Genomic DNA, 72,089 nt, shown 5'->3' on the forward strand with positions numbered 1-72,089 from the left:
TGGGGTTTTTGTTTAGGTACGAAGACTTGGTGCGTGATGTTCATCATTGGTTGGATAATTGTAGACTTGAGGGTTTTAATTCTTGTAAAGGTTGGCTTGAAATGCCACTTGTAGCCTTAATTGTCAAAATGTGTATATTTGATTCCATTCATGTAATGTGTATATGAGTACACTCTTTACAATATATTTGACATGTATGAGATGAGGCCGGAGGCCAATGACATGTATCTTGTATTCTATGCATTTTCACTTTTAAGGATTATTATGGAAATATTGAAAAATGTCAAGCCTTTGCTTCGCCATGTTTGCATCGGGTGTAAGAATTCCATTCTTACTCTTTCATAGGGTCTCATTAATCATGTTTGTAGTGTGGCTAAGGGCCAAATGGTAATTTCCAATCATTTGCTAATTTTGGTTTTCAAAATTTTCATTTTATGTGAATATTTGCCTTTTTGGCCGTCGGGGGGTCGGATTTTGCATCGGCTATTTTCGGGAGTCGCAGACCATTCCCGCGCACTTAAAATCACTTATTACGTTTGCATGCATATTTGTTTTAACCTAGAAATGCATTTAGGGTTAAATGCATACTTGGTGCAAAGTTGTATTTTCGTCATTTTGAGCCTAATCTGATCTTGGTGCAAAGTCATGTTTTTGTTTGTGTCTGCACAGTTGGGTAGAAAACATGATTTTTTTTAAGAGGGGGTGGGGGAGGGGTTTCTTCTTTGTGTTTTTTTCAAAAAGGCTCAGAAAGTCCTCAAAATCACATTTCAAACTCAAAAAAGCTGCTAAGCTTGTCTGCAGGACGAGCACTCGTGCATGGGGCACGAGCGCTCGTAAATAGGGCAGTGGGTTTTGGCCCTGGGTGTGCTCATCTATGAGTGCTCGTAGCCTTAGACGAGAGCTCGTCCGTACTATTCATGGGTGTGTGTATGTCTTGTGGTTCAGCACTGCACCTACGACTTCAAGTTGTTGTATCTTCTTCGTTTTAACTCCGAATTGGTCCGTTCTTTAGTCTAAATTGACCGTGTCAAAATTAGATTTCCAATGGTACCAATTACAGCTTCATATTATTCGTGTAGCTCAAGATATTTAAGTTTTAGTGAAGTAGTGTCAGAATTTAGTTCGAACCGCGATGGGGTTTCTTTTTCTTCGACTTCAGGACTTGATATTTTTATCGTCCGGACTTCGAATCAAGTGATTCTTGAGTCTATCTTTATTTTTTTTTCATTGTCTTTCCAATGGTATGCACGGTGGCACCCATTTTAGTTTGGAATGACCATTTTGCCGTTGGTTCATTCCTTGGAGGGTTTTGAAACCCTAACACCGGTTTTTCTTCTGTTGAGTCATGGGACACCTCAGAAGGTCATTCTTGTGTCTTAGGGATGATGTACATCTCTATAGACTTGTTCATGTTTTGCTTTCGCATTTTGGATCCATTTTGGGTCATCACAGGACACACTGGGTTGTAAAATCCAGGGTCGTCACAGGTGGTATCAGAGATCCTAGGTTTGAATACCTTGGATGACGGGTTTTGGGTGCATATCATGCTTATGTTGCCATGCTCTATGTGTTTATATGCTTCATGATAACATGTTTTGGTTTGATCACATGTTTATATGCCTATGTGATATATGTGGCATGTTGTTGTTTAACATGCTTTTATTCTAATGTAAAGAGCATGGCATATAATGTATGCTAGATTAGATTTGTATATGCGTAACTGTGTTGCATATTTGGCATGACACGGGATTGGTTATTGAGGCACGAGTTGAGGTTGATAGTGATTGTAGTCATAGTTTCGTAGTAGTGTAGGTTGTTGTTGACCTAGCATTGGTTTTGAAGTAGGTGGTGAGTCACCTTTTTGTTTGGGCTCTCGTGAGATGAGTCATTTGGCGTTGCCGTAGAGATGGATTTTTTGGTTTTCGGCCATGATGAGGTTATGGACCTTTTATGTAACGGCCCTGGTTTTTTAAGCCAGTACGTCTTGTGATGAATCGAAGATTGACCCGATAATGGATCCGAATTGTGGAAGCGAAAACAGAAAAAAGACTCTAAGAAGTCAAAGTGACCTTCCATGAGGTCGTGGAACTTAATGAGAACTGATGCGGAAACAAAAGATCAAAAATATGACAAATAAGCCCTCTGGGGCAAAATAGTCATTTCTGAAAACTGTGGACTCGGGTGCCACCGAGTACACCGCTGGAAGGACAACGAAAAACTAATCAAGATGGACTCAAGAATCGCATGATTCGGAGATGCGATTCTTGAGTCCGGGCAAAGGAGAAATGGCATGACGAAGAAAAACGAGCACTTAAGGCTAAAAGGGTAAACTGGTAATTATCCAGGAAGATCCGGGTGCAACCGAGCACATCATTGGAAAGACAGCGAAAAATTAATCAAGTTCAAAAAAAAGTTCACTCGATTTGGAGTCCGGACGAGGGAGAAACGAGTGTTTGAAATTTTGACGTCGTGGCGGCCCGACGAAGGCCATGACATGCCCCATGCGCGCCCGACGCCCAATGGCATGCCCATACTGACAGCAAGGGTCCAAAGCAGGTTTTCCAGAATTGAGGCTTGAAACGGAGGTCAAGACGAGTTTTTCTGGAAAAACACGAAGAAGAAACCCCCCCTAAGATCGAGTTTTCTACGTGACACTCAAGAGAATTAAAAAAAAAACTCAATGTAAAATGTCCAAAATGCCCCTCCATGAAATCTGGTCATGAAGGCCAAAAAGCTGCTAAAATGCAAACTGGAAACTGAAACTTCACGACAGATTTCCGGTACCAAAATGACATTTTATAGCAAAACACGAAGAAGAAACCCCCCCTAAAATCACATTTTATATTTAACCATGTCCAAAGAAGAAATTAAAATTGATGTGAAAGGTCTACAATGCCCCTAGATCAGATTATGCAACAAAATTTCAAAATGAGTCTATAGGAGGCTCATTTCACCAAAGAAGAAGGTTTGCCTAGAAACGACTATGTACGCAAACATAACTTACCTATTTGGATGCGCTACAATGGTCCATGGCTTAAAAATACCACCGATACAAAATCCGACCCCCCAACGGGCAAAAAGGCAAAAATGAACAAGAAAAGGGAAATTTGAAAACCAAAATTATCAAATGATTTCAAATTACCATTTGGCCCTTGGCCACTCTTCAAATATGATTTATAAGACCCTATGAAAGAATAAAAATGGAATTCCCACACCCGATGCAAAAGTTATGAAGCAGTGACGTAGCATTTTTCAATATTTTCATAATATTTCATAAAGTTAAAGTTGAATAGAATACAAGATACATGTCATTGGCCTCCGGCTTCATCTCATACATGTCAAATACATTGCATAAAGTGCACTTATGTACACATTACATAATTGGAATCAAATATACACATTTTGACATATAAGGCTACAAGTGGCATTTCAAGCCAACTTTTACAAGAATTGAAACCTTCAAGGCTACAAATCATCTAAGCAATATGAGAATCTCGAATCTTGATTCCTGTACCTGAAAAATGTCCCCACTATGTGGGTGGGTAACATAAAGCTACTCGTAGGAGATGAGCATGCATCAACCTAGCATTTTACAATAAGATCACCTTATGGTGAAACATGTTAAAAGGGCTCATGTCACCTAACGTCTATATCAAAATGAGACTCAGGGAGCATCCTAAGCTACTCATGCAATTGAAATGAACTACGGCATACAAGTATACATGCCAAAGTACACTAAACCGTATTAAAACATGATACACGACATTCAAGTATATATACTCACAAGTATACTAAATCATGTTAAACGGGATAAGCAATATCTAGCATACATACACAAGTATAAGATATATGTATAGAGTACTCATAAATCAAGTATACAAACACAAATATACTAAGCTAAACACATATGCACAAGACAAGTATACATGGCACAAGTATATAAAAATGAAATCCGCACACACAAGACAAGCATACTAAGTGTAAATACACTAAATAGAGTTTAGATACACCAACAAGGATACAAGTTCAAGTATAAAGTTTCAAGTATAATAAATGAGATCAAAATACATAGGCAAGCACCAATTCTCAAGTTACAAGTAATCCATGATTAGCAACTTGAAATTGAATGCAAAATCAAAGTAGAAAGACTAGGACATGTGGTCACTAGGCCAAGCAAGTGTTTCCGGGTAATTACGACCCACAAGGCACTATCTAGTGCGTACACGCATAAGTTATTCCGGGCAATTACGACCCACAAAGTACTACCTAGTGCGCACTTATGACTTATAAGACTCTTGTCTCCATACTAGAGCCAAACCCTAGCCATCACATGAAATATGTCCTTACAAGCTTTCCAAAATCAATAAGTCCAAAACTTATACAAAAATTAATAAGTTAGACCAAACTTATACCAAATCCACTAATGCATAAAACCATCTTCCATACACAAGTAAGGTTGAATCTACACAAACCATATCCTATAATTCAAGTCTAGATAGCATATGACATGTCAAGTCTCCAATATGCAATTTATATACCAAAACAAGAATATTTTACAACAATTGAACCACATTACCACACTAAGGCACAAGTACTAAATAAGTCCCAATTTAGTAACTAGTTTCTAAGGTAAACAATTGTAATATTCTAACAAGCTATACACCTACACAAGATATATCTAAACAAGTTATGCAAGTCAATGATATTCTATATCATGCTAAGTCCAATTACCATTTCAAGAGGTCTCAAGTACTAATTCTACATCAAATTAGTAACATGCTCACAAGGTGATTAAACAGACTACATTTCAAGGGATTATTAACCTATTACCTCCAATATCAATTTAAGTGACCAACACACTTAAAATAAAATTAATTAAGCTCATTAATTAATTTTTTTTTAGATTTTCAAACATATCCAAATGTCCTCAATTTAATATATGTTAAAGAACTCACCAAGGCCTACTTTAATATCACATTAAAAGTTGGTTTTATGCTTGATACAACTACGTGAATTAATCTTTCACAAAAGATAAATATTAAATAAGTTTTGCAATTCTTAGTCAAATGCTCCAAATTTAATATATGTTACACAACTCACCAAGGCCTAATTTACTAGCATGCCATAATTTAATTTTAGACTATATATTATCATTAGAATTAAATCCTAAACAAGAAAAATAAATAAATTAAATTCTAAAAACTTGAACAAGGAATTCTCACAAGTTGTATATTCTTATAAAACAATCAATACAACAATAATATAAACCTAAGACATCTCCTACCTCAATTTGAGATGAAAATCTCAAAAGCCCACCGAAAAAAAAGTGCTCCGAATCCGACAAAACTTCTAGGTTTTGTCGGGGACAACACGATCTACATGAATCCACAAGAAGCCCCATCAAAATCACAACTTGACTTCAAACCCGAACTCAAAAATTGGCCAAAAGCGGGTTCTAATAAGGGGAAAAGATGCACGTGGTCAAGACAAACACAAAACGCGAAGGCACTTCGACTTTTTAACAAAGGGAAGAAGGTTCAAATGAAAGAAGAAGGGTGGTAGCCCCCTTGGGCTGCCATAGCAGGTTCTGGTCGTGCATGGAGAGGGGAGAAGATGACTTTTTAATTTTAAGTCCCCCTATTTATAGAAAATCTTAAAAAGTGCCCCGAACGGGTCCTGCTAGGTCCGGAAAAGTGAAATTTGAGCAGACGCGCTCAAACGGCAAAACTCCGTTAACGAAAAAGATTTAAAATGAGAAAATATGAATAACGAAAGAAACAGCATCGAAAACTGAGTTCGGAGCAGAGAGATATGTCTCAAACAAGTTCAGCGGCAACCGGGGCCAAAAACCCTGAAACTGAAGAAAAATGACCAGAAGGAAATTCCAAGAATTTACGAGTCGATAAAAAGTAAAAATGAATCCCGTACGAGGATCTAGGCTCCAGACAAACTATTTTACAATAACTTTCATTAATTACAAAATGGCCCCTCCAAAAAGGGTTAATTGCACTAATGCCCCAGAATGAATATATCTTCTAAAAATATTTTCTTAAAAACCCCTAAAATAAAATATCTTAAAAAGATATTTACGAAAAACGCACCAAGAAAAGAAAAAGATTCTGAAAAACTTTGCATCCATACCCCTATAGACACCGGGAGTAACCAGAGTACTTTCTTGCAAAAGTAAAGATACGTATTTCGTGGAAACGACTTAGAATGAAGATAGGTGAAGTCAAAAACCAACTCCGAACACAAAGAGTGAGGCTACGCCAACAAAGTGACAAATGGGGAAAAGACAAAATAGGGAAAATGACGAAATAGGGAAAATGACGAAAAGTGAATAGTGTCGAGAAACAAAAAATGTGGAAATGACTCGGTCCTCAAAGGAAGTTGTCAATCCAAAGGAAAGAGTCTCAGAAACCATTTCCGAGCACTCGAGACGACACTAAGCGATGAGAAACTGAACTCAGAAAAGAAATTTCAACGAAAAAAATTCATCCATAAAATTCTGAGGAAAAAGGAAAGGAAGGAAATGACCGGGTCATTACAATTTAGGGCCCTTAGTTATTTGAGATAATTCCTGTGGGATTGTAATTTTCGTGGGCGGGTACGTTTATGGGCGGGTGCATGGCACTGTCATGCTACCGAACTAGCTAACTACAAGTGCAGTTCGGATGGAATCAATGTTGGTTTTGTATTGATAGGCGTTGTTCTTTTGATCAATGATGATGATGGTTGTCTTGGAGATTGGTCATAGTGATTGATTTGGTTGTTGTTGGTATGGCTATAGTTGCCATTTTCTTTGAGTTCTCCTTGCGTGATGACGCTTTTGGGATTCAGTCGATTGATTGATGTTTTGGGTAGAGAGAGTATTGCATTGTTAGTGTCACTTATAGTGTTACCTCTATATTCGGAGATAGATTATTAGAGTCTTACATTGGTTTTGAGATAGGTTGTTGTCGCCTTGGTTTTTGGAGTCAGTTTATGGCTAGGGCTGGTCTTTCCTTTTACCTAGACACTTTAGGACACGATGTCCATAGGGTTCATTGTTGCATCATTTTGTTTACTACCATGTTAGTAGTATGATTTGTGATATTACAATGCATGAGTAGGTGGAAGTGTGTCCACATTACTTTCTTGTAGTGTGGCGTTAACATGCCTTCTTTATATGCTTAGAGATGCCATGTTGTTACTGCACTTTAGTGATATGATTTTGTGCTTACGTAGAGACGTGCTGCATGTACCCTTGATTTTATCTATGTGGGTAGATTTACTTTCTTGGTAGTTAAACTTCCTTGTTTTGTGCACGAGTTTCATGTTTAGTTCTCCCTTTTTGTTCCCTTTTCATATTTGTTATGTTGACATTTGTGGGAGAATAGGGTTTCTCCTCTTTTCTTGGTTCGAGTAAGGGACTTCATAAGGAGTGAGTCTCTTCTCTTTGTTGCGTTGCGCACAGCTTTGGGGTTGGCTGGTCCGTGAGGATCACTATTGTTGTTTGAAGTCCTTGGTGAGGATTTGGTTGATTTTGGTCGACTTACTTCCATGTAGGGGGTGAAGTCTTTGACCTTGTTGTCTTTTATTTTAGAGACAGAGTCGTGGTGTTGTTCTTCTTAGGACTCGTAGTTCCCTTTCTTTCGTGTCTTCCCTTGGGGAGTCTTTTCTGTGGTTATTGACAGGTTATGGTGCTTGGTGTGAGTGGATTGGTGTGATATCATTTTACGGAGACTTGTGTCCATTTGATTAAGGATTTAGTTGACTCGTTGTGTGAGTTTGACGCTGTTTAGGGATGTCTTTTGGAGACTTGTTTCAGTTTTGGAGACCTGGATATGGTTGACTCCTAGGAAGAGTTTTGGAGGATCATTGTTGGATATGGCTTGTTTGTGGAGTTTTCTCGTCTTAGTTATGACTAGGCATAGTTTTGAGGAATTTTGATTTAGCTTGGTGATGCAAAGCATGGTTTCGAGAGATTCATTTTGTGACCTTGGTTGTCAGGATTTTAATGTGTGTGCCAGTTGGTGGACTTGTATTGCAAGGATTTAGTTATCCATTATAGGAATGTGGATCTGATGTTTGATTATAGTGTGATCTTGTAATTGATCTATTTCAGGGAGATATGAAGGACTTTCGATGAAATGTCTTGTAGGGACGTTCGTTTAGATTTCTGGAAGGTTTGATTTGCTTTTTAGGGTTTGGATTCTTTATTGATGTTGTTAATAGGATTATTTTAAGACATTGGAGTTATTAGTTTTGTTGTATTGAGGATTGAGACCTTAAGCTGGAAGGTACCTATAACATTTCCACAGGATTTTGAGAATGGCCAGGATGTCGACGACTTTGGACCATGTCTCAACTCTTATGGAATGCTGGGTTACCGGATTGCTTTTGGTAATGATGTTTTACGACATTGATGGCATTTGTATCGAGAGGTTTCATGGGTAGACCTAGTGGGGGGCAGGTTATGAACTAATGTCTTATACTGTCATGCTACCATACAAAGTTGTGTGTTGTGGGCAAGTACTAGTTGCCGTCGATGCTACCATACTAACGAGTAAATGTGGGCGAGAACTAGGCACTGTCATTGCTACCACACATTTGAGTACGTCATGGGCGGGTTTTGGTCACTATTCGTACTGCCACGTCGTCTTTGTTCGATACCCTGATTTGATATGTGGATATTTTAGAGTCTTTTGGTGGTTGTTTTGGGTTCCTTATGGTGGTTCGTCAGGAGGGATGCTTTCGATTATTGTCTTCCATTCCCTTATCTGACCTTGGATTCTGTGTGTGAGTTCTGACTTGTTGTATGGCTGTGTGGTCACTTTTCTTTTGAGAGGTTGTCTTGTCGTGAGCACGTGGGTGCGAATGACATTGGTTTGTACCTTGTCTTTCAGTTCTGGGATTGCTTTTGTACTATGTTATGAGGGATACTCGGAGATGTACTCCGTAGTTATCCTGGTTTCGCCTTTTGTTTTGTTGAAGCTAGATTTCGAGGACGAAATCTTTTTAAGGTGGGAAGGTTTTAATGACCCGGTCATTTTTCTTCCTTTCCTTTTCTCAGATCTTCACGGATATTTTTTTTTTTTTTTTTTCTGTTGATCTTTTCTTTTCTGAGTTCGGTTTCTCGTCACTTAATGTCATCTTGAGTGCTCGGGAATGGTTTTCGATACTCTTTCCTTTAGATTGACGACTTCCTTTGAGGACTGAGTCATTTTCACTTTTGTGACACTATTCACTTTCGTCTTTTTCCCGTTTGTCACTTTGTTGGCATAACCTCACTTTCTGTGTTCGGATTTGATTCCGGTTTTGCATGCATCCATGATATTTAAATTCCATGCCATGTGTATTTTTACTTTTGTAGAAAAGCATGCTAGTTGTGTACTTTCTTTCCTAGGGTTATGGATGCACACTTCTTTGGAATTTTCCTTTCTTTTGGGGTTTTTGTGTAATTATGTAAAGTAATTATTTTTCGTTTTAGGGACCATTTTGTAATTTTATTTGGAAAATATTTTTGAAAAGAACCTTTTTACAATTTCTGAAAAGTGTGACAAGTGTCACACTCTCATTGGTCCACTTGTTGACATTTGTGTGGGGACACTCAGATGCCTTGGATGATGACATGTGGAGGGTGGAGATTCAACCACTTGTTGACCTAGGATAGGTGCACTTGTTGGCTTGGATGGTTGACAAGTGTATGCTTAGGATTAGGCCTATAATGGATGCTTGGATGAGTGACAAGTGTATACTCCAAACTAAGTCTTGCAATTATTTTTGGGTTACTTTGGAATTATGTTGTTAAAGAAGGGTTTTTGTGCAATTGACCAAACTAGTTTGTGTTGACCTTGGTGTAAGACCACATAGTGAGTGGAGGATTTCTATTTCCTCCACTCACATTCTTTCACACTTGATTTCATCATCTCCCTCTTTTGCAAAGAAAACCCTAGCCTCCATGGATGGAGCTTGAAGCCTTAGGCCTTGACCTTGATTTTTGAGAGCCTTCCATTGATTTCTAAGCTTGACCTTGGGAATGCTTTTTGTTCCCCTCATCTTCCTCTTCATAACCCTAGAAGGGTTTACCATTTTGAGTTTGCTTGCCTTGGATTCAAGAGGAACAATCCTCTTGTGAGGTAGTGGGTGTTATAGTATATTTTCTAAGTGGTTTTACTTGTTTTTGTATGAAAAATAAGTTATATGCATGTCTTTTGTTAAATTGGGAAATTAATGTTTTATCATAGCTTGCATATAACTCATTTTAGACTTGGTATATGGTATGGCCATGATTTGATCTTTGCTATATATTTAATTGAGATCATTTAAAAGAGTTTTCAAATCTAGAGATTTGATGAATATAATTTGATTTAAATTCTAGTTAATTGTGTTTTGCTTGTATTCCATTTTAGACTTGATTTATGGTATGACCATGACTTAATGCTTGTTATATATTAATTTGGGATCATTTGAATAACTTTTGAAATGTAGAGATTTAATTAATTTAAATTAATTAAATTCTACATGATGATGTCTCACTCATTTTGCTCTTTTGACTTGATATATGTAATGAGCATGCTATATTGTTTAACATATAATAATTTGACGTTATTTGAAATTGATTTAAAATCTGGAGAATTTAATTATTTTTGTTTAATTAAATTCTATCTAATGGCTCCATGGATCTAATTATGTTTTAGAAGTTGTTTTTATATTCAATCATTGGCTTGGACTTGTTGTGTATTCACTTGGTTATGTTTTGAGCATTGGATAACATTGTTGTTATATTTATATTCAAGAGAACATGTTTTCTTTATGGAATATATTGTTGCCTTGTGTAATGAATTGCACAGTTTGTATTTGACATTATGTATGCCATTTTAAAATTGAAATTCTAAGGCATGGATTGTGTGGTTTCAACCTACTTGTGCATGGAAGGTGATTTCGTGCATTATATAAATTATGTATAAGTTTTGAACTTATTTGATTATTTTGGATTCTCTTGGGACATTGTTACAAGTGATATGGCTAAAGTTTGGATCTAGTGCGGGAGGTATGAGTTCTGGCCAATTGAGATAGTGCACACTAGGGGTGGTATTACCAGTGGGTTAGTGCCCGGAATAACTATTAAGGTCTCGGCAGAATTCCGAGCTTAGATGTCTAAGGTTTCCACTATTTGATTTCGCATTCAATTCCAAGTTGACAATCATGTTTAATTGTGACTTGTGGTTTTGGCTATTGGCGATTTAATATTGTTATGTACATTGGTGCATTATGATTTTTAAAGAATCATCGAATATTTTGATGTTGTTAGGTACATCTATGCTAAATTGTTATATTTAGTTGTTTTTTGCACTTTAGATTTCAAGTTGATAACTTTGAGAATCTATGTTTTGATGCGTTGTATTAGAAATTCTAACTATGCTAAATTGTCATATTTAGTTGTTTTTGTACTTTAGATTTCAAGTTGACGGCTTTGAGAATCTATATCATGTTGCTTTGAATACCATGTTCTTATATTGTTTGGAATTGCATGAATGAACTGATTTATGCTAGAAATATTCTAAGGTAGCTTAGGATGCTCCCTGAGTCTCACTTTGACATAGACGTTAGGTGGCATGACCCTTTTGTATTGTTCAAGTTAATGTAAAAATCTATAAAGAAATCGAGTCTATGCATGTTCATTCCCTACGAGTAAACTTGTTTACTCACCCCGAAGTTACTGGGGGTTTTGTTCAGGTACGAAGACTTGGTGCGTGATGTTCATCATTGGTTGGTTGATTATAGACATGAAGGTTTTAATTCTTGTAAAGGTTGGCTTGAAATGCCAGTTGTAGCCTTAATTGTCAAAATGTGTGTATTTGATTCCATTCATGTAATGTGTACATGATTACATTCTTTACAATGTATTTAACATGTATGAGATGAGGCCGGAGGCCAATGACATGTATATTGTATTCTATGCATTTTCACTTTCAAGGATTATTATGGAAATATTGAAAAATGTCAAATCTTTGCTTTGCCATGTTTGCATCGGGTGTGGGAATTCCATTCTTACTCTTTCATAAGGTCTCATTAATCATGTATGAAGTGTGGCATGGGCGAAATGGTAATTTCTAATCATTTGCTAATTTTGGTTTTCAAAATTTTTATTTCATATGCATATTTGCCTTTTTGGCCGTCGGGGGGTCGGATTTTGCATTGGCCATTTTCAGGAGCTGCGGACCATTCCTGCGCACTCAAAATCACTTATTACGTTTGCGTGCCTATTTATTTCAACCTAGAAATGCATTTAGGGTTAAATGCATACTTGGTGCAAAGTTGCATTTTCACCATTTTGAGCATTTTCGCCCTTTTTTTTTTTATTTGTTTTGATTCATTTCAACATTCTTTGTGTTTTTTTCAAAAAGGCCCAGAAAGTCCTCAAAATCACATTTCAAACTCAAAAAAGCTGCTAAGCTTGTTTGCAGGACGAGCGCTCATGCATGAGGCACGAGCGCTCGTAAATAGGGCTGTAGGTTTTGGCCCTGGGTGTGCTCATCTACTAGCACTCATAGCCATGGACGAGCACTCGTCCATACCATTCATGGGTGTGTGTATGTCTTGTGGTTCAGCACTGCACCTCCAACTTTAAGTTGTTGTATCTTCTTCATTTTAACTCTAAATTGGTCTATTCTTGAGTCTAAATTGACCGCGTTGAAATAAGCTTTCCAATGGTACCAATTTTAGCTTTATATTGTTCTTGTAACTCAAGATATTCAAGTTTTAGTGAAATAGTGTTAGAATTTGGTTCGAACCGGGATGGGGTTTCCCTTCCTTCGACTTCAGGACTTGATATCTTTGTCGTCCGGACTCTGAATCAAGTGATTCTTGAGTCTATCATTATTTTTTTTTCATTGTATTTCCAATAGTGTGCACGGTGGCACCCATTTCAGTTTGGAATGACCATTTTGCCCTTGGTTCATTCCTTAGAGGGTTTTGAAACCCTAACACCGATTTTTCTTCCGTTGAGTCACAGGACACCTCGGAAGGTCCTTTTTGTGTCTTAGGGATGATGTACATCTCTATAGACTTTTTTATGTTTAGCTTTCACATTTTGGATCCGTTTTGGTTCATCACAGGACACACTAGGTTGTAAAATCCAGGGTCGTCGCATGTTGTGTAATCAAATGATCCCATAATCTTCGTTTTCTTACTACTGTATTGGAGGCATATTCTACTACCTCTCATACATTCTTTGCAGATGATTTCCTCATAACTTGTAAGGCTTCTATTACAAATGCTAGATCTCTTTAAGAAGCTTTTAGGATATTTAGAGCTATTTCTGGGCTGTAAGTTAATTATCAGAAAAATTACTTAATTTTTTCTAAATCAATGAGAAGAAGAAGAGCCATTTTGAATCTATTTTAATGTATGGAAGAATGTTTGCCTTTGAAATATTTGGGGATTCCTTTGTGCTCCATAGGTCTAAAGAAGCCTTATTGTTCAGCTTTACGAGATAAAATTTCAAGAAAGATTAATGTTTGGTGTAATAGTATGCTGTCAGTTACAGGGAAAATTGAATTGATCAAGACTGTTATCATTCCAACTTGTCTGCATTGGTGTAGTGCTGTTACATTGCCTATAGCAGTTCTTAATCAGATTCAAAAGTTGTGTCAGGATTTTATTTGGGGAAGTAGAGATAACTTGAAGAAAATACATCTTTTAAGTTGGGATGTTATGTGCAGACCAAAAAATGAGGGAGGACTGGGAATTTGAAAATTGTTTGATGTGCAACAAGCAACCTAATGTACATTGGTGTGGGATTACCAATGTACATTGGTGTGGGATTATCTTCTTAGCAAAGATAGGATCTGGGTTCCATGGTTCAAACATAGGTATTCATCTCAATCTACCTAATGGAATGCAATTCCCAAGATCTCACATTCTATTTTATGGAAAAATATGATTAATATTAGGGATCTTTTGCATCTCAATATTGTATGTTCAATTGGTATTGGGCAATTTTTCAAACTTCTGTTTGATCCATGGTGTGAAGGTCAGTCTTTGCTTCAGAAATTTGGCCATAGAACTGTTAGAAGACTGGGATTTGCTTGGGATTCCCCTTTGTCCAGTCTTATCGATAATGGAGGCTGGAATTTAAATATTATGCAAGATATCCTATGAGAGATTATTTACAAACACTGCCTATTCATGACATAGCTGATACATATGCTTGGGATGAAGGTTTTTTTTTTTTTTTTTCTTTTAAAAATACTTGGAAGTGCTGTAGGGTTACGCATCCAGAGATGATATGGTATAAGTTGTGTTGGGGAAAAGCTCGGCCAAGATGGTTAGTTCATTATGTTTTTCTGTTTCAAAACAAACTGCCAATAATGGTCAATCTCCAGAAGAGGAAGGTGCAGTTAGCTCCAAGGTGCTTTATTTGTTTACAGGAGTGTGATACTAGGAATCATTTATTTGTCGAATACTCCTATGCTAGGAATTTTTGGGGGTGGATAAAAGATACCATGGGTTGGAGTGTGGATTTTTCTGTAATCTCTACATTTGAGGAACTGTGGAATTGGTTTTCTCAGCAAACAAGTAAACTGATACATACTATATTGGTGGCTGCCTTGTGGAGCATTTGGCAAGAGAGAAATAGAACGCTGCATGGCCATCTATCTAGGACTCATCAAGATATAGCTAGGAAAATATTATTTAAAGTCTTAGATCTCTACAATATTTCATTATCTGATCTTACTTAATTTGTAGATTATTGTTTGATCATTTTGTTATTTTCTGAGGGTATACCCTCTGTGTGCCTGTAAATACTTTTTTTTTCCTTTTTTTTATACAACAACAATTATGAAAAAAAAATATTGATCTATTAAGCTTTCTAGCAATCTATGAGGTCAAGCGTTAGGTTAATGACTCCCAAACCAGAGGGCTTTAGGGCATTCGACGTTTAAACACCCCTAAGGACTTACAAGCTCAAATCGATTAGGTTACAAATCAAAATTACCTCAATCTAATTATTTCTCACTTCTCACCTTTTGGGTGAAGTCCTTACTTTTTTATTTGATTTTTCATTTTTTTTTTTTTTTTTTTTAGCAAGTTCAATTATTAACCTAGAGTTTGGGCCTTCCACCTTTCGGCACGAGAAATTCAGTGCTTGATTAGGCTAGAATCCAGACTAGTTAATGAAAAGGGATTGTTATCCACTTTTATTAGGATGAAAGCTTTCAATGCGCTACTAGCTCAATTGGGATATAACCAAATCAATAATCAACAAAACATGCACCCCACAAATGAATGCTAGTGTGCACCTGTGCTAGTGTAGAATCCTAGAGTGAATCTCAAAACAATCATAAGATCAAGATGATGTGGACCACAAATACAAGAAAGATGTCAATCATTCAAAAAATTTACTCCTAAATGGCATCCACAAAGCATACAAGGAGTATTGGACTCTCAAGTCAAGCAATTTTTAAATTCTAAGTATCATGGCCCTCAAAAGATCAAAATCATAGCTCAAGACTCTCAAATCATGTCACATGCATAGAAAATAAGTGCGACATGTAAAATATGCTAACACACCCCCAAAACTTAATCTATGTATTGTCCTCAATGTGCAAAGAAGCAACAGATAATGGAAAGAGTATACCAAATGGTGAAGCAAAAGGGACTCGACAACGGAAGCTTAGCTTTGGAAGGCGCACCCCCAAACTTAGATTCCGAAAACCTGTCTGAAAATGGTCACACTAACAACTGTCAAAGCATATGCATCAATGATATAAATGAGAGGTGAAACTGAGAACTGGGCAAAAAGCATGACATCTAGCAATGTAAAGCTCAGAATATCCAAAACTAGTAACAAAATCCCAAAAATCCATAGAGAACAGATGAATCCAAAACCAAATATCCACAAGCAATGTATAGCAAGTGCAGTACAAGAAATAATATCCAAAATATCCAAAAATATCTGAAAGAATATCCAAAACCAATGCAAGTGTCAAGATTGTGTAAAAATATCTCAGTCATAACAGTGCATATATCAATGATAGATAATACGTAAAAGAGAGAGAGTAGTGGAATCAGGTGGTAGGATTAGGGGTCATCATGTCAGCAATGTGTTGCAGTATGGAAGATATCTCGGTGCTGGGGCGAGTGAGAGAAGTGGTAAGGTCTGTCCCCAAAGCACCAAGCTCACGTTTGACCTCAGCTACCTTAGCTCTCAGCTCATTAGATCGCTGAACTAAATCATCGTGTCTCCCTACCAAGTCGTCATGTTTCCTCACCAGATCATCATGCCTTCTCGTGACATCCTCATGCTGCCCAATCATTAGTGGTTATCGCGGGCACCAACGCTTAAAAATGCACTAAGAATATAAGTGTGCAATGTGGCCAAGTTTATAAAAGCCACTACTACCTCTAACTAAAAATATAGCTAGGGTGAGTAGGGATCGTCTCAAGGGATTATGGGCATGTTTGCAATGGAAACAATGTATAGGGTTAGTAGGTCAAGTGATCAAAAGATGGTTTGTTTGGTTGATTAAACTACAATGCAATTGAAATTAAAACAAGTAAAAGGTAACAATTTAGAATGTAAGGAAAAAGATATAGAGGAGAGGACTTGGGGTACTAGAGCTCACCACTAAGCTTGACTTCACTAGACACTAGCAATTGTATATCAATGGGGGAAATTGAATTGTAACTTTTGTGTATGTGTGACATTAATTGAAACTAGGCATGGATGGAAAATAAGTATAGATTGTCTAACCAATTCAAATGGAAAGCACAACCTATCAAATGAGACCAAAATCCATTCAATGAAACCACAATTTATGCACACACAACTATATAGAAGCATACACCCTTTGCATTCATAAGTATGAAACACCAAGGAACAAGAATACATTGTCCACCTATCTATGAATCTAAAGCAACTACACTAAAGACATGGGAATTAAACTAAAAAAGCTAAAGGTGTGGCACAATTCATCAAGAAACAAGTGTGAACCATCAAATAAATTACAAGAGTGTTCAATTAAGCACTATGTTTTGATCATCACTAGATTAACTTCATCTATACACATAGACATGCATAAACTCTACTAAATCTAGAGAAAAACACATGAATCATCCATTCTAGTATACATAGAGATATGGTTAGAGATAGAGAATCAATTGAAAGCATTAAAATCTATACACATCATGTAGAAACCACAAGATATATATATAAATCCAAGATCAAAACATTTATTACAAGTAAATCTCAAAAAATATACAAAGCACTAAGTCTAGGAAGCAAACTTAGGGGTTACTCTAGCCCCAAGTAAATGCCTAGCCACTCATTGAAGTAGTCATCTAACCCTCAAGGGCTATCTCCATGGTAGGAATGACCTCTTTCTTGATGGAAACCTTAGAAGAATGGAAGAACTCCCAAAGATGTGTAAAAGCTCTCTAGTCTCTAGCCTCCTCTCCAAGATATGAGATATGATATGTGTAATAAAGATATGTTCAATCCTTCACTTAAAATGGCTCCAAATCCTTATATAGGAGGCTCAAGTGTCACACCCAATGGTGTGGATTCGTGCACTAGGGTCCTTGCAATGATTGCACCATGAGCCAACTTTTAATGAGCTGGAATTTGTTTTATTTCGGACTTGAGGAGGTTCGATCGATCAAACTCTGTTGAGATTGATTGAACATTGGTGAGATCCATTGAATGCTGTAGAGATTAATTATCTTTGGCAGCGCCTTTTTGAATAAAGACAAATCTCTGAGATATTTTGAGATATTTTGGGAAAGAGACAAGAGTGGTAGGTAGGGTGGTAGGTGTGGATAAGATCGAATATTTTTGATTAATCTGAGGAAGGTTGGATCGATCAAAGATGGTGATATCTTTTGGATAAGGACAATTCCTTGGATCCATCTTGATGAGGCCAGATCGATGCTGCTCTGATCGATCGAAGGAATGTTGAGATTGATCGAACTTACTGTTTTTCCACACTTGGCTTCCACTTTGCTCTTTCTTCCATTCCGTTTGAGAATGTTTCTTTTAAGCTCTTATTTGGCTGAATTAACTTATTTTTGGGATACGTACCTAAAAAGGGCAATAACATGAAATTAGTCTAAGATGGGAAAATAAGATAGATAAAGGTTCTAGAATACCTAAGCTTAAGGGGTTTAATTGCGCACTTTTCAGCGCTCATCACACCCCCAAACTTAAATATTGCTAGTCCCTAACAATGAACTATGAAGTAAATGAATGGAATGAATGACTATACAACTATGAACTATAAAGCAATAAATGGATAACGCCACTTTTGTAGGGAACACGATTGCATTTAGCGCATATAACAAACCTTTTAAACCCCTAGGTTACCCCTAGTGGATGCGTAAAGTCTCATGAGGGTTTCCAGGAATGATACCCACAAACATTTAAGCTCATTTTCACTAGAGACACCAATTTTGCAAATAAACATTGGGAGAAAACTACCTCAAGTATGCAATTTTCAATCATTTCCAAGTAATCTCCCAAAATTTCAACATCAAGCAAGCAAGTACAGCCTTCCACATATCAAGTTTATGATCATGCAAATCAAAACAACTCTAGACTCATTTTTAAGTGGACCGACATCAAGTATGCTGCTATCTAAGCTAACCAAAGAAATGATCACATCCTTACCCTCAAACTAGCACACAAATCAAGTACCGATCATCAAGACAAAGAGTGGACCTTTTATTAAAGCTTTATTGATCTAGGTGCGCTTATTCTTTTCACTTGATATGTTTCTTCTTTTTTTTTTTTTTTTTTTTTTTTTTTTTTTTTTTTTTTTTTTCTATCCCTAAGGATCAAAGGTGGAAGCATAGTGCAATGTGTTGATTTAATAAGCTTTCTAGCGATTCATGAGGTCGAGCGTTAGGTCAATGACTCCCAAACTAGACGGCTTTAGGGCACTAGGTGTTCAAACACCCCTAAGGACTTACAAGCTCAAATCAACTAGGCTACAAATTAAAACAACCTCCATCTAATCATTTCCCACTTCTCACCTTTTGGGAGAAGTCCTCACTTTTTATTGTTTTTGTAACTTTTTTTTATTTATTCAATTATTAACCTAGAGTTTAGGCCCTCTACCTTTCGGTGCGAGAAATTTAGTGCTTGAGGAGGCTAGAAACTAGGCATGGATGGCAAATAAGTATAGATTGTCTAGCCAATTCAAATGGAAAGCACAACCTATCAAATGAGACCAAAATCCATTCAATGAAACTACAATTTATACACACACAACTATCTAGAAGCATACACCATTTGCATTCATAAGTATGGAACACCAAGGAACAAGAATAGATTGTCCACCTATCTATGAATCTAAAGCAACTACACTATAACTACGCTAAAGACATGGAAATTAAACTAAGCTAAAAGTGTGACAAAATCCATCAAGAAACAAGTGTGAACCATCAAATAAATTACAAGAGTGTTCAATTAAGCACTATGTTTTAATCATCACTAGATTAACTTCATCTATACACATAGACATGCATAAACTCTACTAAATCTAGAGAAAAGCACATGAATCATCCATTTTAGCATACATAGACATATGGTTAGAGATAGAGAATCAATTGAGAGCATTAAAATCCATACATATCAAATAGAAACCACAAGATATATATATAAATCCAAGATCAAAACATTTGTTACAAGTAAATCCCCAAAAGTATACAAAGCATTAAGTCTAGGAAACAAACTTAGGGGCTACTCTAGCTCTAAGAAAATGTCTAGCCACTCATTGAAGTAGTCATCCAACCCTCAAGGGCTATCTTCATGGTAGGAATTACCTCATTCTTGATGGAAACCCTAGAAGAATGGAAGAACTCCCAAAGATGTGTAAAAGCTCTCTAGTCTCTAGCCTCCTCTCTAAGATATGAGATATGATATGTGTACTGAAGATATGTTTAATCTTTCTCTTAAAATGGTTCCATATCCTTATTTAGGAGGCTTAAGTGTCACACCCAATGGTCTGGATTCGTGCACTAGGGTCTTTGCAATGATTGCACCATGAGCCAACTTTTAATGAACTGGAATTTTTTTTATTTTGGATTTGAGGAGGTTCGATCGATCGAACTGTGTTGAGATCGATCGAACATTGGTGAGATCCATCGAATGCTGCAGAGATCGATCATCTTTGGTGGTGCCTTTTTGAATAAAGAAAAATCTCTGAGATATTTTGGGATATTTTGGGAAAGAGACAAGAGTGGTAGGTGGGGTGGTAGGTGTGGATAAGATCGAATAATTTCGATCGATCTGAGGAAGGTTGGATCGATCAAAGATGGTGATATCTTTTGGATAAGGACAATTGCTTGGATCCATCGATGAGGCCAGATCGATGCTGCTCTGATCGATCGAAGGAATGTTGAGATCGATCGAACTTGCTGTTTTTCCACACTTGGCTTCTGCTTTGCTCCTTTCTTCCATTCAGCTTGAGATTGCTTCTTTTAAGCTCTAATTTGGCTGAATTAACTTAATTTTGGGTTAAGTACCTAAAAACGGCAATAACATGAATTTAGTCTAAGACAGGAAAATAAGATAGATAAATGTCCTAAAATACCTAAGCTTAATGGGTTTAATTGTGCACTTTTCAGTGCTCATCAATCATATCAGCTCTGAAAGATATGAAGTTTGTGTGCAACTGAGTTACCTCTGATCTGTAGCTAGAATCAGTGCTGGTATGTGCTGTCGGCTCGGTATGAGGGGCATGTGAAGGGCCAGTCTGCTGAGATGTAATAGGTACATTTGGCTGAGCGGTAGAACTTGAAGTGGTAATGCAGCGTCTCTGTCTGGGGGGAGATCTATTTGCTGTATCATCCTCTGGAGTATCGTCTATTGCGGCTGTCTATGCTGCTGCGCCTGTAGTCTTTTCATATCCCTGTTTGCCCTGTTCTTATGACATGAATTGAAAATCTTATTCCACCGGGTCAAATCATAAGCTCTCTTTGCTCTCTCTGCATTAGGCTCTGGAATCTCCTCGGGGTTAAACTGGTACCCCTAGTCTAGAAGCAGTTGAGTAATCAAATGGCCAAAAGGTAAGGGCCAAGTCCTTGCTTTAGTATTGTATGTATGATGCAAGTTCTTTTAGAATTTGTGCATGAGCTCCCAAATCAGCGCAGGAATAGAAATCCAGTACCCCTGGTCTAGACAATATAGAGCCTGAAAGATCCCCTCTCTCTGCTGAGTGCCATGGCTTGTCGGGAATGCATTAATGTGTAGCACTGAATCAAAGAACTAATACCGGGGATCAATCTTGACCCGGCCTGCAAAGGTGTGCCCCTCAAATGCAGCATGTGGAGATAATGTAGCCACCATGGTCAGCTCAGTGGGAAAAGGTGGAGCTGGTGGGTATAGAGGCTCCTGAGAATCATCAGCTAACGGAGAAGTGTAGGGGCATCGACTAGCAGCAGTTATGGCCGGAAGAGAAATATCGATCTCTTGACTGTCAATGGTAGTGTGTAAAAGAAGTTTGTCATCCTTATCCATCCGAAGGCATTGGTAGAACAGAGTAACCAATTGGGGGTAGATGACTGTATCTGTTGGAGTCATAATGGCATCAGTGCCCCGCCTCACAAGCTTATCATAAAACCACTTGGTCTGATCTAAGGTAGAGAATAGGTCTTTATCAAATTAGTACTCGGGCTCCTGTGTCTTGCTGGTGTAAGACTCAGCGAGGACCTCTCGAATAATAGCATGCTCAACATCTATGGAAGATGGCTCAAAATGGATTGATGCAGATGATGAAGAAGCTGAGGAAGACTCTACAACTGGAGATGGAGGTTATGGAGCTCTCTGTACTCGCTTTCTAACAAGAGTTTTTTGCCTGCGCTATATCTGTAAAAACACAAGTATAAATTAGTGCACAGGTAAATGATAAGGTAAACAACTGATAAGAAAACACAAAGCATGCCTGAATCAAGTAGAAATAGAGAATAAACAAATAGGATCATGTTTGTGCAAGAAGTGATTATGAAAGCTTCAGAATTATTATTCAACATGCTTCAGCTAGACAAGATAGATCAAAATAGAATAAGCAATCTCAGATATGTAATGATGGTATAGAGGGTAGAAAAGTCACATATGGAATATTCTGAGTAAAAATATAATCAAGAGGATAATCATAGGTTGTGATGTGCATAAATGATGCACGTGCATTCACAAACCTAATAATTAAGTAGATGCTACAATGATATGACAAGTAGACCCTAGGATGACATCATATCAATTCCTAAGCAAGAAAGTTTACAAGTGCAATAGTAAAGATCAAATAGAGTAAGCAGGATAACATGGAGCATATAGTCATGGCGAGTGTCAACCTAGGACTCAAGAAACAGGCATGTCATATAATAAAGACTAAGTGAAGTGCACAGCAGTAAAACACTACAATCCAAGGCATGTTATGATAGGCAAGTTCAAGAAAGAATCATAGATATGGTATGCAACTAGAAGGCATATATCAGAATGATGCACAAATAAAACAACTCCAGTAAAGAAATATCCTATATTGCAATGCAATAAAATCAACACCCATGATCGCTCATGGCTCGTGACTCCTTCTAAGCTTAAAGGAAGCAGAAAATGGTCAAATACTAAAAGTACAAAAAGCTTACCATCTGGAAGACAAAATCTGGACAGGAAAGAACCTCGGTCATCAAGAATGGATCATAAGTGTATAAGATATCAAGCAAATGGTATTCAACAGACAAATATCAAGATCAAGCAAACATATTCCCAAACTTGGTTCAAATTGCATTTCAGATTCAAGTTAAGCTCAAGAATGGATACTAAGGCCAAAGATTAGATACAACATCCAAATGATGCATTTGAAACTCCAATAATCCATAACACACCCCTAAACTTAATTAGAAATTAATTCCAAGAAGATAAGCTCAAAGGATGCTCAAAAAATCCTAAAAACTATCAATGTAATATAAATGTGTGTAAAATGGTGTATATATAAGCAACATGTTGCAATTATTTCAAAGTGTACACAATTATTCAAAAGAAATCACATTTGCGTCATGAAACACAAGAAGATCAAAATCATGATAAGGAAGGTGAAAAGACATCAACTGTGCCCTAGCATGGCAAGAATCAAGAATTATATCACAAACAAGTTCAAAGGCACTTAGAATATGCAAATGGATGCAAAAGGGATCAAATGGAACAAGCTTCAACTCAAACAAGAACATTTTTGGTCAACTTTGGGATTACTCTACACTTTTCAGGCAAAATTGGAATTTTTGAAAACTTTAGGGTCAAGACATTCAATTGCATTGTAAAAAAACTTCATTACAAGAATCATGCAATGAATGAACAACAAAAGAAGGATTCATATAACTTGACTTCTCAATTTCAAAACAAAGTTTAAAATTTTCATTTTTTTTTTTTTTTTTGAAACCCAAAGTGTGATCATAAAGCATTTTAACATTCTAAGGTCATTTTACCAAAACGATGCAGTCAAATCAAGCAAAACTTTTCAAAGAGGTCCATTTGAATCATTTTAATGCATTGAAGACAAGACTTTGCATTTTTAATTTCAAACACACAAATTCAAGTCAAGTCATGCTTGCACTCAAGTTAAATAACTTAGAACACATCTATGTATTTCATATTCAAGACAAACAAATGAGATAAGTCGAGACTATGCTCACAACAAGTTAAATTTTTCAATGCTATTCAAGTTCAAGTTCAAAATCAACATCAACATCTCAACTTTTAAAAAATTTAAAATTTCTTTCTTTTCAATCCAAAATCAACTTTAAAATCCTTTTCAAATTCCAATTCAAGTCCCAAAATCAATCAACATGCCTTATTGGATATTAAAATCAAAGTTCAAGAATTTTACAAAAATTTAGCATGGTCTCCCCTTCAAAATGGACTTCCCAAAATTGTTCAAACACAAGAAATATTATATACTTCATTCACAATCATCAATCAAATAGCATATGGCATTCAAAATAATCTCATTTAATCGACAACAAGGGATACCGCCCGTAACAATTCATAAATCCAATTCAATTTTTGCCCATTCTCCTTCTGAACTACATGAACAACACAAATTAATTTCCAAGATATCCGAGTAAGCCCATCACCACTTAACCAAAATCAATATCCAAAATGCAAAGGTAAGTGCTCCAAAATTTTTTTAACAAGTTTTGCATTTTTTTATTTGTTTTTGCTTCTTTTCAATTTTTATTTGCTTTTCAAATTTTTTATATACAAGATTAGGTAAAAATGAGAAATTAAATGCATAAGATAGAAACTAAACAATAACAATTAAAATTTAAAGTCAAGAAAAAAATAAAATAAAATAAACAAAAGCAATTAGCACATACCTGACCCAAAGAAATGAAGAGGAGAGTGAGATGAAGAAACTTGAGCGAAAATGGAGGTCTTCCGAACTCGTCGGAGTCGGAGAAGATGACCGGAGACTCACCGGAGTCTCGCCGGAAAATACAGAAGCTCGCTGGAGCTTGAAACCGGATCTCCTTGCCTAAATCAGCCGAAGATGATGAAGATGAGCAAATTCGAGATAGATGGATATAATGATACCGATTTTGGCCACTTTTGGGCCAAAAAGCTCTTTGCCGCCGGATTTAATGGAGGTGGTGGCTTGGTGGGTTTGTTCCTTGGAGTGCCGCCAGTGAAAGAAGAGAAGGTGGGGTGATGGTAGGTACGGAGAGTGAGGTTGAGGGAGAGTTGGAGAGAGATTGAGATGGATTGAGATGTGAGAAGGTATCGAGGAGAGAGAAGAGAGGGTTAGGGTTTGTGTGAGAGAGAAAATGAATAGGAAGAGAGAAAAAGAAAAGAAAAAGAAAATAAAAAGAGGGAGAAGAAAAGAAAAAAAAAATATATATAGGAATTAAACGGGCAAAGGAGTTTCTGAAAAAAATTCAAATAACGCATTTTCGATCGATCGAAGCATTTCGATCGATTGAACACTTAAATTCGATTGATCCAAAATGGATTTCGATCAATTGAATTGGACTTTGATTGATCAAAATAGAATTTTAAAGGTCCTCAACCCAGGTGATTCGATCGATTGAAGTGGGATTTCGATCGATCGAACTGAAGTTCTATCGATCGAAACCTCCCTGGCAGTGCACAAAATGCAGGAAATGGCCCGAAAGCTGGATTTTTCAATTCAACTCATATCTAGATGACGTAAGAACATATAAAAACAGAAATAAGGGAGGAATAAGGTTGTCAAACCCTATAAAATGCCTCTAGCAAGACGTTGGGCTCTTTTAGCCAGAATCAAAAATCTTGAAATGCATCCCCTCCTTGGTGGGGTGAATGACATTTTGAATCCCACCCAACAAACCATTCCCGAAGAAACTTCTTGGATTTGATTTAAAGATGATTGATGGTCCTTTGTCAACAAAATTCTTGGGCTTCCATGCCCTTTCAACACTTGGTTTTGAAACAACATCCTTTGAATTCATTTTGGAAGGTAAACCTTTTGAATTTTCATTGCCAAGCAAAGACTCATGTTTTTCAAATTCATTTTCAATGCATTTTTCAACAACACAAACATCTTCATGCTTATCCATGGAATTGGGGGTTGGATTGAATATGTTCAATTTTACCTTCATATGCCCAAATGAAATTTTCATTATCCCTGTCCTACAATTAATGTTGGCATTAGCGGTAGCTAAGAAAGGGCGGCCAAGGATAACGGGAATTTGGCTCTTAGGATTTGGAACCTGTTCCGTGTCAATGAAAACGAAATCGACCGGGAAAAAGAATCAATTTCAATCAAAACATCCTCTATAATACCCTAGGACTTTTTGATGGATTGGTTGGCTAGTTACAAAACTACCGACGTCGGTTTTAAATCACCTAAGCCCAATTTGACATGAACCGAATATGGAATAAGGTTCACACTCGTTCCTAAATCAAGAAGAGCCTGGTTAATCACATGATCACTAATGATGCAAGAAGTAGTGGGTGAACTGGGGTCTTTGAATTTTGGGAGGGTATTTTGTTGCAATAATAAGCTTACTTGCTCAGTCAAAACATCTTTCTTTGGTGCCTGGCTCTTGTTCTTCCTCTTTAGGGTGCAAAGGTCTTTCAAAAATTTGGCATAAGTCAGAATTTGTCTAATTGCATCCAAAAGAGGAAGATTAATCTTCACTTGCCTAAGCACTTCATTTGCTTTTCAAGAGAATTAGATCCTTTTAAGGCATCCAGAAATGGAGCTTTTGGCTCAAAAACTTTTTCAAAATCATTTTTGAAAACATTATCATCATAAGAATTTTTCAAATCATTTCTCAAATCTTTTTCAACAAAGGGGTCATGTACTTGCAATGAAGGAGGAATAGGATGTGAAATAGGACGGGTGTCAACTTTTGGTTGCACCAGTTCACTCTCTTCATTGTGAACACCAATTTGGTTATCAAAATTTTTTCCACTTCTCAAGGTGGTCACTGCATTTATATGTTCAAGAGTGGGACCTTTCGAAGAGGATTTGGTCTCCACTACAAATTGTTGCTTTGGTGGTGGATTTAAATGCATTTTCCTTTTCTCTCTAGCATTCAAGGTGCTAGTTATTTGCCCAACTTGGGTTTCTACCTTTGAAATCGATTGAGAATGAGAATGAAGTAATTGGGTATTTGCCTCAAATGTACCCAAAGCAGTTAAAACTTTTTCCTCAAAAGGAGGAGTCCTAGAATTTCCTTGAGAATATGAAGATTGGTTAGGAAAATGAGAATTTGAAAATTGGTTTCCATGCGATGATTGGTAAGAGGACGGTAACCTTGGGAACTTTGACCTTGCATTGGGGGCGGAACATACTTGCCTTGAAAACCACCTTGGGGAGTTGAGCCTTCCCTTTGACTTTTCCAAGAGAAGTTTGGATGGTTCCTCCACTCGGGATTATAATGCGTGCCATAGGGATTATTCCCTTGGTTAACAAAAGTGGCATTTACTTATTCTTGATATTCACTTTGCACATGTCTATAGGGACAATTAGAAGTAGAATGTAAGACACTAGAACAAGTCATGCACGATTCATTAGATGGATGATGAACATGATTAGGGAAGGAAGACACTTGATTCACCGAATTTTGGTTGATCAAATAAACCTTTGAGATAAAGACTTTACTTCAGCTGCTATAACATTAGAATTGTCAACTTGATATAAGCCGACATTCTTCTTTTCATCTAAATTTCTACCATTTTTAGATGACAAAGATCGATGCATTGAATTCTTACTCATGCTTCTCATATAGTTACCAAACATCATTTTCATGCTTATCAAGATAAGAAACACCCATAGATGCATCAACCATACCCTTGTGATTATCTGGCAAACTTTCAAAGAAATATTGAACTGATTGCCACTTAGGAATGTCATGGTGTTGACACTTCCTAAGCAAGTCATTAAATCTTTCCCATGCCTCATGAAACATCTCCACATCCCCTTCAGAAAATTCACGAATAGAAGTTCTCATAGCATTGGTCTTTGAAACTGGATAGTACTTTTTCAAGAACTTTTGATGCATTTCCGTCCAAGAAGTTATCGAAAAAGGTCTAAGATTGTTGAACCAATATTTTGCCTTATCTTTAAGGGTGAAAGGGAAGATTTTTAATCGTGAAACCTTTTCTGGCATGTCCGTGTATTTCACGGTGGAGCATACTTCAAGAAACTCATCCAAATGCTTGTAAGCTTCTTCACTTGGAAGGCCATGATAATTAGGAAGCATTTGGATTGTTTGCGGTTTAATCTCATAATGATGTACTTTAAAAGGAGGAAGTTGAATGCATGTTGGTGGATTATACTCATTTGGCACATAATGATCTCTTAAAGCAAGAGGAGGATTCACAATTGGAGGCTCGACATAAGCCCTATGATTTACTTGAGCATCTGGAGGTGGGGGTGGAACAAAAATTAGCTGAGACATTCCCAATGGAACTTGGCCTTGTTGTTGTGAAATGAAAGGTCTTGGCATTCCCAATGGTACTTGAATATTGTCATGATGCACATTAGGGTGGAGGATACCTTGTTGGTCGATGTGATAAAGGTCCTCTACATGGTCCTCATTAATGTCCTCCATTGATGAAATGGAGTTGTAATGACCATGTCATTTTCCTTCCTTTCCTTTTTCTCAGATTTTGACGGATATATTTTTTTTTTCGTTGATCTTTTCTTCTCTGAGTTCGGTTTCTCGTCACTTAGTGTCATCTTGAGTGCTCTAGAATGATTTCTTAGACTCTTTTCTTTGAATTGACAACTTCCTTTGAGGACCGCATTATTTCTATATTTTCATTTTTCGATACTATTCATTTTTCGTCCTTTTCCTTATTTTATCTTTTCCCCATTTGTTACTTTGTTGGTGTAACCTCACTTTTGTGTTTGGAGTTGATTTTTGACTTCACGTATCTTCATTCTAAGTGGTTTTCACGAAATACGTATCTTTACTTTTGCAGAAAAGTACTCTGGTTGCTCCTGGTGTCCATAGGGGCATGGATGCACAATTCTTCAGAAACATTTCCTTTTCTTGGGGTGTCTTTCATAAATATCTTTTGAAGATATTTTATTTCAGGGGTTTTTAAGAAAATATTTTTGGAAGATATTTTCATTCTGGGCTAGTTGTGCAGTTTTCATTTTTTGTAAGGGCCATTGTGCAATTAATGAAAGTTATTACAAAAATGTCTCGTTTTGAGCCTGGATCCTCGTACGGGATTGATTTTCACTTTTTGTTAAGTTGTGTACTCTTAGAATTGCCGTCTAATTGTTTTTCTCCAGTTTCAGGGTTTTTGGACCTAGTTGTCACCGAACTTGTTTGGGGCATAACTTTCTGCTTAGGACTCAGTTTTCTATGCTGTTTCTTCCGTTATTCATATTTTCTCATTTTGGTTCTTTTTTGTTCACAGAGTTTTGCCGTTTGAGTGTGTCTGCTTGAATTCCACTTTTCCAGACCCGGCGGGGCCCTTTCGGGACACTTTTAGGATTTACTATAAATAGAATGTCTTAAAGTGAAAAATTACTTTTTCACCTTCTTCCTCCCTCTCTTGGCCGGATTCCATAGCAGCCAAGGGGCAGACACCTTCTCTCTCCTCTTTTGAGCTTCTTCTCTTCAGTGAAAAGTCATAGTGCCTTTGTGTTTTATGTTTGTCTTGACTACGCGCATCTTCCCACATTATTAGAATCCGTTTTTGGCCATTTTCTGAGCTCGAGTTTAAAGCCAAATTAGGATTTTGGTATGTCCTCTTTGGAGTTTATGTTCACCATGTTGTCCCCGACAAAACCCCGAAGTTTCGTCAGATTCGGAGCAGTTTCATTTTGGTGGCTTTTTAGATTTTCATCTCAAATTGAGGTAGGGGATATTATAGGTTATTATTTTTGTTGTCTTGCATGCTATTGATGCTTATACAACTTGCATGCATGCTTTTATTCATAATCTAGAATTTAATTTAATCATTTTCTACGGTTAAGATTTAATTCTCAGGTTGATATATAACTTAGAATTAAATTGTGGCTTATTAGAAAATTAGGCTTTGGTATGTTTATTAACATATATTAAATTGGGATTATTTGAATAAGAATTGAACTTTTTATTTAATAATTTCCTTTTGTGAAAGTTTAATTCTCATGGACGTACCTTGCATGAAATTGACTTGTGATATGCTTTTAAATTAAGTCTTGGCATGTTCCTTAACATACTTTAATTTGAGAGCATTTGGATAAGTTTGAAAATCTAGAGATTTTAAATTAAAAGTATTAATTAAAATCTATTTAATAGTTCCATTAGCTTAATCGAGTTTCTAATTTGATATTTGTGATGACTAGAACTTATATACTAGCATATATTAATTTAGGACCATTTGATGTTGCTTTAGAATTTAGGGATTTAATTATCATGATTTAATGAAATTCTACCTTATTGTTTCAATGACCTAATTAAGTTTTTGATTTGGTATATGTAATGATCATGCTATGTTGTTTAACATGTGTTAATTAGGGATCATTTAATTGAGATTTGAAACCTAGGAAAATTAATTTGTTTATTTAATTAATTTCTGTTTCTATTGCATTACTGATTAAATCATGTGTTTGACATTGGTAGTATGTTTAAAGCATGATTTTAGACTTGTAATGAATTCATAAGTTTATGTTTTCAAAGTTGAATTATATTGTTATAACGTGTAATGAATCGTACATTAAAGATTCAACATGTGATGTTGTTATAGCGTGTAACGAATTGCACTCTGAAGATTCGACATTATCATCCTATAGTAGTTGTGGATTTAGAGCATGTGTTGTGTGGTTACAGCCTACTTGTGCATGGAATATAGTCTCGTGCTTTATATATTTCGTATATAAGTTGTTAACTTATTTATTTTGGAGTTACTTGGGACATTTGTTATAGAAACATGGGTAGAGTTTAGCTTTAGTGCAGGAGGTATAAGTTCTCCTCATTTATAGTACGTACTTAGGGTAGTATTCCCAGCAGGTTAATGCCCAGAATAACCGTAATTCTTACCATTATCCAAGATTTGATGTCCAAGTCTCCCACTATTTGTTTTCGCATTCAATTCTAAGTTGACAATCAATGTTTAATTGTGACTTGTGGTTTTGGCTATTGGCGATTTAATGTTGTTAAGTACATTCAAGCATTATAATTTCTAATGAATCATTGCAGGTTTTGATGTGGTTAAGTACATTTATGCATTATGATTTTCATGAATCATCGTAGGTTTTAATGTTGTTAAATACATTCAGGCTTTATGATTTTAATAAATTATTGCAAACTTTGATGTTGTTAAGTACATCTATGCTAAACGTTCAATGTAGCTTAGGAATGATCCTATAGATTCATTTGGAACATAGACGTTAGGTGGCATGACCCACTTTGGTTGTTTCCGCATTTTTGATTTCAAGTTGATAACTTTGAGAATCTATATCTTGTTGCTTTGTGTAGTATACACTTATGTTATTGAAATTACATGAATGATGTGATCTATACTAGAAATGATCTAGGGTAGCTTAGGATGCTCCCTTAGTCTCACCTTCGACATAGACGTTAGGTGGAATGAACCACAATGATTAAATTATGGAAACTTGTAAAACTTAGGTCTTTGCATACTCATCTCCTATGAGTAGTTTTATGTTACTTACCAATTTAGTGGGGACATTTTTTAGGTATGGGAATCAAGGTTGAATATTTCATTATGCTTGGATGATTTGTGGACTTGAAGGTTCCATTCTTATAAAGGTTGGCTTGAAATGCCGCTTGTAGCCTTATTTGTCAATATGAGTATATTTGATTCCAAACTTGTAATGAGTGTCTAAGCACACTTTTTGATTCTCAGTTTATGTATATGATATGAGGCCAAGGGCTAAGCTTCATTTGATTTCCATGTTTATTTATAATGGTTGTATTTTTGTCTTTAATGAGAATATATGAAAAAACATGCGTTTTGGTATATTATTTTGCATCGGAGTGTGCTTTATGTATAAAATTCATCCTGCAGCACTCTTTTGATACGTATGAGGTGTGGTCAAGGGCCAAACACCATTTCATTTTCATTTATAAGCCATGGTGTTGAAATGTATCTTTTTAGGCACATTTAGCATGAAATTGAGGTTTGAGGGATCATATTTTGCATTGGGATTATTTTGAGGCCGTAGGCCATTGTAGCATATCTAAAATGTCATTTTACATATGCGTGCATGTTCATATTTCACAAAACTCTTAAGTTGCAACTTTTGACCTATTTTTGGAATGATTTTTGGATTTTATGCAAAAATTCATGCATTGTGTAAGTTTTAAGCTTCTCCTTTGATTTATTAGGTTGTGTATGCTAGAATGAGGCTAGGAAACATGTTTAAACTTGTTTCGGAACAAATGGAAGACATGCATTGCATCAAGGGTCGGACCGAGTGCATTTTTCACACTCTGCAGCAGTTTTATTTTGCTACAGCAGAGGCGTCGGTCGGCTTACGAGGATTGTCGGTTGGCTGACACATGCTCGAGGAGCATTCTAGTAGCCATTTAAGGAAAATCATCATTTCAGCTGACCGATGATTGGGGTGCGGTCGACCGATCCTCCTTGGAACATTTTTCTTATCAGTTTTCTTGGACAGCTTTGGTACATTGATTACATAGGGACATAACTCTTTCATTCCTAATCCAATTTGGGTCGTTCTTGAGTCTAAATTCAAGATCTTGAAGTTAGCTTTCTAATGGTATCAACCACTTATCAAAACTCTATTTGTGGTGAGAGTTATTCCAATTTTAGTGAGGCGGGTTTGTGGTAACTCTTAAACGGAGAAGGCCACTTTGTTTTAGTTTCATATCTTTTCCGTCTAGACTCAGAATCAGGTGATTCTTGAGTCTAGCTTTGTTAATTTTTCATTGTCTTTCCAATGGTGTGCACGGTGGCACCCATTTCAGTGTGAAATGTCTATTGTGCCCTTGGTTCATTTCTTTTCGGGTTAGGCATTCTTGCTTCATTTGCTTGGCTCATTTGAGTTCTATGGCTTCATGTGGAGTCATTTTGGTGCCTTAGGGAAGACGTACATCTCTAGAGGTCACTCTTCATCTTTCGCTTCTGCATTTCGAATCCGTTATCGGGTTACCTTTCGGGTTCATCATTGACGCACCGGGTTGAAAAATTGGGCCGTCACAAGTGGTATCAGAGCTCCTAGGTTTGAATACCTTGAACGACGGGTTTTAGGTGCATATCATGCTTTTATTAATCTGCTTTGATATTTTCACATGCCTTTGATGACATGTTTCGGCGTTATAATATGTTTATGTGTTTGTTGATAACACGTTTGGTCTTATGACAGGTCTCTATGCTTATATGCTTATGTGTTTAAAAGCATCCTTGTTTGACATGTACGCTTATTTACTTAAGTGCTTACTTGTTTAAACAACTTTATTTGGTTGCTTTAGCATGACCAAATATTGCATACCCTGTCCTACTTCGTGTTTGGTGCATTCATAGTGTGAGTTACATTCGATCATAATAGCTCGTGTGATCTTGTTTCCTTTTAACGCATATAACATCACAGTTTTGACTAACGGAGAGTCTTCTCATTAGGGCTCAGGTGAACGTAGAGTTGTAATCTCCTTCTAACGAGATGAGACGTAGGCCATAGAGGCACCGTTTCGTCTCATTTTCTTTTATGTTTTCATGTTGTAGTCATGGTGGTGTTAGAAGTGTTGGTGTCATCTTTAGGACTTCGTCATGGTCTTTATGTCATTGATGTCATTGAGGTCTTTGTTTCTAGCGTCGTGGGACGATGAGTCAGGACTGACTCAAATTCTTCCTTAGGGAGTTGGGAAGTTGCCCTGTGAGCCTCAGGGCGAGGTTCTTGTGTCTTGCCTTCTTAAGGCATTGGTTTTAGGATTTAGATGGGTGTGTTGACCTAGGATCCTTCTTGTGTTACCTTGGTTAGCTCTTACGAGCTACGGTTGGGATGTGAGTGGTTTCGTGTAATTAATTGTGCTGGTGTAATTAATTGCTCTCCCTTGTCATTGGAGACTTGGGGTCATTGTGTTAGGGTTCTGGTAGAATCCTGTAGAGTTCCTATAGAGCTTGTTGGCATCTTGGGTTGGGGGATGGTTCCTTTCCTCGTAATAAAAGATTTGACTCATCCAAGTTTTGTGTTACGTTTTCTGTGTGGTGTCTTTTGAGAGGCATTCCATTCATTTTTTTTTTTTTAATTTTATTTTACGAACTTACCAATTGTATGATCACTTTTACATGTTTATAAGCCCCATTATTTTTGGGCATGCCTTAGAAACATGTTTAGGATATATGACTATGTGGTCATTGTATGAGGATATAGATGATACGTTGCTCATACTGTACCTGTTTATCATGCTAGTGCCGTTGGTGGTGTATAGCGTCTCGCTATTTGTTTGACCCTATGTGATAGGTGGTTTATTTGGTTTACCATATGTGTACTGTGTGCTTAGTACTAAAGTATTATTTGATTTATGTCATTTAATTTTACGGGCATATGCTATGTGAGTAGTTGGTTTATACGGTTTCGTCTTTCCTGCACTTATGTTGGGTTTTGTGACCTTGGTTGTCGGGATTATCATGAGTGATCTACGTAGTAGACTTCCGTTTTGAGATTTTAGTTGCCCAGTATAGGGATTTTGACCCAGTGGTTTGTCTTCTGTATGTAGCCTTAAGGTAGGCGTACTTTAGATTTGTGCTTGGGTTTTCGGTTTTGTGGGTCCAATCCATTGGCTTGAGGGCACAGACTCGTCAGGCTGTGGGTTCATGACTGGTGTTATAGTTGTCGTATTTTCAGATATGGGGGTCGTTATTACGCCAGCATTAAGGATTTAAGGCCTTAAGCGTAACGGTGCCAATGACATTGTTGTTAGAGTTTTAGGATTAGCTACTCCAACTCTCGCGGATGCTTGGTTCTTGTAGTGCTTTTGGTAATGATCATTTTCGATATTGATGTCGTTTGTATCAAAAAGTTTCTTTCTGGGTTGATCTGTTGAGGGCATGTTATGAACTAGTGCCTTATACTGTCATACTACATTACTGACAAGTAAGTGTGGGCGGGTTCTGGTCATTGTTCTTTCTACTATGTCATTCTTAGCCATCTGTTATGATCCGACTTGTCGTTGTCACGGGATTCTCTCGGTGATTGACATTGAGTCAATGTGCCGATTCGTTTGGGGAGTGTCACTCAGTTCTTGGTTTTTGCATTCTTTTGGATGATCTTAGGGCTTTTGGAGTTGTCCTTTAACACCTTATGGGTTGTCCTTTGGTTGATCTTGCTTCGATCTTGTTCGGTTCTCTTTTGTTTGTTCTTGATTTCGGGGACGAAATCCCTTTAAGGAGGGTAGGTTGTAATGACCCTGTCATTTTCTATCCTTTCCTTTTTCTCAGATTTTCATAGATATTTTTTTTTCCATTGATCTTTTCCTTTCTGAGTTTGGTTTCTCATCACTTAGTGTCGTCTTGAGTGTTCTGGAATGATTTTTGAGACTCTTTTCTTTGAATTGATAACTTCCTTTGAGGACCGCGTCATTTCCTCATTTTCATTTTTTCTACACTATTCACTTTTCGTCCTTTTTCCTATTTTGTCTTTTCCCCATTTGTCACTTTGTTGGCGTAACCTCACTTTTGTGTTTGGAGTTGGTTTTTGGCTTCATGTATCTTCATTTTAATTGGTTTCCACGAAATACGTATCTTCACTTTTGCATAAAAGTACTCTAGTTGCTCCCGGTGTCCATAGGGGCATAGATACACAGTTTTTTAGAAACATTTCCTTTTCTTAGGGTGTTTTTCGTAAATATCTTTTGAAGATAGTTTATTTCGGGAGTTTTTAAGAAAATATTTTGGGAATATATTTTTATTCTGGGCCAGTTATGCAGTTTTCACTTTTTACAGATGCTATTGTGCAATTAATAAAAGTTATTGCAAAAATGCCTCATTTTGAGCTTGGATACTTGTACGGGATTCATTTTCACTTTTTGTCGAGTCGTGTACTCTTAGAATTACCTTCGGGTTGTTTTTCTCCAGTTTCAGGATTTTTGGACCCAGTTGTCGCCTCATTTTGAGCTTGGATACTTGTACGGGATTCATTTTCACTTTTTGTCGAGTCGTGTACTCTTAGAATTACCTTCGGGTTGTTTTTCTCCAGTTTCAGGGTTTTTGGACCCAGTTGTCGCCGAACTTGTTTGGGGCATAACTTTCTGCTCGGGACTCGATTTTTGATGCCGTTTTTTCCGTTATTCATATTTTCTCATTTTGGTTCTTTTTTGTTCATGGAGTTTTTTTGTTTGGGCGCGTAAGCTCGAATTTCACTTTTCCGGACCCGGCGGGGCCCTTTCGGGACATTTTTAGGGTTTTACTATAAATAGAATGTCTTAAAATGAAAAATCACTTTTTCACCTTCTTCCTCCCTCTTTTGGCCGGATTCCACGACAGCCAAGGGGCTACCACCTTCTCTCTCCTCTTTTGAGCTTCTTCTCTTCAATGAAAAGTCGAAGTGCCTTTGTGTTTTATGTTTGTCTTGACTACGCGCATCTTTCTCCCCTATTAGTCCCTTTTTGGCCATTTTTTGAGTTCAGGTTTCAGGCCAACTTAGGATTTTAGTATGTCGTCTTTGGAGTTTTATGTTCACCGTGTTGTCTGCGACAAAACCTCGAAGTTTCCTCAGATTCGGAGCGGTTTCATTTCGATGGCTTTTGAGATTTTCATCTCAAATTGAGGTAGAGAATGTTATAAGTTATTATTTTTGTTGTCTTGCATGCTATTGATGCTTATACAACTTGTATGCATGATTTTGTTCATAATCTAGAATTTATTTTAATTATTTTCTATGGTTAAGATTTAATTCTAACGATGATATATAACTTAGAATTAAATTGTGACATGCTAGAAAATTAGGCTTTGGTATGTTTGTTAACATATATTAAATTGGGATTATTTGAATAAGAATTGCACTTTTTATTTAATAATTTTCTTTTGTGAAAGTTTAATTCTCATGGACGTATCTTGCAAGAAATTAACTTATGACATGCTTTTAAATTAAGTCTTGGAACCAACAGTCCTGTGGCCTAGCGGTACAAGGCTCCTACTTCCCAAAGGGAGGTCAAGGGTTCGAGCCTTAGTGGAGGCAGTGTGTGTGAGTCCCAACTAGGAAAAAAAAAAAAAAAAAAAGTCTTGGCATGTTCCTTAACATACTTTTGTTTGAGAGCATTTGGATAAGTTTAAAAATTTGGAGATTTTAAATTAAAAGTATTAATTAAAATCTATTTAATGGTTCCATTGACTTAATCAAGTTTTTATTTTGATATTTGTGATGACTAGGACTTGTATACTAGCATATATTAATTTGGGACCATTTGATGTTGCTTTAGAATTTAGGGATTTAATTATCATGATTTAATTAAATTCTACCTTATTGTTTCAATGACCTAATTAAGTTTTTGATTTGATATATGTAATGACCATGCTATGTTGTTTAACTTGTGTTAATTAGGGATCATTTGATTGAGATTTTAAACCTAGGAAAATTAATTAGTTTATTTAATTAAGTTCTATTTTTATTACGTTACTAAATAAATCATGTGTTTGACATTGGTAGTATGTTTGAAGCATGATTTTAGACTTGTAATGAATTCATGAGTTTATGTTTTCAATGTTGAATTATATTGTTATAGCGTGTAACAAATCGCACGTTGAAAATTCGACATGTGATGTTATAGCGTGTAACGAATCGCACTCTGAAGATTCGACATTGTCATCCTATAGTAGTTGTATTGTGTGGTTACAACCTACTTGTGTTTGGAATATAGTCTCGTGCTTTATGTATTTCGTATATAAGTCGTTAACTTATTTATTTTGGAGTCATTTGGGACATTTGTTGCAGAGACATGGCTAGAGTTTGGCTCTAGTGCAGAAGGTATGAGTTCTCCCCATTTATAGTATGCACTTAGGGCGGTATTCCCAGCGGGTTAATGCTCGGAATAACCGTAGTTCTTGGCATTATCTAAGATTTGATGTCCAAGTCTCCCACTTGTGGTTTTGGCTATTGGCGATTTAATGTTGTTAAGTACATTCAGGCATTATGATTTTTAATGAATTATTGTAGGTTTTGATATTGTTAAGTACATTTATGCATTATGATTTTAATGAATCATCGCAGGTTTTATTGTTATTAAGTACATTCAGGCTTTATGATTTTAATGAATCATTGCAAACTTTGATGTTGTTAAGTACATCAATGTTATATGTTCAATGTAGCTTAGGAATGATCCTATAGATTCATTTGGAACACAGACATTAGGTGGCATGACTCACTTTGGTAGTTTTCGCATTTTTGATTTCAAGTTGATAACTTTGAGAATCTATATCTTATTGCTTTGTGTAGTATGCACTTATGTTATTGAAATTACATAAATGATGTGATCTCTGCTAGAAATGATCTAGGGTAGCTTAGATGCTCCCTGAGTCTCACCTTCGACATAGACGTTAGGTGGAATGAACCACAATGATTAAATCATGCAAACTTGTAAAACTTAGGTTTTTGCAAGCTCATCTCCTATGAGTAGCTTTATGTTGCTCACCTACGTAGTGGGGACATTTTTAAGGTACATAAATCAAGGTTGAGAATTTCATCATACTTGGATGATTTGTGGACTTGAAGGTTCCATTCTTGTAAAGGTTGGCTTGAAATGCAGCTTGTAGCCTTATTTGTCAATATGAGTATATTTGATTCTAGGGCAAACTACAATGACCTCTCCTGAGGTTTGGCATAATTGCAAGTAAACCTGAGGTTTGCATATTTTTTGCAACGTGTCCCCCTAAGGTTTGCCCCATTTTGCAAAGACCTCCCCTCTGTACAAAAATTTATACTTTTTGTCAGAAAATTTAGTTGAACGGACTAAAATGCCCTTCAAATAAGTAGAAAAGACCCTAATACCCCTATTGTGTTATTAAATTACAAAAAAAATATTCTAAGAGACAAAATTGACCTTTTCTCTCTCCCTTTCCTTTATCTCTCCATTCAACCACCACCACCACCACTAACTCCATTGCCATTTCCAAACCCGGACCCTTACAAGATTCAATTGAGCTTTTACAATTGTATGAAAATTCAATGTTCATCTCCAAATGCGTTGGTTTTGGTGGTGGCAAGTGTATTGGTGGTAACCCCAAATTTAATAGATTACTTTCCCTAAACTATATATATTTACACATAACTTTAGATATACATATATACACACTGGTAGGAAGTTGAAGGAACCTCACTTGTAGGAAATTAAATAAACCCAAATGAAGTTTGAAACCCACTAAACACCATAACCATTACCACCACCACCAAGCACCATCACCTCTATTGCCTCCTCCACAATCATCGCCACCACCACCATTAATTTCTTTCTTTTTTAATTCTAAGCTTGGTTCAAATCTGCCTGATTTAAGGCATTTAAATCTGAAGATCTGAATTTGTTTTGTTTTTCCATTCTTGAAAATTGAAGGCCTCTACATCACCTGTACGGAAAGAGCATCATAGATCAGGTAGGTAAATAGAGATGATGCGCCACCTACATGGTGGGGCCTGATCTGGCTTTGTTTTGTCTCCGTCGTCGACTTCGGCATTTTCAACCTCACCGAAAAATAAGCTCACAGTGCTGTTGTACCCTCTCCGTGCTGCTCTCGTACTCCGCCTCTGGCCTCTCTACACTGTGCTATTTTTATTTTGCTACACTGAATTTGTCATCTAAATTCCCATCACATATAGGTCTTTCTCGTATATTCTCATCAAATCGGGTGATTTCGCTGTATTTATCGTTGCAAGTAAGATTCTTTTCGAGTCTAGAATTGTTGATCAACATTTGGCAGCAATTTGTAGAGGTAGATAGAAGAAGAGAGATGGTGGTGTGGTTGATGCGGCAGCCATGGAGTGGGCAGAGAGAGAACAAAATCTGACATAAAAGAGACAAAATTATAGGGTTGAAGTGTAGAGGGCAAAATTGTCATTTGACTTACTAAAATATTTTGACATTTTCAGTAATATAATAATGAGGGTAGATAAGTAAATTTACAACAAAATCTGATTTGGGGAGGTATTTGCAAAAAAATGGCAAACCTCAGGTTTAATTGCATATAGTCCAAACCTCAGGGGAGGTCATTGTAGTTTGCCCTTGATTCTAAACTTGTAATGTGTGTCTAAGCACACTTTTTGATTCTCAGTTTATGTATATGATATGAGGCCAAGCGCCAAGCTTCATTTGAAATCCATTTTTATTCATAATGGTTATATTTTTGCCTTTAATGAGAATATATGAAAAAGAATGTGTTTTAGTATGTTATTTTGCACTGGAGTGTGCTTTATGTATGAAATTCATCCTGTAGCACTCTTTTGATATGTATGAGGTGTGGTCAAGGGCCAAACACCATTTCATTTTCATTTATATGCCATTGTGTTGAAATGCATCTTTTTAGGCACATTTAGCATGAAATTGAGGTTTGAGGGATCATATTTTGCATTGGGAATATTTTGAGGCTGTAGGCCATTACAGTGCATCTAAAATGTCATTTTACGTATGTGTGCATGTTTATATTTCACAAAACTCTTAAGTTGCAACTTTTGACCTATTTTTGGAATGATTTATGGATTTTATGCAAAAATTCATGCATTATATAAGTTTCAAGCTTCTCATTTGATTTAGCATGTTGTGCATGCTAAAATAAGGCTAGAAAACATGTTTAAACTTGTTTCAGAACAAACGGAATACATGCATCGCATCAAGGGCCAGACCGAGTGCATTTTTCACACTCTGTAGCAGCTTTTATTTTGCTACAGCAGAGGTGTCAGTCGGCTGACGAGGATCGTCGGTCTGCTGACACATGCTCGAGGAGCATTCTAGTTGCCATTTAAGGAAAATCATCATTTCAGCAGATAGATGATTGGGTTTCGGTTGACCGATCCTCCTTGGAACATTTTTCTTCTTAGTTTCCTTGGATAGCTTTGTTGCATTGATTTCATAGGGACATAACTCTTTCATTCCTAATCCAAATTGGGTCATTCTTGAGTCTAAATTCAAGAGCTTGAAGTTAGCTTTCCAATGGTACTAACCACTCATCAAAACTATATATAGTGAGAGTTATTCCAGGTTTAGTGAGGTAGGTTCGTGGTAATTCTTAAATGGAGAAGGGCACTTTGTTTTAATTTCATATCTTTTCTGTTCGGACTCAGAATCAGGCGATTCTTGAGTCTAACTTTGTTCATTTTTCGTTATCTTTCTATTGGTGTGCACGGTGGCACCCATTTTAGTATGAAACGACTATTTTCCCATGGTTCATTTCTTTTCGGGTTAGGTATTCTTGCTTCATTTGAGTTCTATGGCTTCATGTGGAGTCATTTTGGTGCCTTAGGGATGACGTGCATCTCTAGAGGTCACTCTTCATCTTTCGCTTCCGTATTTTGAATCCGTTATCGGGTTACCTATCGGGTTCATCACTGACGCACCGGATTGAAAAACTTGGACCGTCACAAGAGTGATGAGAGCTACCCCTTCCCTTAGAATTACGAACAATGGATTCAAGATTCAAATTAAGTGGGACAAGAGTAGGATTTAACGAACTACGACCATGCATGCACAAACAAAACAAAAACAAGTAACAAGTAAGTTGCAATCACTTTTCTTTCACAACAAATCAATCAACAAACCTCTACATACAATGTTCCCATACTCCCATGCTTTGAACAATATACAAGAAAAATTAAATTGCCTCCACGCGTGCTCATGATTTATCTAAGAAATTAAAAACTTGCCTCCATGCGGGCGGACGATTTAACTAGAGAGAGAGTTAGAAAAGCTCACAAAAGGTCCTTAAGCAACTTCAAATGATTTTTTAATTTTTTGCTTTATTTGCCTTGCTTTGCTTTGCAATTTTTTTATTTTATTATTTTTGAGCTTTTTATGCTCTTGCTTAGCTCTGATTGGCTTGCTTGCTTCTTTGCTGTAGAATCCATTTGCTTCACTTCTCTAGACTCAATGCACCTAGCCAGTAAGAACAAACACGATAAGTAATCAAAATAAAATAAAATAAAGACACGATCAAAAGAGTACCAATTCCTAATTAATTCTAAAATATGGCATTGCCTATCCCCGGCAACGGCGCTAAAACTTGGTGTGAGTGTCGCTTCAAACCCAAATTGCAATGAAAATGTGTAGTGTGGCCAAGTTTGAATTTATAGAATGCCACTACCACTACTAACTAAAATATAGCAAGAGTGAGTAGGGATCGTCCTAAGGGAAATGAGTCGTGCTTTGAAATCAATTGTTAGATTAGTAGGTCGAATGATAAAAGAAGGGTTTAAGTTAATTAAACTACGTCCAATTAAAAACAATGCAAGTAAATAGCAATCTAGAAATTATAGGGAAAATAAATGAGAGAGAGGACTTGGGGCTTAAAGTTCACCACTAAGCTTCACTTCACCAAACACTAGCAATTATAAATTAATGAGGACATTTAAGTTGTAACATATGTGCGTGTGTGTGTCACTAATTTAAAACTAAGCATGGAAATCAAATAAGCATAGATTGTCTAGTCAATCTAGTGAATAGCACAACCAATCAAATGAGACCATAACCCATTCAATTAAACCACAATTAGAACACACACAATAGTCTAGAGAAATGTACTTTTTGCATTCATAAGTATAGAACATCAAGAAATAAGAATGGATTCTCTACCTACCTTTGAAATTAAAGCAATTACACTACATCTAGGCTAAAGACATTCAAATTAAACTAATTAAACTAAAGGTGTGGTACAATCCATCAAGAAGCAAGTGTGAACCATCAAATAAATTACAAGAGTATTTAATTAAGCACTATGTTTTGACCATCACTAGATTAACAACATCAATACACATAGACATGCATTAATTTCATCAAATCTAGAAAAAAGTACATGAAAATCCATTCTACCATACATAGACATATGGATAGAAGCAAATGATCAATTGAAAGCATTAACCTATACAAATTAAGTAGATATCACAAGATCTATATTTATTCATGATAAAACATCCATTACAACTGAAATCCCCAAAAATATACAAAAGCTAGGTTTTGGAAGCAAGCTTATGGGCTATCTCTAGCCCCAAGTGAAGGATTTAGCCACTCATTGTAGTGGTCATGGAACCCTCAAGGGATAGCTTGGAGGTTGACATTATCATCTTTATCCTTACTTTCTTCTCAAAACCCTAGTTTTAGAGAGGAAAAATATCTACTCTATGAATATTACAAGATAAAATTGAAAGATGTTTAATTCGTTCATTACATTGTCTTTTAAGTAGGCACCAAGTCAGAAATACAGCCTATGATTGGAAGAAATTCGCAACTACTCAAGTTAGGTAGAAATCGGCGCGCTCGGGAATTGGACAATTCACTGCCAGCAGACACTTTGATCGATCCAATAATCTCGATCGATCAAACACTTAGCTTCGATCGATCAAAGCTGACATGGCATCAAAAATATCTTCTGGTCTTATCCACTTTACTGAGTTGGCACCGCCTCATTTTGATCGATTGTAGAACTCTTCGATCGATCCAGATTCCCTTCGATCGATCGAAGCTCCTCGGGTGCATTTCCTTGGCTTCTTTCCAACTTTGCTCCTTAGCTCCAAAATTGGGCTAAATGACTCTTGTTAGCTTGTTTGAACTTTATTAACCTGAAATAGGCAATAACATAAATAAGTATCTAAGACATGAAAGTAAGATAGATGAATGGACTAAAATACCCTAGCTTAGTTGCTAAAATGCGTCACATTTAAGCACTTATCACTTGATGAGGCTAGAATCTCAGCTACTCAATGAAAAAGATTTGTTATTCACATTGATCAAGAATGAAAGCTTTCAATGCACTACTATATCAATTGGGATATAATCAAATCAATAGTCAACAAAGCATGTACCCCACAAATGAATGCTAGTGTGCGACAAAATCAAGATGATGTGGACTACAAATGCAAGCAAGATATCAATTTTTCAAAAAATTTATACCTAAATGGCATCCACAAAGCATACAAGGAGTATTGGACTCTCGAGTCAAGCAATTTTTAAATTCTAAGTATCATGGTCCTCAAAAGATCAAAATCATAGCTCAAGACTCTCAAATTATACCACATGCATAGAAAGTAAGTGCGATATATGTTAACACACCCCCAAACTTAATCTATGCATTGTCTATGTAAAGAAGCAACAACTAATGGAAAGAATATACCAAATGGGTGAAGCAAAAGGGACCCGGCAACGGAAGCTTAGCATTGGAAGGCACACCCCCAAACTTAGATTCCGAAAACTTGTCTGAAAATGGTCACACTAACAACTGTCAAAGCATATGCATCAATGATATAAATGAGAGGTGAAACTGAGAACTAGGCAAAAATCATGGCATATAGTAGTGTAAAGTGCAGAATATCCAAAACTAATAAAAAAATCTCAAAAATCCATACATAGCAAATATATCCAAAACTATATATACAAAAATTAATGCGTAGCAAGTGTAGTGCAAGAAATAGTATCCAAAACCAGTGTAAGTGTCAAGATGGTGCAAAAATATACCAGCCATAACAGTACAAGTATCAATGACAAATAATAAGTAAAAGAGAGAATAGCAGAATCAGGTAGTGGGATCTGGGGTCATTATGTCAACAATGTGCTGCAGCATATCAAATATCTGATTGCTATGGTGAGTGAGAGAAGTCATAAGGTTTGCCCTCAAAGCTCTAAGCTCACGCCTCACCTCAGTTACATTAGCCCTCAGGTCATCAGATCGCTTGACTAAATCATTGTGTCTCCCCTCCAAGTCGTCATGTCGCCTCACCAGATCATCATATTGCCTCGTGACATCCTCGTGTCGTCCGGTCATATCAGCTCTAAAGGAAATGAAATTTGTGTGCAGCTGAGCGACCTCAGATCTGTAGCTAGAATCAGTATTGGTATAGCGCGATCGAGTGTTAGTCTGTGCTATCGGCTTGGTGGGAGGGGCATGTGAAGGGTCAGCCTGCTGAGATGCAGTTGACACATCTGGCTGTGAAGTAGAACCTGAAGTGGTAATGCGACGCCTCAGTCTAAGGTGAGATTTATCTGGTGTATACTCTACAGCGTCGTCTATTGTAGTTGCGTCTGCTGCTACTCTTTCCCTCTCAAGCTATCTTTTTATGTTTCTGTTCTTCCTGTTCTTTAGGCAAGAATTGTAAGTCTTCGTCCACCTAGCCTGATCATAGGCTCTCCTTTTTCTTTTTACATCAGTCTCAGAAATCTCATTCGGTCAAACTGGTAACCCTGATCTAAGAGCAGCTGTGTATTCAGATGGCCATAAGGTAAAGGTAAAGTCGTAGCTCTAGAATTCTGCGAAAGATGCAGATTCTTCTAGAACTTATGGATAAGCTCCCAAATGAGTGCAGGTATAGAAATTCAATAACCCTGGCTTAAATAGTAAAGAGCCTACAAAATCCCCTCTCGCCTCTGAGTACTGTGACCTGATAGAAAGGCATCGAGGTGCAACACGAAATCAATGAACTAATACCAGGGGTCAATCTAAACCCGGTCTGCAAAGTTGTGGCCCTCAAATGCAACATGTGGAGATAGTGTAGCTACTATGGTCAGCTCAGGTGGAAAAGGTGGAGCAGTAGGATATAATGGATCCTGAGAATTAGCAGCCAATGGAGATGAGTGGGGGCTACGGCTAGCAGTAGCTATGGCTGGGAGAGAAATATCGATCTCCTGACCGTCAATGGTGGTATGTAGAAGAAGTTTGTCATCCTCATCCATCCGGAGGTGCTGGTAGAATAGTACAACCAACTAGGGATAGACAACTGTGTCTGCCGGTGTCATAATAGCATCAATACCCCTCCAAGCAAGCTCATCATAGGACCACTTGGTCTAGTCCAACTCCGAGAAAATATCACGGTCATATCTGTACTCGGGCTCCAGTTTCTTATGGGAGTAAGACTCAGAAGGAACCTCCCGGACAATAGGGTGCTCGGCATCCATAGAAGGTGGCTCAGAATGGACTAATGCAGAAGATGAAGACGATGAAGAAGACTCTGTATCTGGAGGAGGAGGCTGTGGCATTCTCTGCACTCACTTTCTAGCAAGAGTCTTTCATCTACGTTGCATCTGCAAAAGCAAAAAGAATAAGTCAGTGCACAGGTATAGGATAAGATAAGCAACTGATAAGAAAACACAAAGCATGCCTGAGTCAGATAGAAATTGTAACAACCCGGTCATTTACCTCCCTTTCCTTTTTCCTGAAATTTTACTGATAAATTTTGTTCGTTTAATTCTCTTTTCTGAGATCTGTTTCTCATCGTTTAGTGTCATCTCAAGTGCTCAAAATTGGCTTCTGATACTCTTTCGTGTGAATTGACAACTTCCTTTGAGGACTAAGTCATTTTTGCATTTTCACTTTTCGGGACACTATTCACTGTTGTCCTTTTCCCTATTTAATCCTTTTCCCTATTCTGTCTTTTCCCATTTGCCAGTTTTTGGCACAACCTCACTTTTCGTGCTCGGAGTTGGTTTTTGACTTCACGTCTTCATCTTCAGTGGTTTCCTCGAAATACGTATCTTTACTTTTGCAAGAAAGTACTCTGGTTGCTCCCGGTGTCCATAGGGGCATGGATGTACCATTCTTTGGAATTATTTTCTTTTCTTGGGGTGTTTTTCATAAATATATTTTGAAGATATTTTATTTTGGGGGTATCTAAGAAAATAGCTTTTGGAAGATATTTTCATTCTGGGGCAGTTTCGCAGTTAACCCTTTTGTAGGGGCCATTGTGCAATTAACGACAGTTATTGAAAAATATCTTGTCTGGGGCCTTAATCCTCGTACGGGATTCATTTTCACTTTTCGTTGACTCATTAATTCATAGAATTTTCTTCTGGTCATTTTTATTCAGTTTCAGAGTTTCTAGACCCAATTGCCACCGAACTTGTTCCGGGCATAACTCTCTGTTCCAAACTCAGTTTTTGACACCATTTCTTCCGTTGTTCATATTTTCTTATTTTGAATCTTTTTTGTTCACGGTGTTTTGCCGTTTGAGCGCGTTTGCTCAAAATCCACCTTTCCGGACCCAGCGGGGCTCTTTCGGGGTAGTTTTCAAGACTTACTATAAATAGGATGCCCTAAAGTGAAAAATTAGATTTTCACTCATCTTCTCCACCTCTTGGCCGGCAGCTATGGGAGCTCCTTGGCTGCAACCTTTTCTCCTTCTCCTTCACTTGATTTCCTTGGTAGAAATCTTTCGGCCTTTACATTTATTGTTCCCCTCGACGTGTTCTATCATTCTCCCTTATTAGAATTCATTTTTGACCATTTCTTGAGTTTGGGTTTGAGGTCAAGTTGTGATTTTCATGGGGCTTCCTTCGGGTTCATGTAGATCGTGTTGTCCCCGACAAAACCCTTCGGTTTCGGCGAATTCGGGACACTTTTTTTTTTTCAGTGGGGATTTAAGGTTTTTAATCTCAAATTGAGGTAGGGGGTGTTATAATTTAAATTCTTGATATATTACATGCTTATGATACTTATAAAACTTGATTACATGCTTGGATGTAAAATCTAAAGATTTTATTATTTATTTTTCTTGTGAAAGATTTAATTTTCCTAGTTGTCCATAGCTTTGTTTAATCATGTGGCATGATAGAATATTACCCCTTCATATGTAGATTGATATATATTAAATCTAGATTATTTGGACAAGAAATGAAGATCGTATTTAATATTTATCTTGAATAAAATATTAAATCATGTGGCCTTATCTAGCTTTAAATCAACATGTGATAGCATATTATATTTGGCCCTAGCATGCTCTTCAACATAAATTAAATTGAGAGTAATCGGAGAAGTTTTAAAATCTAGTAATATTTAATTTATTAGATTAATTAATTTGCTCCAAGTGTACTATTCATCCCGTTGGATTTCCGACTTAAAATTCTTGATGTGCATGCAATGTAGTTTTACATATAGTAAATCTAGAATATTTGATTAGGTTTTGAAACCTTTCAATTATTATTCTTCTAGTATTAAATTTTAATGCTCATGGCCATTCATTACATGGAATTCCCCTGTGTCGTGTTTTTAAATCATGTCATGGTATGTTGTATAACATATTTAAATTTGAGATCATTTGGATGAATTTCAAAACTTAGAGATTTTAATTAAGTGTAATAATTAAAATCCATTCAATAGCTCATTGGTCTTGATTAAGTTTCTAACTTAGAATTCATGCTTTTCGTGACAAATTCCTTCACATGTATAAAATTGAGAATAATCTGATAAGTTTGAAACTTATATTCATTTACTTCCTTTGTATGGAATTTAATTCACATGGTTATGTCTTGTATGAAATGGACTTGTAACTTGACATTGAACTTGACCTTGATATGATCCTTGACACACCTTGTTCATAGAACATTTGGACTTGCCTTGTAATCATGATAATTTAATCCCTTAGGTTGATTAAATTTTCCTTTTTATGCTTCCATCGGTTTAATCATGACCCCTTGTATCTAGGTTTCATTAATGTACTTAATGAACATGCACACTTGTCTTGGAATGATTTAATTACTCATATGTTGCTTAGAAAGTAATTGAATTATGCATCTTATACTTATGGTATATCTACTTCAATGAACTCTATGTGCTATATATCTTAGATGTTGTCTATATAGTTGCATACTATGATTTCTTGTCATCTCACATGCCATGATAGTTGATGAACTAGGGGCATGACTCATGTGTTCCAAAATCTTGGTTGTGCATGATATGTGGTTAATGCATTTCTTGTATTTTGATACAATCTTGACTTGTGCAACTTGTTGATTTTGGGACTTGGGATATCAATCAAGAATTAACATGGCTAGTACTCGGTTCTAGTATGGGGGAATGTCCCTCTACACTATAGTGCGCACTAGGGGAAAGGTACCCATGGGTTAGTAGCCTTAAAGTGATCTCAAGAGTACGGTTTTAATCCAGGCGATATCCAAGTTTCCACATTGGTTGATTTCACTCTTTAAATTTCAAGTTGCTATTCCTTGAAGATTTAAACTTGTCGTGTATGTGAAATGCTCTAATTTTGTCTCATCGCATAGATTTTATGCTTCATTCGTGATTTAATTCCTTAAATTTCAAGTGTTGTATTCTTTGAAGATTTAAGACTCCTTTCGTGTTGTATAGAAGATTCCATCCTTATTAAATTGCATATATGTTATGCCTTGTTCTTGGTTTCATGTATAATTTCTTACCTCGTTAATTGGAATGCCCCAATCTTGTTTTATTGCATTGATACTGTGTATTATCCATGATTCTCTATACTATTCTTGTCTTGTTAATTGGAATGTCCAAATCTTGTTAAATTGCATAGATATTATGCCATGTTCTTGACTTCGTGTATTAATCCTATCATGTTAATTGGAATGCTCTAACCATGATAATTGCATTGAAAATAGAATCCTTGTATTCTAGTATCTTTTTGTTGTGTTGTATGGAATCATTCTAAATCTTGCTTAATTGTATTTGATAATGCAATTCATGTTAACCTATGTTCTAGTATCTTTCTTGTCATGATCTTGGATTATCCCAACTATGACTTGTTTCATGTGTGTATATATATCATGATTCTTGTTGCTATTACTCCATGGTAGCTCAGGATGATCCCTGAGTCTAATCTTTGACATAGACGTTAGGTGACATGATCTCTTTTGAACTATATCATGTTAGTCCTAAAAATCTCTAAAGAAATCGAGTCGATGAATGCTCATCCCCTATGAATAAACTTGGTAGTCTTGTTTATTCACCCTGAAGTTACTAGGTGTTTTGCAGGTAAAGAAGCTTTGTTGTGGGATACACAACACTTTTAGACATGCTAGAGGTCTTGAAGTATTTTTGATGACATTGAATATGCACATGTTAGCATATCATGTTTGCTTTTGTTTATTTTGACAAAGCTTGTATCTTTTGATTCCATATATGTAATGTGTACCTAAGTACTCTTTACAATGTATTTGATAGGTATGAGATGAGGCCGGAGGCCATTGACATGTATATTGAATTCTATATATGTTTTAACTTCATGAAATATTATGAAAACATTGAAAAATGCCAAGTCATTGTCTCACCATGGTTGCATCGGGTGTGGGAATTCCATTTTTATTCTTTCATAGGGTCTTATAAATCATGTTTGAAGTGTGGTCAAGGGCAAAACGGTAATTTGAAATCATTTGTTAATTTTGGTTTTCAAATTTCCCTTTTCTTGTTCATTTTTGCCTTTTTGCCCGTTGGGGGGTTGGATTTTGTATCGGTGTTATTTTTAAGCCATGGACCATTGTAGCACATCCTAATAGGTAAGTTACGTTTGCGTGCATGGTTCTTTTGGGCAAACCTTCTTCTTTGGTGAAATGAGCCTCCTATGGACTCATTTTGAAACTTTGTTGCATAATCTGATCTAGGGGCTTTCTATACTTTTTATATCAGTTTTATTTTCTTCTTTCAACATGGTCGCTTAGAAAATGTGATTTTAGGGGGGGGGTTTCTTCTTCGTGTTTTTCCAGAAAATGTTGTCTTGATATCGGAAATCCATTGCAAAGTTTAGCTTCCAGTTTTACATTTAGCAGCTTTATGACCCTCATGACCAGATTTCATGGAGGGGCATTTTGGGCATTCTATATTGAGTTTTTTTTTTTTTTTTTTTTCTCTCTCTCTCTCGTAAATCACGTAGAAAACTCGATTTCGGGAGGGGTTTCTTTTTCGTATTTTTCCAGAAAAATTCATTTGATAGCCCGTTTTTGCTCTCAGTTGTGGACTGATCCTGAAGAAATTTCTTGTAGTAGCTTTTTGGGTCACTCTTGACCTAGGCTGATCTAGGGGCATTTTAGGGATCTTACAGCGTGTTTTTCTCCATTCCTTCCACGATTCCGGGTAGAAAACGTGATTTTAAGGGGGGTTTCTTCTTCATATTTTTCCAGAAAAACTCGTTTAAGGGCCGTCTTTAGCTTCAGTTTCGAGAAAAAAATCAAATGTTGCTTGCTGTAAAAACAATATTCCTGCCCAGATTTCTTACCCGGAAAATAAGTTGATTTTTTTGAAACTTTGAGGCTTCATATCTTCTTCATCCCAACTCCAAATCAAGTGATTTTTGAGTCTAAGTTTATTAGTTTTTGCTTGTCTATCCAACGGTATACATGGTTGCATCCAATTATATCTGAAAAGACTACTTTACCCCTTGTAAAGTACCCTTGCCGCACTGATTTTAAACTCAAAAGTTGGTTTTTTTGAAACTTTGACGTTTCATATCTTCTTCATCCAGACTCCGAATCAAGTGATTCTTGGGTCTAGATTCGTTAATTTTTCCTAGTCTATCTATCGGTATGTTCAATTGCATTTAGTTTTTTATAAAAAGACCATTTTATCCCTTGTAAAGTACCCTTGCCGCATTGATTTCAAACCCAAAAGTTTGATTTTATAATACTTTGGAGTTTCATATCTTCTTTATCCGGACTCCGAATCAAGTGAATCTTTAGTCCATTTTTATTAGTTTTTCATTGTCCTTCCAGCGGTGTGCTCAGTGGCACCCGAGTCCACAATTTTTAGAAATGACTATTTTGCCCCTTAGGGCTTATTTGTCATATTTTCGATCTTTACTTCCGCAACAGCTCTCATTGAGTTATACGACCTCATGGAAGGTCACTTTGACTTCTTAGAGTCTTGTTTTCTATTTTTGCTTCCGCATATCGGATCCGTTATCGGGTCAATCTTCGGTTCATCACAGGACACGTTGGCCTAAAAACTAGGGTCATCACAGAAATAGAGAATAGACAAGTAGGATCATGCGTGTGCAAGAAGTGATTAAGAGAACTTCAAGATCATCATTCTACATGCCTCAGCTAAACAAGATAGATCAATGCACAATAAGCAAACTCAGATATGCAATGATGGCATAGAGGGCAGAAATGTAATGACCCGGTCATTTTCTCCCTTTCCTTTTTTCTTGAAATTTTACGGATAAATTTTTTCCTCTTAATTTTCCTTTTTGAGCTTTGTTTCTCGTCGCTTAGTGTCATCTCGAGTGCTTGGAATTGGTTTCTGAGACTTTTTCATATGGATTGACAACTTCCTTTGAGAACCGAGTCATTTCCACATTTTCACTTTTCGGACACTATTTACTTTTCGTCCTTTTCCCTATTTCGTCCTTTTCCCTATTATGTCTTTTCCCTATCTGTCAGTTTTTGGCACAACCTCACTTTTCATGCTCGGAGTTAATTTCTGACTTCATGTACCTTCATTCTAAGTGGTTTCCATGAAATACGTATCTTTACTTTTGCAAGAAAGTACTCTAGTTGCCCCCGATGTCCATAGGGGCATAGATGCACAGTTCTTCAGAAATTTTTTCTTTTCTTGGTGTGTTTTTCGTAAATTTCTTTTGAAGATATTTTATTTCAAGGGTTTTTAAGAAAATATTTTTAGAAGATATTTTCATTCTGGGTCATTAGTGCATTTAACCCTTTTTGGAGGGGTCATTGTGCAATTAACGAAAGTTATTGCAAAAATATCTTGTTTGAACTTGAATCCCTGTACAGGATTCATTTTCACATTTCGTCGAGTTGTGTACTCTTAGAATTCCCTTCTGGTCGTTTTTCTCCAGTTTTAGAGTTTTTGACCCCAGTTGCTGCCGAACTTATTTGGGGCATATCTCTCTGTTCGGGACTCGGTTTTCGATGCGTTTCTTTCGTTGTTCATATTTTCTCATTTTGAATCTTTTTCATTCATGTAGTTTTGCCATTTGAGCACGTCTGCTCAAAATCCACTTTTTTGGATCCGGCGGGGCCCTTTCGGGGCACTTTTTGAGATTTTCTATAAATAGGGGACTTAAAGTCAGAAAGTTAAATTTTCATCATCTTCTTCCCTCTCTTGGCCGGCAGCCATGGATGCCCAAGGGGCTGCCTTCATTCTTTCTTGTCCTCCACTTGATTTCCTTGGTAGAAAATCTTCGGCCTTAACATTTATTGTTCACCTTGTCATGCTCTACCTTTCCCCTTTATTAGAACCCATTTTTGGCCAAATTTTGAGTTCGGTTTTGAAGTCAAGTTGTGCTTTTCATGGGGCTTCTCGAGGATTCTTGTTCATCATGTTGTCCCCGACAAAACCCCGTGGTATCGTCGGATTCAGAGCACTTTTTTTTCGGTGGGGATTTGAGATTTTCATCTCAAATTGAGGTAGGGGGTGTTATAGTTTATATTCTTGCTATATTACATGCTATGGATGCTTGTATTACTTGTTTAAATGCTTGGATATTAAATTTAGAATTTTTAATTATTTATTTTCTAGCATGAGATCTGATTTTCCCGGTGGGTTATAGCCTTGTTTAAGTATGTAACATGATATTAAATTACCCCTAGACATGATCATTGACATATATTAAAATTAGAACATTTGGACAAGTAACGAAGATTTTATTTAATATTTATCTTGAATAACAGATTAATTCATGTGGCCTTATCTAGCTTGAAATCAACACTTGTTAGCATATTTTATTAGGCCCTAGTATGCTCTTCAACATAGGTGAATTTGAGAGTAATCGGAGACATTTTGAAATCTTATAATATTTAATTAATTTAATTAATTAATTTATTCCGAGTGCACTATTCAATCCATTGGAAATTCGGCTTCATTTTATTGATGTGCATGCCATATAGTTTCACATATATTAAATTAGGAATATTTGATTAGGTTTTGAGACCTTTCATTTATTATTTTTCTAGTACTAGAGTTTAATACTCATGACCGTAACTTGCATGGAATGCACTTGTAACATGCTTTTAAATCAAGTCTTGACATGTTGTATAACATACTTTAACTTGAAAGCAGTTTGATGAGTTTCAAAATCTTGAGATTTTAATTAAAAGGATTAATTAAAATCCATTCATTGGCTTCTTGGTCTTGACTAAGTTTCTAACTTGGTATTCATGCTTTCCTTGATAAGTTCCTTCACGTGTATCAAATCGAGAATAATTGGATATGCTTTGAGTCTTACATTTAATTAGTTTCCTTGTATGTAACTAAATACATGGTTGTGACTTGTATTCCATTAACTTGTATCTTAGTTTCATTAGTGTACTTCGTAGACTTGCACATTTGTCTTGGAATGGTTTAATTCCCATGTGTTATTTAGTAAGTAATTGAATCATGTATCTTATACTTGTGATATATTTTCATCAGTGGATTCCATGTGCCATTTATCTTGGTTGTGGTCTTTATAAATGCACACTTTGATTTCTTGACATTTTATATGCCATCATAGTTGAGAACTTAGGGCATGACTTGTGTGTTCCAAAATCTTGGTTGTGCATGAAACGTGGTTAATGCATTTCTTGTATTTTGATACAATCTTGACTTGCACAACTTGTTGATTTTGGGACTTGGGATATCAATCAAGAATTGTCATGGCTAGGACTTGGTTCTAGTATGGGGGATTGTCCCTCTACAACTATAGTGCGCACTAGGGGAAAGGTACCCATGGGTTAGTAGCCCTAAAGTGATCTTAAGAGTATGGTTTTAATCCGGGCGATATCCGAGTTTTCACATTGGTTGATTTCACTCTTTAAATTTCAAGTTGCTATTCCTTGAAGATTTAAAACCTATCGTATTATGTGAAATGCTCCATTCATATTAAATTGCATAAATATTATGCCTTGTTCTTGATTTCATGTATTACTCCTATCGTGTACATTGGAATGCTCTAAACATGTTAATTGCATTGATAATGTAATTCTTGTTAACTTATATCCAAGTATAATTCTTGTCGTGTTAATTGGTATGTTCCAATCATGTAAATTGCATTGATAATGTGATCCTTGTATTCTAGTATTCTTTTGTCGTGTAGTATGAATTATTCCAAACCTTGTTCAATTTCATTGATAATACAATTCATGCTAAACTAAAATCTTATCGTGTTCCTTGGATTATCCCAACCTAGATTCCTTTCATATATGTGTGTATATCATGATTCTTGTTGATATTGCTCTATGATAGCTTAGGATGCTCCCTGAGTCTAACCTTTGACATAGACATTAGGTGGCATGACCCTTTTGAATTGTTTCAAGTCAATGTAAAAATCTCTAAAGAAATCAAGTCGATGCATGCTCATTCTCTATGAGTAAACTTGTTTACTCACCCCGAAGTTACTGGGGGATTTGTTCAAGTATGAAGACTTGGTTCGTGATGTTCATCATTGCTTGGATGATTGTAAACTTGAAGGTTTTAAATTCTTGTAAAGGTTGGCTTGAAATGCTATTTGTAGCCTTTTATGTCGAAATGTGTATATTTGATTCAAAACATGTAATGTGTACATGACTATACTCTTTACAATGTATTTGACATGTATGAGATGAGGCCGGAGGACAATGACCATTATCTTGTATCCTATGTAATTTCTGATTTCATGAAATATTATGAAAATATTGAAAAATGCCAAGTCATTGTCTCATCATGGTTGCATCGGGTGTGGGAATTCCATTTTTATTCTTTCATAGGGTCTCATTAATCTTGTTTGAAGTGTGGCCAAGGGCTAAATGATCATTTGAAACCATTTCCTAATTTTGGTTTTCATGTTTTTTATTTCAAGTCCATTTTGCCTTTTTGGCCGTTGGGGGGTCGGATTTTACATTGGTAGTATTTTTAAGCCATAGACCATTGTAGAACATCCTAATAGGTAAGTTACATTTGCGTCCATGGTCGTTTCCGGGCAAATCTTCTTCTTTGGTGAAATGAGCCTCCTATGGACTCATTTTGAAACTTTATTGCATAATCTGATCTAGGGGCATTCTAGACTTTTCACATCAGTTTTATTTTCTTCTTCCAACATAATCGCTTAGAAAATGTGATTTTAGGGGGGGTTTATTTTTCGTGTTTTTCCAGAAATGTCATCTTGGTATCGGAAATCCCTCGGGAAGTTCGGCTTTCTGTTTTCAATTGTAGCAGCTTTTTGGCATTCATGACCAGATTTCATGGAGGGGCATTTTGGGCATTTTACAGTGAGTTTCTTTTGAATTCTTTGTGAGTCACATAGAAAACTCAATTTTGAGGGGGGTTTCTTCTTTGTGTTTTTCCAGAAAAATTCATCTACTAGCCCCTTTTTGCTCTATGTTCTGGCAGATTTCAAAACAAAAAAAATATGTAGCAGCTTTTTGTTTTAACCCTCTTGGCCAAAACTGATCTAGGGGGATTTCGGGAATTTCTTTTAAAAAATAAATTCCGGTCTTGACATGGTCACATAGAAAACGTGATTTTAGAGGGATTTCTTTATAACATTTTTTCAGAAAATGCCGTCTCGGACCCGAAAACCACGCGTCAAATTTGATTTCCTGTGCGCACCTACATTATTTGAAAAAGTCTGTTGTAAGGGCATTTTGGAAATTTCACGTTAAAAATAAAATTTTCTTTTGATATGGTCAGCTTGGAAAAATTATTTTAAGGGGGGTTTATTCTTTGTGTTTTTCCAGAAAACATCGTTTAGTACTTCAAAACGGCACACGAACTTCAGCATTTTGCTCAGGTTACTATTCATTGCTGTCAAAACACTATTCAAGGCCTCGGCGACGTCAAAACTTTGTTTTGACTTTTCTCTTCCATTCGAACTCCGTATCAAGTGATTCTTAGTCTAACTTGATTATTCTTTTGCTGTCTTTCCAACGGTGTGCTCGGTTGCACCCGGATCTTCCTGGATAATTACCAGTTTACCCTTTTAGCCTTAAGTGCTCGTTTTTCTTCGTCATGCCATTTCTCCTTCGTCCGGACTCCGAATCATGCAATTCTTAAGTCCATCTTGATTAGTTGTTTTTTGTCTTTCTAGCGGTGTGCTCGGTGGCACCCGAATCCATAGTTTCAGAAATGACTATTTTGCCCTTGGGTGCTTAATTGTTATTTTTCCGATCCTTTGTTTCCGCATCAGTTCTCATTGAGTTTCACGAACTCATGGAAGGTCATCAAAGTATTTTAGAGGTGTGTTGTGCCTTGGGAGACCATTGACTTGTTTCTTGCTTCCGCATCTGGATCAGCTATTGGTTCAATCTTCGATTCATCACAGAATGCGTTGGCCTAAAAACTAGGGTCGTCACAAGAAAAGTCACATTTGGAACATTTTGAGCAAAAATATGTCAACAAGGCAAGCATAGGTTGTGATGTGCATAAATGATGCAATGTGCATTCACAAACCTAAAACTCAAGTAGATGCTGCAATGACATAGCAAGTAGACCCTAGGTTGACATCGTATCAATTCCTAAGCAAGAATGTCTACAAGTGGAATAGTTAAGATCAAATAGAGCAAGCAGGATAACATGGAGCATATATAATCATGGCAAATGTCAACTTAAAACTCAAGAAGTAGGCATGTCATGTAATAAAGACTAAGTGGAATGCAAGGTTGCAAAATACTACAATCCAAAGCATGTTATGACAGGCAAGTTCAAGAAAGAATCCTGGACATGGTATGTAACTAGATGGCATATATTAGAATGTTGCATATATATCAACAAAAACTCCAGATAAAGAAATATCCTTTACTGCAATGCAACAAAATCAACATCCTATAATCACTTATGGCTCGTGATCCCCTCTATAGCTTAAATGAAGTAAAGAATGGTCAAAAACTGAAAATACAAGAAGCTTACCAATATGGAATCAAAATCTGGATAGGAAAGAATCTCGGTCATAAGCCCTTACTTGGCTCTCAGAAATGGATCACAAGTGCACGATATCAAGACAATGGCAAAACAAATCAAACATATCCTTGGACTCATGTCAAATTGCATTTCAAAATTCAATCGAAGCTCAAAAAGAGATATTAATACCAAAGAACAAAAACCACATCCAAATCATGCATTTTAAACTCCAACACCCATAGCACACCCCCAAACTTAGTCAAAGATTAATTCCAAGAACAGAAGTCATGAAATATGCACAAACTCTTAAAAACTGTCAATGTGACATAAGTGTGTACAAAACGGTGTAAATACAAGCAACAATTTGCAATTATTCCAAAGTGCACACAATTATTCAAAGAGGAACACATTTGACAAGTTTCAAGGTCAATAAGCAACAAAGGAATCATATGACTTCAAAAAGTTAGGTTGGAATGCAATTAATCTCAATTTGTACGAGAATATCAAAATCATGATAAGGAAGGTCAAAATATATCAAATTTGTGCACTAGCAAAGCAAAAATAAAAAATTTATCACCAAGAAGTTCAAAGGCATTTATCACATGCAAATGGATAGGAATGAATCAAATGGAACAAACTTTAACTCAGACAAGGGCATTTTGGTCAACTTTGGAATTACTCAACACTTTTGGGGCAAAATTGGAATTTTTGAAAACTTTGGAGTCAAAGCATTCAATTACATTGTATAAAAGCTTCATGACAAGAATCATGCAATGAATAAACATCAAAAGAAGGAATCATGCAACTCAACTTCTCATTTTCAAAACAAAGTTCAAAAATCTCTTCTTTTTTTTTTTTCTTTTTTTTTTATCATTTGAAACCCAACAAGTGTGATCATAAAGTATTTCATCATTTAAAGATCATTTTACCAAAACAAAGCACTTGAATCATGAGCTTAAGTCAATTGGAAATCAAAACTTTTCAAAAAGGTCCATTGGAAGCACTTTTAAACATTTAAGACAAGACTTGCAATTTCAAGTTCAAAAGCACAAATTCAAGTCAAGTCATGCTTTCAATCAATTAAGACAACTTAGAACACATCCATGCATTTCATATTCAAGACAATCAAATGAAACAAGACGGGACTATGCTCAGTACATTTCAACTTTTCAATGCTATTATAAGTCCAAAAATATTTCAAGTTCAAGAAATTTTCCTTTTATTGAAATCTCAAGACAAGAATGTCATTTTGACATTTAAATTTGCAATTTAAATCAACAAACAAAATTTGATCAATCAATATATTTCCAAAGTCAAAAACTATGCATGTCAAAACAACTTGGATATTTAAAACAATTTAAAACTTTTCTTTCTTTGCAATCCAAATCCAAATTCTTAACTTCAGAACTCGTTTCAAATTCTATTTCAAGTCCCAAAAACAAACCATATGCCTTTTTGGAATCAAAGTTTAAATTTTTTGAAAATCCGGCATGGTTTCCCCTTAAAAATGGACATCCCAAAATTTCCAAACACAACAAATATGCATTTCAATCATTCAACAATCAAAAATCAATTTCAACATTTCAAATCATCTTCATTCAATCAATTCAACAAGGGACACTGCCCACAAACAATCCACAAATTCATGTAAAATTGTCCATTCTCCTTCTAAACTATATCAGCAATAATCCATTCTCCATTCTTCAATGTGTGCCCATCACCATTCAATCAAAATCAAAATCAAACTCAAAGGCAAGTCCAATTTAATTGTTCTAAATATATATATATATATATTTTAAACGAGTTTTGCATTTTTCATTTTTTATTTATTTTTAACTCTTTTCAATTTTTTATTTGTTTTCAATTTTTATATATATACAAGAATATGTACAAATGACAAATAAAATGCAAAATATAAAATGAAATGAAAACAAAATAACAATAATAAAAATAAAGTAAACAAAAATAAAATAAAAATAAAAATAAAATTATTCGGCACATACCCCACCCAAAGAAGTGAAGAGGAGGATGAAACGAAGACATTCGGGTGAAAATGGAGGTTTTCCGGCCTTACCGGGGCTGAAAAAGATGACCGGAGACTCGTCGGAATATTCAGAGGTCGCTGGAGCTTGATTCGAGATCTCTTTGGCCTAAATCGGCCAGAGATGGTGAGTTTAAGAGAACCTGATAGTGAATAGAGATGGAAGAACTGGTTTTGGCCACTTTTGGGCCAAAAATCCTCGCCGGCTTCAATAGAGGTCGACGGCGATGGTGGGGTTGGTCTCGGTTGGATGGAGGGAGAAAGAGAGTGAGGTTAAGAGAGATTAATAGATGGGAGGGAGATGGAGAATCGGGGAGAGAGAAAGAAAGGGTTGAGTCGAGAGGAAGAAGAGATGGAGGAAGAGAAAGAAGAAAGAAAGAAAAGAAAAGAAAAATAGGGGAGAAGAGAAGAAAAAGAAAAAGAAAAATTAGGGTTAGAAAATGAACGGCCAAAACATTTCTCATAAATTCAAATGATGCAATTTTGATAGATCGAAGGACTTCGATCGATTGAACACATAATTTCAATCGATCCAAATGGATTTTGATCGTTTGAGATGGATTTTGATCGATTGAAATGGAATTTGAAAATTCCTCAATCCAATTGGTTCGACCGATCGAAGTGAAATTTTGATCAATCGAACTGAGCTTCAATCGATTGAAACTTCACTGGAAGTGCATAAAATGCAAAAAATTGCCCGAAAGCTAGATTTTTCAACTCAACGCATATCTAGACGATGCAAGAAAACATAAAAACAAGAAATAAGGGAGGAAAAGGGTTAACAAACCCTACGAAACACACTAGTCTTTAACATCTCTAGCAAGATGTTGGACTCTTTTAGCCCGGATTAAAAATCTTAGAATGCATCCCCTCCTTGGCAGGGTGAATGGAATTTTGAATCCCACCCAACAAATCATTCCCTAAGGAACTTATTGGATTTGATTCAACTAGATTGAAGGTCCTTTGTCAATGCAATTCTTGGGCTTCCATGCCCTTTCAACACTTGGTTTGAAAACATTTTTCTTTAAAATCTTTGTGGAAAACAAACCAATAGAAGTTTCAACATCAAGCAAAGATTCATTTTTTTTTTTAAATTCACTTTCTAGACATTTCTCAACAACACATAGTTCTTCATGCTTGTCCATGGAATTGGGGGTTGGATTGAAAATGTTCAACTTCATTTTCATATGACCAAATGAAATTTTCATTATCCCCATCCTATAATTTATGTTGGCATTAGCAGTTGCCAAGAAGGGACAGCCTAGGATAACAGGAATTTAGCTCTTAGGATTTGGGATCGGTTCTATGTCAATGACAACGAAATCAATCGGGAAGAAGAACTTGTCAATGTTGATTAAGACATCCTCAATGATACCCCGGAGCTTTTTAATGGATCGGTCGGCTAGTTGTAAAACTACCGATGTCGTTTTAAGTCACTTAAGCCCAATTAAACATAAACTGAATATGGAAGAAGGTTCACACTCGCTCCTAAATCAAGAAGAGCCCGGTTAATGATATGATCACCAATAATGCAAGAAGTAGTAGGTGAACCGGGGTCTTTGAATTTTGTGAGGGTGTTATGTTACAACATGGGGCTTACTTGCTCGGTCAAAATAACTTTTTTCGGTGCTTGGCTTTTATTCTTCCTCTTAAGGGTGCAAAGATCTTTCAAAAATTTGGCATAAGCCAGAATTTGTCTAATTGCATCCAAGAGAGAAAGATTAATTTTCACTTGCCTAAACACTTCAATGATCTCATTGGCTTTACTTTGTTACCTTTTAAGAGAATTGGATCATTTTAAGGCATCTGGAAATGAAGCCTTAGGCTCAAAAACATTTTCACAATCTTTTTTCAAATCTTTCTCAACAAAAGGTTCTTTCACATGAAATGAAGGAGGAATGGGATGTGAGACAGGACGGGTGTCAACTTTTGGTTGCACCGTTTCACTCTCTTCATTGGAAACACCTACTTGATTATTAACAATTTTTCCAGTCCTCAAAGTGGTCGCCGCATTCATATGTTCAAGTGTGTGACCTTCCAAAACAGAATTGGTCTCCACAACAAATTATTGCTTGGGTGGTGGATTCAAAGGCATTTCCCTTTTTCCCTAGCATTCAATGTACTAACTATGCAATCAATTGGGAATAAGAATGAAACAACTAGGTATTTGCCTCCAAATTACCCAAAGAAGTCAAAACTTTTTCTTCAAATACGGGACTCCTTGAATTTCCTTGAGAATATGAAGATTAGTTTGGAAAATGAGAGTTTGAGAATTAGTTACCATGTGATACTGGGTAAGATGATCTATAACCTTGGGAACCTTAACTTTGCATTGGGGGCGGAACATAGTTGCCTTGGAAACCACTTTGGGGAAGGTTTGAGCCTTCCCCTTGGCTTTTCTAAGAGAAGTTTGGATGGTTCCTCCACCCAGGATTATAGTGAGTGCCATAGGGTGTTGAACCAAGAGGGGGGGTTAATTGGTTAAAACTTTGTTTTCTAAAACTTTCTCAACACAACTAAGTAAGCATTCAAGAACATATAACACACGGTTTACAAGGAAACCCTCTTAACTAGGGAAAACCTTGGTTTTTGGCATCGGCCAATAAGCAATCCACTACTAGCTGTATGTATCTTGTTACACACTCAGCTGTCTCACTCTATGCACACACCTAGGCACAATAATAGACACTAGTTTTCACAACCAATAGACATACTAGTACACCACAGTGCATCCACGCACTCCCCTTGTCCTAAGCAACCATGTTTGGACCAAATAAGCTATCATAGCTCACTCATACAGTGTTCTTTCACTGTTGTACTCATGTTTATAGCTTTACGTAATCAAACACAGCATGAGTATATCACAACGTTCAGTTAAAGTCCTCGGTTCAGCATATAACAGCTTCGGCACAAGATAGCTTCGGTACAGAATAGCCTCTGCACAGAATAGCTTCAGCACAAAACCTCTTCGGCACAAAATAGACTTAATACAAATTAACTTCAGCACAAAACTTCTTTGGTATAGAATACTCAAACTCAAAGTATATCATATTTTGTTAAAAACTCAACTTTAACAATCTAGATTCATCAAAATATACTAACTAGCAGCATAAATCATCATGAAATAGCAAAGTATAATCAAATAGCACTTGAATCTAAGATTTCTTCAAAAAAACAAGCTTAACTAGTGACCACACTGTCCAAATTCATTTTCAGCATATTCTCAACACAAACTCAGTCTAAACAAGTGTAAAAACATGAATTGTACATGTGTCAACCTTCAGAATCAACCACAGCAGTTTAATGCACCAAGTCACTACTCAATACAGCCCTTGCATCAACAAATTTGACAGCAGCCTCATCTCAGCAATTAGTACATGCCTCAGAGTTGATTCAATGAGTTTTTCTTGCATAGATCATCATCAAATAGCAGAGAAAAACTTGTTTGACATAGTATACTCGAGGCTACTCAGCAGAAGCTCAATATGCAATATGAATTCAAGAGGCTTAAACTCTGAGGAGCCTTATAGTAGCATATATATACTAGTGTACTCATAGCGGCCCATGTACAGCTGTTACAATACACCTGTCACTTTCCACCAATGATTGGGAGAGCACAATTCAGATATTTTCAAGGCAATGAACCAATGCAGGCCTACCACCTCAGCTAATTTTGTCACTATTCTACCACCTGCATCCGGTTAGAAGTTTGAGTGCTGAATTCCATTTTTGTCCAAACTTAGCCTCTAAGAAATGTAATATTCTTGCATATACCAACTCTCTAGGACCACTAAAAAATGTCATATATTTGAGCAGAGCGGGAAAGCACCAAAATACCCTTGTGGCAGATTTTGTACTTTTCAGCTAGGCAAAAGTCCCGAGGCTGTATAAAGGGCATGCAGGTTCATTCAAGACGATCTAGTGCAATGCAGCTACCTGAGCATATGTATATATATATATATATATATATATATATATATATATATATATATATATATATGACATACAACAGAGAAAAAACCATAGTACCCTTCTGAGAGCACTTGTTGCTAAAACTGAAGTGCTGAACCTTCACTGTCCGAGGCTGAAGCATTGCAATGTACTATTACAGACCACTGAACCAATACTTTTTGACATTCAAAGGAAAACATTCCTTAAGGTAACTTAGGACCAACAATCTCCCCTTTTTGCCTTTAATGACAAAAACCAAATAACCTTGAAATAACTTTTAAAGATAAAGATTCAGTAACTAGAATAACCCAAATGTAAAAGGAATAGCTTGAAGCTATACTTATTTGCAGTCCATTTCCCCCCCTTTTTGACATTGAAGGTCAAAAAGTGAGTAGGACCAATAATATAAGTTCGGGAGGGAGGAGGAATAACCCTGAGAAGAGCTCGAAGGGTTGAGACTCTCTGAGGAAGAAGAGGTTTGGTCATGATGTCTGCAAGTTGATCTTCAGGAGGCAAATAAGTAATATAAATAAGACCTTTTTGAACTTTATCTCTGAGAAAATGATACCTGATGTTAATGTGTTTGCTCTTCCAATGCATTGTGGGATTCTTACTAATAGCAATAGCACTTTGATTATCACAGAAAAGCTTGGGAGGTCCTGAGAATTGAATACCAAGATCTGAGAGAGTAGTTTTCATCCAAAGTAATTGTGAACCAGCTTGTGAGGTAGCTATATACTCAGCTTTAGAGGTTGAAAGAGAGACAATGTCCTACTTTTTGCTCAACCAAGAAACCATATTTTAACCAAGAGTGTAGCAACAACCAGAGGTACTTTTTTGGTCAGGTAAAGATCTATCCCAATCAGCATCTGAGAAGGCTGTAATAGATATTGTGGGTGAGTAAATGTAGAATAGACCATAGGAGATGGTGCCCTTGACATATCTGAGGATTCTTTTGGCAGCTTGAAGATGAGAAACCTTTGGATTACTTTGAAATCTGGCCACTAAACCCACTTAATACATTATATCAGGCCTTGAAGCAATAAGATACAGTAAACTACCAATGATTGACTTGTAAAGTGTTAAAGGAACAGCTTCAGTGGTGCACTCCAGTAAGAGTTTGGTATTAGGACAAAGTGGTGTTGAGACAGCCTTACAATCATCCATTTTGAACTTTTTAAGTAGCTCCAGTGGATGTTTGTGTAATTTGCAAGCCTAGAAAGTATCTGAGAGTCCCCAAGAGTGACATTTCAAACCTTGTCTTCATAAGATTAGCAAATTTTGAAGCTAATAAGGTGTCTGAGCTACAAAACATGATATCATCAACATAGATTTGCAGAATTATGAACCATTCTTGATGAGTTTTTACATAAAGAGTGCTATCAACCTTGCTTCTGTGAAATCCTTGCTTGACTAAGAACTGATGCAGCTTCTCATACCAGGCTCTGGGGGCTTGTTTGGGACTGTACAAGGCCTACTTAGTTTGAACACATGAGAGGGATACTTTGAATCTTTAAAACCTTTAGGCTGTTCTAGGTAAATTTCTAAATTTAAGTCTCCATTTAGGAAGGTTGACTTAACATCCATTTGATATACTTTGACTTGTTTGTGACAAGCAAAAGACAGAAGCATTCTAATGGATTCCCTTATAGCAACTGGAACAAAAGTTTCATCATAATCAATTCTAGCTTGCTGAGCATAACCTTTACACACCAATCTTGCCATATTTCTTATTATTGATCCCTTCTCATTCATCTTGTTTCTGTAAATCCACTTTGAACCTATCACATTCTTGTCTTCAGGTCTGGGAATGAGTGTCCAGGTATCATTCTTGTGAATTTGATCAAGTTCCTCTTTCATGGCTGCTAACCAATCTTTACTTTTCTGAGCTTCAAAATAGAACTTTGGTTCAATGGATGACAGCTTAACAAAGTGACTGTATTCTTCACCTTCTTTAGCTTCTAAATTATTTAGCTTCTTTTTGTTTCTTATTTAAACTGCAGCTTGAGATGAACCAATGATGTTCTTAGCTTGAACCTGCTTCTACAACACTGGATAGGTGATTTCTCTTAGATTTTTAGGTTTAGGAACTGAGGTACTGGCTTTATTTGAACCAGATATGTGGTAACTGTCTTCAATAAGTGTTGACTGAGGATTCTCATCAAACTTCACATTGATTGACTCAACCACCTTCGAAGACCTGAGATTATAGCATCTATAAGCCTTGCTTTTTTGTAGAATATCCCAAGAATATGCCTTCATCAGCCTTTGAATCAAACTTTCCCAAACTATCAGTGTGGTTCAGTATATAACACTTTCTGCCGAACACCTTGAAGTAGTGAACAGTTGCAGGTCCTCCATACCATAATTCATAAGGTGTTTTGGTTGAATTAGGTCTGAGAAGAACCCTATTTATGATGTGCACGGCCTTACTCATAGCTTCAGCCCAAAAACCCTTTGCTAGACCTTTTTCTAGAAGCATTGTTCTACCCATTTCCTGAATTGTCCCGTTCTTCCTTTCTACAACCCCATTCTGTTGAGGAGTAGTAATAGTTGAGAACTCTTTCTTGATACCTTTATTATTATAGTAGTGCTCAAACTCCTTCATGATGAATTTTGAGCCGAAGTCAAACCTAAGTCTCTTCACAATACTACTTCTTTCATTTTCAACAAGATTAACAAACTTAATGAAGTGTGTAATAGCCTCAAATTTTTATTTCAAGAAGTAAACCCACACCATCCTACTAAAATCATCAATAAGAAACATGAAATACTTACTTCCACCAGCACTAGTGGTTCTGGTAGGGCCAAAGAGATCTATATGTATTAAGTCAAGAGCTTTTGAGGAGTTGGTTTCCTTGGAGGGAAATAAGACTTTGGTTTGTTTTCCTTGCTAACAAGCTCTGCAGAGATGATCTTCTTTGAAGTTGATATCAGGAAGACCTTTGACAACTTTTAGTTTAAGGAGTTTAGACAAATTTCTTGAGTACAAATGTCCTAATCTTTAGTGCCATAGCTTAGCTTTATCACAAGTTATCAGATTGCATTGAGTATTCTGAGTGTCTTCAGTGACAGTATAAACATTTCCTAAGGATCTATATGCCAAGAAAATGACTTGTTTGGATCTGAGATCAACCACACTACACTTCTCTTTATTAAAGCATACTTCTTTTGCATTATCACACAGTTGGCTAACACTAAGAATATTATGTTTAAGCCCTTCAACAAGTAGAGCTTCATGAATCTCAGGTAATTCTTCAGACTTCTTTACAGTTCCAATACCAATGATTTTTGCCTTTTGATTGTCTCCGAAGATAACATTTCCCCTATCAAACTGTTTCAGAGAAGTAAATTTAGATTCATCACCTGTTATGTGTCTAGAGCAGCCACTATCAACATACCATTTGTCATAAGTGTTACAAGTTATAAAAGTTGTATACACTAAAAGGCTCATAAAGTTTAATTTCTTTGGAATCCATATCATTTAAGTCTTCACCAATGATCCTTTGTCCTTAACCATCTGAGCTGAAGCTAAGTCTGACTTCTTGACATACATTCTAGTTATCTTGAAGTTCCTTATAGCTGTGGTAATAAAGTTTCTCTTGTTGAAGCTTAGAGCACTGCAGGTGTTATTAAGTAGCTCACCCTTGAACCTTTGAGGCTTTATGATAGGAAACCTTGCATACACTTCACCAGTTGTGGCTTTAACAAATACAAAGTGAGTTTGATTGACTTTTGTGGCTGAATCACACACATAGCCAATTCCAGTCTTCCTAATTTGCTTTGTGGATTTCTTCCAGATCTCAGCCATTTTTAGGGATCTCTCTTCAAGAATGAGAGACAGTTCTTCTTTGCACTTCTTACTAGACTACTGAGTGTTGACTTAAGATTTTAATAGGCTTTGAAGAATAAGGGAAACTGAACACAACATTGACAGTTTAAGTTTGAAGTGTTTAGTGAGAATTTGTTTGGACTTTAACAATTCTAAATTGAGCCTTTTTATCTGGGACTTCTGTTGATTACACTTTATTGTAAGCCTTTCACATTCTTCAAGAATTTCCTCAATCTCAATGTCACTATCTTCTTCAACTTGAATTGGAGTTTATGGTGCTTCGAGAATTGCCATAAAGAGACATTCATCTTCTTGTGTCTCCTCAGGTTTATCTTATTCAGGAGCTACGTCCCAATCTGAGATAAGTGTTTTTCTACTAAACCTTCCTTTGTAGTTTCCTCCCTCATTCTTCTTCTGACTTTGCCCCTTTGAGTTCGGATAATTATATGCAACATGACCAGGTTTTCCACAACCATAACAGGTTAAATTTTGTAGCTGATTCTTTTTTTTAAACCTGAGCTTTCTGAATTTCTTAGCAAGATAGGCTACCTCATCTTCTTCAAGATCATCTTCAGGCTTTGTTTCAGTTTCTTTAACAACTTCTTTTGCTTTAAGAACAGCTTATCTTCTATGAATAGCTGGAACACCAATTCTTATTTCATAGGCAGTGAGAGAGGCCTGAAGCTCGTCAATCTTCACTTTAGAAAGATCTTTCTCTTCGAGAATTGTCACTTTAGGATTGAATCTAGAAGTGAGTGATCTTAGTATCTTCTTATAAACATCAACATTCTTAATATCTTCACCAAGTGCTATCATATTGTTGACAAGGTCATTGATCCTGAACATGTACTCAGCAATAGTTTCTCTTTCTTCCATCTTACGCACCTCATACTGAACTTTAAATAGCTATATCTTGTTCTCCTTAATAACCGTAGTTCCTTCATGAGCTGCCAGAAGCGAATCCCACTTTTCCTTGGCTATTTCACAATTTTTAACCCTGGTAAACTCTTGTTGCCTCAAGGCACAAAAGAGAACATGTTTGGCCTTACCACCATTTGCCATAGCCAATTTATCTTCAGCAGAGGGTATCAGGTTTAAGAATCACAACACCATGTACTGTAGCATGCCAAACATCATAGGACTAAGACATTAAGAAGGCTTCCATTCTATGTGACGACCTTTGTTTTTAGGCCAGTGTGTCCTATGATAAACCGAACATAAATCCAATAGTGGATCCAGAATGTGGAAGCAAAAGGTGTAACAATTGTCTCTAGAGATACTACACATTTATAAAACACTAATGTGATCCTCAATGAGATCACGAAACCCAAAGAATGCAAATGCAGAACGACAGTTTCAAAAACGGACAAGAATAAACCTAGGGGCAAAATGGTCATTTCATAGAGAAATGGATACTACCAAGCATACCATTGGAAATTCAATAAAAAAATTAATGAAGTTAGACTCAAGAACCACCTGATTCAGAGTTCGGACGGAAAAGATATGAAAATAACAACAAAACGGCATTCTCCGATTTAGAGATACCACGACCCTATCTCACTAAAATTGTACAACTTCAACCATAGTTAGATTTTTAATGCATAGTTGGTACCATTGGAAAGCTAACTTCAAGCTCTTGAGTTTAGACTCAAGAATTACTCAATTCAGATTTAAAACGAGTGAGATATGGTCCTCTGAAGGAAGATCTTTGGAGCAGGACCTGCCATGGCGGGCGCCCGCCAAAACCATACACAAATCCTACGGGCGCCCGCCAAATCCCACAGTAGCCTGGAAATTTTCACTGGGCCCTGCCAAAATCTATGGGGGCCTGCCAGTTACTACCTCAAGAACCTAGGTAGCTTAACTAATTCTTTGTAAGTGTTTGGAACACACTTAAGGGTGTTCTAATCAATCAAGGAAAATAAGCAAAAGATGGCCTTAAGGCCTCATGGCATGTTATTTACAAATTAGGTTCAATCCTTGAAATTCCGTAAACAAACTATGAAGTTAAACCAACATACATATCATATAGATGTCTTTGGCCCTTGGCCTCATTACATATACATCCAAAATATACGTCCAAAGAGTGGCAAAAGGTGCACTTAAGTGCACATTACATAGCTTAGACAAAAAATATAAGTTTTTATAAAATACACCAAAAAGGATCATGATATACTAACAAGTGCATATTCAATGTCACCAAAAATACTCCAAGAATTTTAGCAAGTCTAAGAGTGTTGTGCATCCCACAATAATGCTTCTTTACGTGAAAAACACCTAGTAACTTCGGAGTGAGTAAACAAGTTTACTTGTAGGGAATGAGTATGCATAAGTCTAACTTATTACAAAGTTTGCAATTCAATAGAATTTAGTCCATGCTATTATAATGACATTGGAACTTCTAACATAGCACAATGAGATGCAATATCACAAGGTTATCAAGTTTGGAATTTAAATGCGAAATCAAACCAAAGTGGATACTTGGACATCACGCCGAATTAGACCGTCACCATAGTTACTTTAGGGTTACTAACCCACGGGTAACCTCCCTATGTGCGCACTAGACTTGTAGAGGGACAATCCCCCGTACTAGAACTATGCCCTAGCCTTAGTCATAACAACAACATCCCAAGTTTTCAAAATCAACAATTTGTGCAACAACATATATGTATTAACATAATATATATATACAATGTAAAGCCATCTACCATGCACAAACCAATTTTGGAAACACAATACATGCCCTAAGTTCACAACTATAATGGCATGAAGAATGTTGAATAATCACTATGCAACTTGTTACTCTTTACACAATGTCCATCAATATTAAGAATACAATTCCACAATTATTATACAAGTCTAGAATTATGATTTAAACATGCAATTGGCATACAATACATACTCAAATCATTAATACAACAAGGATAGAAATTAATTAAATAAAATAACTAATTTCTTTAGATTTCATTTCTAATCCAATATGCTCAATTTAATATATGTTGTAGTACCTATCATGGTCATTACATAAATCACTTCAAAACTTGATTTAAATCATAAGAACATAATAATGAAAATTAATTAAATTAATTAACTAATTCCTCTAGATTTCAAAACAACCCTAAATGACTTCAAATTAACATAAGTTATGAATCAAGTCATGGCCTTTCCAAAAATCATATCTTAGCTTAATTTCATGCAAGGTATCATTGACTACCAATTTAAAGATTTAGATTAAAGACATGTAGTTCATTTGTAGCAAGTTTTAAAACATATAAAACATCAAAAACATAGTTTAGAACACCCCCTACCTCACAAGAGGATTGTTCCTCTTGAATCCAAGGAAAGCAAGGGAACTTCAAGTTTTCCTTCTAGGGTTATGTAGAGGAGAGTGAGAGGAAGCAAAAGTATTCGAAGGTTTTAAGTCTAAGGTGAGTGGAAGAAGGCCAAAATGAAGCTTAAAGCTTCAAACCAAGCTTTGCTTCAATGGTGGCCAAGTTAGGGTTCTTGAGAGGAAAAAGATGAATGAATTAAAATGTGAAAACCCTAAGTTAAAAGTGGTGGGATTCTCCACTCACTAGCTGCTCTTGTACTACCTCTCACACACACACTTGCATGACTAAAGGTGAGTCTTACACTTGTCATGAATCTAAGGCTCCTTCCTACACTAAATCCCTAGCCTACACTTGTCAACCATCCAAGCCAACATGTGGTCCAATCCTAGACCAACAAATGGGTGAATCTCCACCCTCCATGTGTCACAAGATTATGTTTCCAAGTCTTTCCACCCCAATGCCAACAAGTGGCACCATGAGAATGTAACACTTGTCACATTTTTCAAAAATTGCAAAAAGGTCCTTTTTAAAAATATCTTCCAAATTAAATTACAAAATGGTCCCTAAGATGAAAAATAATTACTTTATTTAATTATACAAAAAATCCCTCAAGTTATGAATAATTACCAAAAATCATGCATTTATGCCCTTCACAAGAAAAGTAAACATTTAACATGCTTTTCTATAAAAGTGAAAATGTAGATATCATGGAAATTAAATATCATGGATGTATGCAAGGCCGGAATCAAATCCGAACTTGAAAAGTGAGGTTATGCAAGTAAAAATGAAAAATGAGAAAAAGGACGAAATAAGGAAAAAGATGACAAAAGGAAATTGCTGAAAAAAAAAAAAAAAAAGAAAGGAAGGAAAATAACTGGGTCATTACATTCTAGTTTTCCAAGAATCATAGTTTGAACCTTCAAACCCTGGAGCTTTGTTGATAACTTGACCTTCATCCATTGCTGGGATCAACTGCAGGCTTATTAGAACCTTACAATGCAGACCAAAGCTCTGTTACCAATTATTGAACCAAGAGGGGGAGTGAATTGGTTAAAACTTTGTTTTTTAAAACTTTCTCAACACAACTAAGCAAACATTCAAGAACAGATAACACACGGTTTACAAGGAAACCCTCTTAACTAGGGAATACCTTGGTTCTTAGCCTCGGCTAATAAGCAATCCACAACTAGCTGTATGTATCTTGTTACACACTCAGCTGTCTCACTCTCTATACACACCCAGGCACAAGAATAGACCCTAGTTTTCACAACCAATACACACACTAGTACACCATAGTGCATCCACGCACTCCTCCTGTCTTAAGCAACCATGCTTGGACCAAATAAGCTCTCATAGCTCACTCAACAATGGGGTGAGGATTTAAAGCCTCACTACCACTTATAATAAGTGTCAACACACTAAATATAATAAAGTCTTTGCAACAATTAGAATAGGCTGGACAACTTAGAATTCCAAGTTACTGCCTTAGAACTGAAATCCGCTGCATCTACAGTCTGAGAGGTAAAATAGGAAATTCCTTTTGAGATCAATTCACCAGTGCCTCATACAGTCTTCTTTCACTGTTGTACTCATGTTCATAGCTTTGCATAATCAAACACAGCATGAGTACATCACAATGTTCAGTCAAAGTCCTTAGTTCAGCATATAACTGCTTCAGCACAAAAAGCTTCAGCACGAGATAGCTTCGGCACAGAATAGCCTCAGCACAGAATAGCT

The sequence above is a fragment of the Cornus florida genome, unplaced genomic scaffold, assembly GCF_030987335.1.
Source record: "Cornus florida cultivar Cherokee Brave unplaced genomic scaffold, ASM3098733v1 CherokeeBrave_3.0.0_Hap2_Chr07, whole genome shotgun sequence".
NCBI lineage: Eukaryota > Viridiplantae > Streptophyta > Magnoliopsida > Cornales > Cornaceae > Cornus > Cornus florida.